Raw genomic sequence first — 72,089 nt, 5'->3', positions numbered from 1 at the left:
TCTGAATCCTGTTGGCAAATGTGCAGAAGGGCCTCAGAGTGTGAGACTGACTAATCTGGTGACTGTGACCTGCATTATCTGCAGCTGGTGGCTGATTGCAAAATGGAGCAATTAAGGACTAAGACATAAATCACAGGAAATTAATATGAAGCATCACTGAGTATAAAACCCATAAAATTGCTAGCATTCCTCTGTTTTGGTCATAACACGTGCATCCTGCTTTGCTCTGCTGTTGTACCCAATGTGACGAGACCCCACCCAGAACAAACAAAAGACTGTCTGTCTCTGCCACCAGAGAATGATAAGGTCACAGGCAGGCAAGAGACTGGAAGTAAATTCAATGAAAAAAGATTCTGGTGCTGAGGATAAAGAAAAATGACATTATATTAATTTAATTTTATAAATATCCATACTCAGTCTTGTAATTGTGCAGAGTAGAAATCTGAATTTCTGTTGCCTCCAATGAGTGGCTTCTTTATGCCAAAATAATTTCTCTCTGAATGTTTTCTATGAGTTAGAGCTTTATATGACTATTTCACATGGATTCATTATTGATACGGATGATATGGCTTCTTAGAATAAAAAACTGAAACATACCATAAGATGAATATGAATTTGAAATGTAGGCTGAGGAGGTGGAAATAACCTGAAATTTCATATTGCCGATTAATAATTCATTTAACTTCTTAGAAATTCATATTTGGATTTCTTCTCATATAAACTCATTTTTAAAATTTAAGTTGATTAGCACCAAGTAAAATGAACTGATATAAAGTCTAGAAAATCTGATTGGATTGATTTGATAAAAATTAGTTTGAAAGCTTTCTTCCTATTATATCCCTTCTATGAGGTCACACAGTCACTGTTCACTTCACAGACTTCCCCAAATGGTACTTATTCCCTGATGTTTTCTTTGACTAATCAGAACAAGATGACAGTTTCTTTTTTATTTATCCTTCTAATCTCTGTTATTTATCTCCATCTACTCTTCGTAATGATTGCACTGATACACGTAATTTAGGATGGAATTCATTTAAATAAAATTTATTTAAATATAAATTACTACCCAGGAGGATGGCATGTAATAAGTTTGACTGCAGCTCTTATTTGATTTAACCATAATATGGTTCTTAACTTGTAAATAGATATAGTTTCATTTTTAAAAGGCGTATGCTATACATTTCAAGTGGTGATTGATCTTGATAATTTCTCAAATTATTTTTGCTGTCTAATCAGGAAAATGAGGCATGTGAAACCAATAGGTGTGAATTCGTTGAGAGGGTTACACACCTCTGGGTCAATAGGTTGGTTATGATTTTGTTTGGCATATTTTATGATCTGTTAATATATCAACCAAAACACAAAAAACAATGTACACATACATAAATGTTTTATTTCATTAAAACAAACATGCTGAAATTTTTCTAAAGACAAACAAAAATGTTGCAATTAACCTAACTTGGAGAACAAATCTTTCATCCTCCTCACCCCCTGACTCCTTAGGAACGGACTACAGCACAGGGAATTATGCAAACTCATGTTTGCAATCATTCCTTTGCAGAAATGAACATAGGGGATGAGGGATGTCTTGCTGCAGAATCTAATCTTGCTTAAGAGGGAAGAAGAAAAAAAGGCTGCAACTTCAGAGTTTTGGCCTGGTAAAATATACAGGATAACGAGTCAGGTAAGTTTAGAAGCTTGGAACTAGCTCAACAAACAGATGCCAGTATGGCTCAACAGTAATGTGCCATGCCATCTCCACTGCAGATCTGGGTCTTGGTACTGATCATCTTATATAGAGGTGGCTATTTTGTTCTCTTAAGATATCTTACTATAAGTATACTACCTTTGAGAATTACTGTTTTCCCTTAGAAGGTATCCTCTATGTGTGTGTGTTTCATTTAATACTCACCTCCAGGATGTTCTAGCAGAATGAAGGGATACTTCTTCAGGGTACACTGAGAGAAAGGCTGGAGAGGCCCAGATCTTGGAATATTGAAGCTCGTGCTGGGCTATCCTAGACAATCTCAGACATATAATTGCCACACACTGGTTGGGCTTGAGACATACTTTAAGTTTCCTCAGCAAGACATTAGTAAATTATCTCTCAGGGCGGGTTAATTTTGCAGAACTAATGTTACCTATAGCAACAGCAAACATTAAATGCTTGATAGGTGTGAACTCACAACAGGTCCTCAAAATGACCCTGTGAGACTTATTATTTTCGTTTTTCGGAGAAAGAAGCTGAGGCACAGAAATGTTAAGTAAAACAAACAAAAAAAAAGAAAGAAAGAAATGCTAAGTAACTTTCCTTAGCCCCCCAGTGGTAAGTGGTAAAGCTGGCATTAGGCCCTTCTCTGTCTGGTTCAAGGGCCTGCACTCTGTTTGTGTGTGTGTGTGTGTGTGTGTGTGTGTGTGTGTGTGAAATACTTTGGAAAAACGAAAAGCTCATCAGAGTTGGGGCAAGTTCTGCTCAGAGTGGCAACTGGTCTTATCCTTGAGGATGAATGGTTTTTTGGTTCTTTTAAAAAGTAGGCAAACTGTCTTAGGAAGGACAGTGGGCCTGTGCCTGGGCCTACTGATGGAGATATTCAGCCAGCGTATGTTTTGGGTGCCACATCTCAGGAAAGCCAGAACCTCCCAGAGAAGAACAATGAAACTGGTAAGAATGTGGAACAGCTTCTCTGTGGAACAAGAACAGGAAACTTGAGACACTTCTCTCATGTCCCCAACTCCCAACCCCATCAGAGTCAGCAAAAGACAGGAGAAGACTTACTGTTCTAGAAGTTGGGAGTTAGGGTTTTCTTGGCTGTTCCTCTGACTAGCTGTGTGCATGTGGGCAGGCCTGTGAACATTGTTGGCCTTGGTCCCCTCATCTATGAGATGGATTTAGGGTTTCCAGGGAACGGTTTCCGCACCAAGGCAGCACAGGGTAGCAGTGAGGAACATTGACTCTGGAACCGGGCCACCTGAGTTTGTTACTCAGTTCTTATTTAACTCCTCAGTGCCTAGATTCTTCATCTATAACACCGGGATAATAGTTCCCATTTCACAGGGTTGTTGGGGAAACGATGGGCTAATATACACAGCTCTTTAGAACAGTTTTGGCACTTAGTAAGCTCTCAATAAATGTTAGCTATTAACACTGTGGCTATCTAGTACAGTTTCAGGGTCCAACTTTACACAACTGAGAATTTTTAAAGATGTCAACATCTTGGATCTTTTATCTTGATCTTTCCTAGCTTAAGAGACTCAAGCAATCAGAATTCTCTTTGTAACTGTATTCTGTCTCCACTCCTGCCCAAGCAGGTAACACACACACACTCTAAGCTATTGTCTAGGCAGGGATTCAAGCAGGTGGAGGCAAGAGTTGAAGCAAGAGATGAGGAGGAAGAGGGACGTTAAGGCCAGACGAGTGGGTTAGTACAGGTTGTGTATAAATCAGGAACCACTTACATACTAATACATGTGAACCTGGTTTCTCTTACGCAAAGACAACACTGTTAATGAGCTTGGGGAGCTGGAAGTGTTGCTCTGCCATGGGGGTCCCACCCTCTGCTCTGCCACCACATGTCTTACTCCTACCTTCCTGCCTTTGCTACTCTCCATTTCCCATCAACACTGGCCAACACCACTACCTACATGTCACAATGTCAAGGGAGCTGTCCAGATGCCACTGCAGGAAGTGCCTGTCTCTGCTCAGCCTCAAGAGAGGAGCTTCATGAGTCCAAGGCATTGCCAGAGCTGGATGCATCCTCTTGAAAAGGGTGAATGAAATGAGATCATTTTTAAGTTGAGATTTTATCAAAATCCAGTGTTTTGAAGCCCACTATGAAACAAACAAAAATCCTATGGGGTTTTCCTTAAGGTATACTCAAGTACAAACATGTCATTATAGACTAAAACTTATAATTTAAACTATGAACATACTCCTTAATTTAAAATATATACTCCCTAATTTAGAATATATTTTTCTTAAAGCTTGAATTTTAGAAATGAAAGGGACTTTTGAGACCATTCAGTTCCATGTCAGCATTTTTGGGATGAGGGACTGAGAGGTGGTGAGGTAAGACACTTATCCTTGTTCACAGGGCTAACTCGTAGAGCTGGGACAAGAACAGAATTCTCAGTCAAAAATCATTTTCCTTCTAGCACAGAGGACTCCTCCTCCCCAGTAATTATTGTTATTACATCGTAAAGGGTTCTAGAACGTGAGGACAAGAGAGACCAGTAGCATCAAGAGCTCATGCAGAATGGGGACTATGGGCACTGGGCCTGGAGCCAGACTTGGGGCCAGGATTGAAATCCTGTCTTCCCCACTTACTAGCAGTGTGATCTTGGGCAAGTTATTCCACCTTTCTGTGAAAATTAACCTGACTGCAAATGTTTCAATCTGTTTGTAGAGTGCTCTGCTCTGTATTAGAGACAGAATCAGTATTAGATGTATGTAAATCAGGAATCGTTTATATATTTAGATGCTCAATAATTAACTATTTTTTCTGAAAGGCACACCATGAGTATCTAGCACAGTTATAGGCTCTAGCTTTGCTAAAATGAGAATATTTAGGGATGTCTACATCCTGGATCCTTTTTAGGTGTTTCCCAGTTTAAGAATCTTGAGAAATCAGAGTTCTCTTCCTAAGTCCATCCTGTCCCCACCTCAGCCCAAGCAGACACTCCTCCAACTCTACAATCCTGAGGATAGAGACCTGAGCAGAGCTTGATTTTAGCCATATCCCAGTGTTGAGCCTAGTGCCTGAAAAAAAAAAGAAAAGTTTGTGAAAGACTAATACAGTGGTATCTCTAGAATTTTAAAATAGATATGGTTTAGGGATGATCATCTGGTTAAGATTGGCGATTAGGGAGCTTGAACTGAAATTGAATTTGCTATAGGAAATGATGGTGATTTAGCCACATTAAAGGTGGCTAATGTCCCCTTACACCAGCCCTTGAAATCACCAATGAATGAATATATGAATGAAAGAATGAAGGAATAAATGAATGAATGAAGACAGTAGTAGAGCTAGAGCTGTTTCAATAGATACCACAACCGGGATACAACCTGCAAACTATATGGGCGGGGGGGGGGGGAGCTCAAAATGGGACCTGAGGTGGACTAATCTGATATAAACTGGTTATTAATACATTATCTTTACCTGTCAACATCTCTGATATAAACTGGTTATTAATATATTATCTTTACCTGTCGACACTCCTAGGCTGGAGAAGTCTGCATTACAACGATTGTAAAAACAATGCATTCCATGCCCTTGCAGGAAGACAAACAACTTGAACGTGGCCTTTGACCTATAACCTTTGGCCCACAGATTAGAAAACAATATTCTAGAGTGTGTATACTTACTGATGAGTGTATACTTACATCACTTTTTCAATTTTCCTCACAGTAGTGTGAGATCAATGAGATAACCATTTTACAGCTTTTGATGTGAAAGAAACTCATATGTGTAAACTATTATTGTTGTGTTTATAATCCAGAATGATCTAATTAAGTAGTCTATTTAGATACCTAAACGATAATGGAGAGTTTCTGTTGAGTTTTTAATTTATTTGATTCATTTGTGAGTTTTAAATTAATTTGAGTTTTTAATTGGACTATGAGTTTTTAATTCACATAGGATCAAGAATTATAGGTCTTCTCTTTGTTGACAAACTCTGTCTTCTCCATGTAATCCCTGTCTCTACTTTTATGCTTTTGTTTTTATTTCTATCTGAAAACTTGTCTGACTAGTCTTTCCTTCTGAAGACATCAGGTTATATGAAAGTCTTGGCATTCCTTGCTTGATGACTGCACATGACTTACTAAGTGCGCGGCAATTCTTGTTAGGTAACTTCGTCACATAGTTCCAGAGAATCACTAGGACACGTTGGTCATTAAAGCATTTTTTTTTCTTTTGAAATGACCACAATATTTATTAGAATAGTAAATTGCTTTTTTCTCTTTCCTTTCTAGAGATTTTAGTTTTTCTTCTTTAGTCTTCATGGCTAGATTTCTTTTAGAAGCTTGAAAGTAGTTTTTCCCCATATTGAGACTTTTTTTGGCAAACATTGCCTTTTTAATGGAGCTGAAATATGGCTTGATTTATTTTTATAACATGGCTTGATTTATTTTTATTGTTTGTGAGTTTGTTTACCAACGTAATTAATATTATCAAAACTGTTCTTGGAACAGAGCTTAATTCCTCAGCTTTCGTTTCTGGTGCTGGGATGATTAACTCTGGAGAAATAAATTTTAAAAAATTGTATGCCAGGCACAATAGCAGTAGTAGCGTTCCTTACCCCTCCTGCTTCTGCCCACGTTTGTTTACATACACATCCATTGTAATGTCTCAGAATTAATCACTGTTCATCCCACCTAGAGAAAATTGAGAGGTCTCTTTTCTGAGTCTTTATCAATGAACTTCTTACAAATGGACCATAAGAACCACTCACTGACACAAATTCCCTTTTCTAAGAAAAGGAAGTCACTGTTTTTAACGTGGCACTCTTTAGCCTCTGTTAGCCTGAATATTTTATTGAAATATCCCCATTTAAAAATCTTGGGTTCTTTAATAAAAATGAATTTCAGCAATGCCAGTTTCATTCCATATGTCTCTCCTCCTTTCTTTTTAATCCCGTGATTAACTCTTTGTGATCCAGTGGGATTTTCAAGTCCTTGAGTAAAAATATTCCCATGGTCTGGTATGCTGGGATCCCAGAATAACAGGACCTCGAATGTCGAATGTTTTGTCAGAATTTAGCTTCCATTGATGACAGATTGTGCAATAAATAGTGCCGTAGTGAGTTACTGGCTTTTCTGCCAAAAGGGAGCAAATCTTTTCTCTTCAAGAGCACCTAATTTTGGGTGAGGAACCACAATTCAGTCCATAAAGTTTATTCTATTAATTTGGCTCTTTCCCCAATATTCCTACATTTCATTTATTTAATTGTTCTTTCCTGCCACAAAAGTTACTGCTTCATCTCTGCCTAAGATCCTCTTCTTCACACTCCCTGCTCTGGTTAATAAAGAAAACCTGGAGAAGAACGAGACAGAAGTCCATGGCAGAGTTTGCAAGAAAGAAACAGAGAGGAGAGAGGCTGAGGGCCAAGAGCTGGTGAGCGAGTGGGGTGGACCTGTCTTCAACATTTCTGGGCTCCTTCTTCCTCATCTGGGTCCTTGTTCCTGAGGCCAGGACTTGGCCACTGCAGCTTCCTTTGGCTTCCACTCATGACTTCAAGACTATCTTGGGGCAGACTGCCTTAGAAGGCAATTTGTTACCTTCCTTGTTGGCCCACAGGGCGATTCTGCCACTGTACCGTCTGGCCTGGCATGATGGAAATCTGACAAGCCTGCCTTGCAGAGACATAACAGATTGGCTTCTTTCTCTTCTTTCTTGTACGACAGTCAGAGAGAGGCCCAGAGGAGGAAGCAGCTGTGGGTGTCGAAGTCGCCCTCTACAAGGGAGCTCTTGTGAAATTCGCTCTGCAAGGGAAACAATACTGTGGGGGTGTCATTTTCAGTTGTGCTGTTGCTGGCATGACAATTTAAACAGTACTGTTTCCCTGATCTGTTTGGGCTTGATTTCCACTCTTGCATAATGCACATGCTGGGTTCTTTGTACTGTGGATCGCAGACAGCCCGCATGTACCTGGGCTTGGCGAGCTGCGAGGACTCAAGCAGAATCCAAGATACATATTTTTAAAATCTTGGATTTTTATTGCCAAAACAATATATCAACATTAAAGATCAGTTTTAATCATTATTAGATATCTTAGCTATACAAAAAATACATAGTTCTCAACTCTCGTTGAGTGGGTGATGAGAACTGGGTGCTCATTAGAATCACCGGGGGAGCTTTTCAAATGACTAAACCAACTGAATCGGAATCTACAGTGGTGGGGCCCAGGAATCTGTGTTTGTAATAAGCTCCTCAGATGGGTTGAGAACCACTGGTAGAAGATAATATTTTTAAATAACAGGTATACTCTCCAGCCAGCTTAAGCAGTAATCTCTCCCTGGTCACATTTCCCTCCCTGGCCCCAGAGGTAATCGCTAGGCTAAATTTAGTGTTTATCATTCCCATCCAAGTGTTTAAATGCATGTATGTCTGTAACCCCAAGCATATACAGTATAGCGTTTGTAAGTTTTAAAAACTTTGCATAAATGGAATTATGTCATATGTATCTTTCTGAAACATTTTTTACATAAGATTTATTTATATTATACATGTAGTTTTAGTTCATTTTCACTAATATATAGTATTCTATTGTATAAATATTTTTTAAAACATTTTTGAAGTGAGCTAGTGATTATATCATTTTAACAGAATTATTTCCATTTTTGGGGTGTTTTCTCCCAGTTTTGTCTTCAAGCATACATATTTTAATACTGATAATTCCATTATGACTCAATTTTGTTTTTTTTCCATTTTATATTATATCATGAACTTATTATTTCCGTGTTTTCATGTGTCATGATGATTAATTGATTATGTAATTTTCCTTCATGTTTGTTTATCATAATTTACCTAACTATACCTCTAATATATTTTGAGGGATAGAGCTGGTGATGCTGTAAGGAAGATTTGGGAGTATGTAGCTTACTGGTTTTGTTGAATTATTTCCCTAGGATAACTTTCCAGGAGCAGGATTATTAAATCAAAAGCTTTGAACAATTTTATGATTCTTGATATGCTTTATGTTGTTTTCCCCGCACACTTTTACCATCTCTGGATTAACATTGGATGATTTTGTTTTGTGGGACAATATAATATTAGCAGTGCTTCTTTTGGAGAAGCCATACTCTTGGTTCCAAGTTCTTAGAACAAATCAAACACTGAAAAGAGTTCTCAGAATTGAATCTGTTTAAAAATAGACTAATACAGAAAACTAAATAGAATAGCAAATACACAAGCAATAGCAAATATATTGGATAATAAATTGATTGCAGATGTGATTTTACAATGATAATTGAAAATCCCATACTTATGTCGCCCAACCTCTTTACTAAATCTCAATCTCCTCATCTGTAAAATGAGATTATCATAGAAATAACAATAACAACGAGTAGCATAACAACATTTTTACAGTCCTTATGATGTGCTAGGCACTGTTATAAACATTTTTCCTATACTAGCATTCAATTTTCATAACAACCCTATCATGTAAGCATTATTATTCTTATTTTATAGTTGAGGAACCGAAGCACAAAGAGGTTAAATGACTTTTCTAATGTCAGATAGCTAGTAAATGACAGAGCTAGAATTCTAACTCGGACAGTCTGGCTCCAGAGTTTATGCTCATAATCATTAAATAAATAAGGCAGTTCATATAAAATACCTTGTCTAATGCCTGGCACATAGTGAGTACTCAATAAATGCTTGCTATCATTATTATTATTATGTATTTTTAAAAAAACAACTGAACTAGTAGAGGAAGTGGCAGAATTGATTTAAAAACTCTAGAAAACAGGGTCAATGAGTGGAAGTTTCAGCAAGGTAAATTTTGACTCCATAGCAATAGTGCACTCTTGGGCACTGGACGTGAACAAGGAGAGGCTGAACGGCCACTTGTCAAGAACGTCATAGACGAAATTTCTGTGTCGAATGAGTGGCTAAACTAGATGACCTCTAAGGCACTTTCCAAGTATAGGATTCTATGATTCTAGGTGGAATCTTATGTTCTTTTTCCATACAGTAAAGCTTCATTTGTTTTCTTTAATATTAGTTTCAGTTTATGAACTTGGTTGATGATGTTTTCCTTGTAATTGTCTGAATCATTCACCAAGGAGAGCGTGGCTTTGTAGCTTCTGTAAGCCTTTGGAAGTCTCTCGTGTTGTAATGTTTGATGTGTTACAACACCTGAACATTATAATGATGAGTGCTGGGGAAACCGACATATAAGCATTTAAGTCACTGTGCTGAGGTGGGCAGCCCTCCTGGGCAGGCATCTACAGGGTTACTGTCACTTGGCTAAATATCATTTGGAGTCTGACATCTTTATCCAGAGAACGTGCAGGCCCATGAAATCATCATTTGGGGCTTTAAATGTTTATACTGAAAAATTATGAGACTATGATTGTGGATGTGAGTTGATGTCACATCTATTAACAAAACAGTTTACAAGTGACTCAGGGGGATTCCAATGAGTTTCCTGCTGGGAAGGGGAATTGCTCCCTGGATGGACATAATAGTTTTGCTCAAGTCATGGGGAAGCCAACTTGACCTCATGATTTGTCTTCCCTTTGCATTTAAGCCTAGGCAGTTTTTCTGTCTTTACGATAACATCTTAAGCAATCCTTCAGGATAATGCAAAATTTTGTATATCAACTTCATGTCATTTCTCCAACAAGGGTGATTTAAAAAGCACAGTTAATTCTGTTACAAAGACGCTGATGATGGAGTCCATAGCTAATATACTGAGAGAGTCAGTACTTAGAAAACAATTTCTTCTTGGTTGTATGTTTTTGTCTTTGATCTAATGTTTTATATCATGCTGAATGTGTAGTTACTATGGAGATAGATGAAAATAGGCATAGAATTTTGGGGATCAAATTGTCAACAAATGTACTATATAAAAATAGGATGTGGAATCAGAAGAAAGGCAGACAAAGACTTTCAAAACAATATTAGGAGATTTAATTCAAAACAATATTAGGAGATTTAATTGATAATGTAAGGGGGAATGAGAAAGCCAAGAGAGCAGATAGGACTTTACACATTAGATTCTCCAAAATCTTAAGATAAATAATTTGAAATGATTATTTTTGAATCATCATCACTGAAACACACAATTTGCCTTATAAGGAAAATAATCTCTTTTTATTTAGTGGGATTCAACTATTTTCAACATTAGTAATAATTCTCCTAAAACAAAAGTTGTTACAGGTTGGCTTCTATTATAAGGGTACTTTCATGCAAACAACTCATGTATTTGTGCTTATGAATTTCATACTCTGTGTTTAACTTAGAAACACTGTAACTCAAATTTTAAAAAATTTAAAAATGCCATTTTATTTTGAGTAAGCTAAGGTTTGCTTTGTATTCTGACCAGCTAATAAACAATTGTGAGCATGCATTGGGGCATCTTGCTTTTGGGAGCTTCAAAGAGGGTGGCAAGCTGTCTGGCAGTAATTACAAGTGTCATTATCCTTGTGTTATTGATAATGAATCCAATAGGATGAGGGCGGTGTCTCCAGTTACTCAGGAACTTGAATTAGAACGCTTAAGACTCGGATGACAGCACTCGGCAATCAGAGTCACTGCTTTTTTGGAATGTAAGTAGCATTTCTAAAAGGAACATGTGTTATTTACATACATAAAGCAAATATTGAAAGATTGGCTTAGGCTAAAAATACTCAAGGTGAAGTTGCAGGACTGGATAGTAAAAGAATGAGCTCATATTGTGGACTTTTCAAAACAGAAAAATTCTTTTATCACATCTGTTTAGGATGAAAGTAAATTTTTGATTCAAATAAAACAGAAGGGAGTTGACAAAAAAAGTTTGTCCAAGAAATAACAATTGTATCTTATAGCCAAGTACAAATCTCAATTTACAACATTACTCTTAAGCAAATTATACTTTGATGACATCTTGCTACATTTTAGAGGCTTTATAGTTAATAAGTATGAAACTTGAAATTATTTTGACATATTCTATTTTGTGTAACATTTTGAAAAAAGTATCATGAACAAGGCAGTATATTTATCTATAAAACAAGGCAAAGAAATTGAATTTAGAATCTTCTTCTGGTAGATTAGTTGAACAAGCAAAACTTTCTTCTAGACCATTGGTCTCCCTGCCCAGGGTAAAGCCCTGAGTAGGGACAAGGCACCCAATTTGGAAGGGAAAAAAGGAATGTCTCTCCTCTCTGCTGGGGAAGGAAGCACAAAGTGATTGAGGCAGCTTGAATTTATGCCTCCTATTTGGAAAAGTCCTTCTTGTACAGGTCTTTCTAGGCCTCTAATGCCTTCTGTTGTGGGATAACCCTGCCAGAGGGTTACTTGAGAGAATACATTTTTTTTTTTCTTTTTTTTGTGAGGAGATCAGCCCTGAGCTAACATCCGCCAATCCTCTTTTTTTTTTTTTTTTGCTGAGGAAGATGGCCCTGGGCTAACATCGGTGCCCATCTTCCTCTACTTTATATGGGACGCCGCCACAGCATGGCTTACCAAGCAGTGCGTCGGTGCGCGCCTGGGATCCGAACCAGCGAACCCCGGGCCGCCGCAGCGGAGCGCGCGCACTTAACCGCTTGCGCCACCAGGCCAGCCCCTACATTTTTTTTTTTTTGAGGAAGATTGGCCCTGCACTAACATCTGTTGCCAATCGTCCTCTTTTTTCTCCCAAAGCCCCAGTACATAGTTGTATATCATAGTTGTAGAGTTGTAGCTCTTCTATGTGGGATGCCACCTCAGCATGGCTTGATGAGTGGTGAGTAGGTCCATGCCCAGGACCCAAACTGGCGAACCCCTGGGCCACCCAAGCAGAGCCCGCGAACTTAACCACTACACCACCTGTCTGGCCCCAAGAATACATTTTTTTTTAAATGCAGGGAGGGCTGCACTATAAACATGACAAATATGGATGGCATGGAAGTCTTGATATTCTTCTGTTGAGTCCTGGGAGTTACAGTTGCAGAAGATGAGGCCTGTGAGGTCGGTGGCCTGCCTGCTGAGATGGGAGGAGTGGTGAAGGGAAGTATCGCCAGTGCCATGTGGGGGCAAAACTGCCTCTTCACCACCATGGTGGCCTTGCCTCTGACTCCTTTCTCCCACCCTACCCCCTCCTGTCAGCCCCCACTTGGAGGCTGCTTATGCCCCTGAGAGGAAAGGACAGGTTTCTCCTCTGCTCACCGTGCTAGGGTATAAATTCTTCCTATGAACAGACCCTTCCAGAGAGCAAGAAACCTCTGCACCAAAGGCTCCTGCAACTCCACAGACCACGTCAGTGACTTAATCATCCTCCAATCCACCGGCTGCGATTCAGGCACAAATGAAAGGATTTAGAACTGCAAGAGACTTTGAAGACTCCAAGACTCCAAACTTCCCGTTTTACATGTGAAGAACTGGGACCCTGTGAGAGCCACAGAGCTAATTAGTGCCAGAGAAATGGGTCAAGAACCCGAGGGTCTGGAGTAGGATTCTTGTAGATGAAAGAGCGCATCACTTTCTCAAAAGATCTGCGGGCGCTGCCTCCAGCCAGCGCTTGTTCCTATGTGTGGTTACTAAGCGATGTTGGTAGGAAACATAATTTTAGGTGGAGTGATTTGGAGCTTTGTATTTAAAGAAATGAATTGTTGAGAGTCTGTCATGTGCAAATGACTGCCAAACAATTCTCTTCACACTGATTTGTAAAACTATCATAAGCCCTACAGCTTTTCCTTATTGGGATGTGTCCTTAACTGAACTCCCGGAGATTAAACACTCCATCTTCTATCCCTTTGAGTGTCTCAGTCACACAGTGAGGAATCTACACTTGAAATCCTGAATTCTCTGGCTCATATTTAGAGATGATTCCCTTTCTAGTAGATATTCTTTATCTGAGCCTTAAGACCAGACAGCTGGGTATTCATTTAACGGGAAGACCTAAATTTTGTCCCTTGCAGGCATCCTGCCCAACTTGCAAAGTGGAAATCCTTGTAACTCTTTCTTTCATTTGGCCTGATATGTCTGGTGTAGTCACAGTAAACTTATACAAAGCAAAGAATGTTCAGGAAGCAGAAACAGACAGACAAAAACACTTCATTATTAGCATGCTGGAAGCAAATCGCATTGCTTTGGCTCTGCTCTCCATAAATACATAGAGGAACAGATTGCAGGTACTGGCTCTATGAAAGTTTTAAGCAGGTTAATTTTTACAAAATTGTGTATCTACTATGTGCCAGAGATATTTTTCACATGTTCTTTCATTCAAGGAAATGCTTTATTGTCCTTCTGGGTGATAGCTATCCTAAAAACTTATTCTGGGAGAGGATTTGATGTTAGTTATTTATATTTTAGTTTATGCATTTATTTATCCAGTAAATATTTTTTGAGCAACCACTATGTACGAGACACTATGGTAGGTGCTTGGATACAATAGCGAGAAAAAATTAGACAAATCCATGTCTTTATGCATTAGATTAGTGAGGGGCACAATATAATAACACAAGTAAATATGAGATAAGAACTTGACAAGCACTGTGAAGGAGATGTACAAAGTGATAGGAGACAGGAGGATTTGACCTGGTCATAAGAGCCAAGGGAAGCTTCCTGTGAAATGATGCTTGAGGAGAAATGTGAAGGAGTTGGAGTTATCAAGGAGGGTAGAGTGATTCAAGTGAAGAAAACAGTATATGCAAAGGCTCTGTAATAGCGGAGGGTCAAGGGGTATAATATGTATTAAAATTTTTGCTTTTGCTGTAATATGGTGAATAGGTTTGTCTGGGGTTAAAAGGGATACAGGCAGACTAATTAGGAGGTTATTAAAATAGAAAAAGCTTGGCTAAAGAGGGTGGAGGACATGGAGAGAAACACAATTTTGACAAGATTGGGGGATGGTTTGGGCACGGAGGTGAGGGAAAGGGAGGTGTCATGGATGACTTCAGGGTTTTAGGCTTGTTCAACTGGATGACTAGTTCACTGAGATAGGGATCCGTGGAAGGAAACCAGGTTAGAAGAATTGGTGGGTGTGGGGAGTGGTGAGAGCATGAATTCATTAAGCTTGGGCACCTTTGAAAATCCCAAGAGGACAAGGTAAGTTGCCAGTTGTATAGTCAAGTTTGAAGCCTGAAGAGACAGTGGTTTGGGCTGGAGATATAAATTTACGAGTCATTTCTGTATGATAGTAATGAAGAAATTGAGTAGAGATGAGAGCATCTGGGAAAAGAATATTTTAGAGTAGATTTAAATAAATGCTTTGCTTTCCTCTGGGGATGTGCCTTTTAAGCCTTGTCTAAGTACGGAATAAATTGCTTTGATTCCTGATCAAGGTGTTTCAGGTTTTAGAGCAGCTGGACCAACTTATGAATTGGGCAGAAATGTCCTTAAAATGATGCCACATGGGTGGACCCTCCTGAGCTTGTTAGAAAGTTAACCAAAAAGATGAAAGATATTTTTAAATCTTCAGGAAAAATCCACTTTTAGCTCTCTGCTTGGGAGGCAGATAGTGGCTGTGGAGAGAAGGACAGGTGAAAAGCAGAGGCCTACAGAGCAGATTAAATGCAGTACCATGTCAGCAAACAAACTGATTAAAATGATCAAAGATGTCCTTTCAGTCTAAAGTAGTTGAAGATTTGTTTTTTGTGAAGACTGAATTAATCTAAAACATCTCTTCTGGCTTTTCATGAGTTGAAAGTGTTTGTTTCATTGTGTGTCTAGGTGTTCACATTCCTTCACCATGTAACCTTTCACAGCCATCCCACCGAGGCTCCCCAACATGGTTCCCTGTATCCTAGGGTTCTTGCTGGTGCCTTATCTGTCAGCAAGTGGTTGAACAGTCCTTCCCTGATTTGTTAATTTTTTTTTGCTGAAGAAGATTCACCCTAAGCTAACATCTGTGGCCCATCTTCCTCTATTCTGTATGTGGGGTGCCACCACAGCATGGCTGATAAGCGGTATAGGTCCACACCCAGGATCCGAACCCGTGAACCCAGGCCACCGAAGCGGAGTACGCTGAATGTAACCACTACGCCACTGGGCCGGCCCCTGATTTGTTAACTTTGATTTGAGAAATTATCCTTTCAGATACAACAAACATTTATTATCTACGATGTGCTAGGCATTGCGCTGGATGTTTTCACCTTTATCATCTCATTTAAGAACAAACAGGTGTTTATTAGGTGTCTCGTACATGTTCACTACAGTACTAGGCACCGTGAAGAATGACAATAGGTAGGATTAAGGTTTTATGCTCAGGGTGCTTATGGTTTGGTTGGAATGAAGAGACACGAAACCAGGAAACAATTAGGATACATGGAAGTACTATATAGGCAAGGGTAACCCCACACGCTGCATGGAGGAGGCAGGAGTTGAGTGGGCTTTGAAGGAGGGAGGGGGTTTAGAGAAGAACAATGGGGGTGGGGAGGGGACACTCCGAGTGGAAGAACAGTCTGAGGGGGTGTCAAACTTAGGAAAGAGAGGAGCCCGAATGCCCGCTGGAGCCACCCCAACAGAGCACCTTTCTTAATGATCTCGGTGCTAAAGCTGATATTAATGCCTGGAAGTTTTTTAGTCAACTTCATAGAGAAAACTCATTAAAATTTTTCCTTCAATATAAAAGTAATATGATATTTTTGTAGAATATTTGGGAAAATACAACAGAGTATAAGAAATAAAATTTAAATTACCTCTAATCCCACTATTATTATTAACATTTTGGTCCATAAGATTCTGGAAAATCCTGTATGCAAACAGATGGACAGACTGACATGCAGAAAATCAGCCAACAGCGCCCTGAAAGTATTGTTTTCTATGGTACTATTCTATTCTATTGTTACAGCCATTCAAAATGTTGATTGAATTACAAAGTACAAAGTACTTCCACACAATGAAATACTACAAAACTGTTTTAAAATGATGGAAGGTAGAAGGAGATAATTTTTATGTATACTTTCATAGAAGGAATCCTATCATATATTATTAGGTGAAAAATCATGTTACAAAACATTGTTGAAGTATAATCCATTCATTGGTAGTATTTTAATTTTTAAACGACATAGAAAAATCAATAATGATATTTCCATTTAAAAATTATGAGTTAGACATTTTTCCATTGTTAAACATTCTTCAAAACCATAGTTTTTATTGGCTACATAATGTGTCATCATGTGAGTATACAACAATTTACTTAATCATTCCTTTGTTGTTCCAGTTTTTCATTATTATATAATACACAGACACACACACACACACACACACACACACACACACACACACATTTAAAGTATAGAGTCCTAGAATAGACCTGTTGAGTCAAGGGAAATAAACATGTTCGAGGTTCTTGTCAAATTGCTTTCCAGAGAGGCTGCCAAGATTTTTCATTTCTATCAACAGTGTACAAAAGTACAGGCCTCATTGTACTCAAAACACTGTAAAATACCTTTTCAAAGTTAATAGGAAAAATAGCATTTCATTGTCATTTTTTGTATCATTTGTATTACTAATAACATTCAAGATTTTTTATGTTTATCAGCCACTTATATTTTTATTTGAATAATTTAATTCTTAACTTTTACCTATTTTTCTATTTTTGTGGTACTCAAAAAATTAATAGATAATTTTTTTAGTGCAGTTTTACGTTTACAGAAAAACTGAGCGAAAAGTACAGAGATTTCCCACATACCACTTCTGTCCACTCTCCCCTCAGTTTCCCCTACTGTTAACATCTTGCAGTGGTGTGGTGCATTTATTACAATTGATGAGCCAATATTGATACATCATTATTAACTAAAGTCTATAGTGGTTTCACTCTTTGTGTTGTACATTCTATGGGTTTGGTTTTCACAAATGTGTAGTGACACGTATCCACCATTACAGTATCATACAGAATAGTGTCACTGCTCTAAAAAATCCTCTGTGTTCACCTATTCATCTTCCCTCTCCCATAACCCCTGGCAACCACTGATCTTTTTATTGTCTTCATAATTTTGTCTTTTCTGTGATGTCACATAGTTGGAATCATGCAGCATGTGCTCTTTTCAGACTGGCTTCTTTGACTTAGCAATATGCATTTAAGATTCCTCTGTGTCTTTTCATGGCTTGGTAGCTCATTTCTTTTTATGGCTGAATAATATTCAATTGTCTGGATGTACCATGATTTGTTGATTTATTCTCCTATTGAAGAATATCTTGATTGTTTCCAAGTTTTGGCAATTATGAATAAATCTGCTGTAAACATTCATGTGCAGGTTTTTGTGTGGACATAATTTTCAGCTAATGTGGGTAAATACCAAGGAGTGGGATTGCTGGATCATATCATAAGAGTATGCTTAGTTTTGTAAAAAACTGCCAAACTGTTTTCCTAAGTGGCTGGAAGACATTTTGCATTCTCACCAGCAATGAATGAAAATTGTTGTTTGTAGCACTTTTAAAAATATATTAACAGCAACAACAATCAAAAAAAAAATCTACGCTATTTGTCCATGAAGAAGAATGTCTTGTTTGTCATACATGGAGCAGAGGTTTTTTTAAAAATCCCAGCTTATTGATTGTGTTCTAGTATCTTTTTCAGTGGATAGAGGTTTACTTCACTGTGAAGGGTCTGCCTGTAGTTGAATTCCTCCAAAATTCTATTTTTGATGTTGGATGCTTTGAATTCTTGATTGTAATAGTAATCAAGAATTATTTTCTAAATTTTAATAAATTCGTATGCTGCACTCAACAACACCACGTAGAAACATGCCAACATTTTGCCGTATTTGTTACACAACAGTAAGGTCTTTCACCAGTCAATTTTGCATGTAGGCATAATTAACTTCATTATGTAAAACAACCACGGAGACTTGGAGTGTGCTCAGCTGAGTTATTTTTAGGTTCATGCAAAATATTTTGTTAATATAATTTTCAGATTACTTATCTAAACATTCAAAAGACAATGAGACCTTTAATGTTGTCAGTGCAGGCTCGCCTGACCCCTCCTTGCACCTGTTAACTAGGAACTCCCAGGACTGTACCGCAGAGATGAATTCATTTCATCACAGACTCGTGAGCTAGAGGGACTATCATGGTGCTTTTTAGTTCAACCATAGGCCTGACCTGATTTTGGTCACCTCCAACAAAGGATGCTTGCCCTAATCTCCCAGAATTCCAGATATTCTATTCTACTGAAACAGAGAGGTTCACAAGTTTTTTCTTTGTCAATACATTCTTCCTTAGGCCAAATCAAACTTCTTTACCTGCAGTTAGAAAATCATTTCTTTGTGTTCTTTTGTTTCAAAAACATCCATGAGCATTTCTCTTGAAAGTTGCTAAGAGGGTAGATCCTAAATATTCTCACCATAATAACAACAACAAAAATGGTAATTATGTGACGTGAAGGGTGTGTTAACTAACCTTATTGTGGTAAACATTTCACAATATGTATGTGAATCAAATCATCGCGTTGTACACCTTAAACTTACACAATGTTATATGTCAATTATATCTCAATAAAGCTGGAAAAAATAGAAATCTTTTACTTACATCAAGACGGGTTCCCTTGTCCCACTGTCTTTTATGTCATTGTTCTTAACTATGCCTTTCTTTTTATTTCTGGCTTTTTCTCTTGTTCTTGAACCTACATCTTTGTATCTTTCTAGACAACTCAATTGACATTTACAGAGTACCTACCGCGTGCCAGGTCTTGGGCTAAGTTCTGGGAATCTCTTTAAGGAAACACCAAGGACAGAAGTTGGCAAACTTTTTCTGTAAAGGACCAGATGGTAAATATCATAGGTTTGGGAGGCTATACCATCTCTGTCATACTACTCCACGTTGTAGTGTGAAAGCAGCCATAGACACCAAGTAAACAAATGGGCGTGGCTGTGTACCAATAAACCCTTTCTACAGAACAGGTGGTGGAGCCCTGATCAAGGAGATCACTGATACTTCTGAAACGAATTAGAATATAATGGAAAGAGTACTCTACAGCAGCAGTATAAATATGGTAAGCGAACTCCATCAGCAGTATGAACAACTTGCTACCGGAATACAGCATGGGGAATAATTCGTTTTACCTGAGACAGCTGAACAAGTTTTCATTTAGAAGGTGACTTTTAAGATTTAAAGGATTCCAGGAGGAAGAAAAGAGAATTCCAGGACTCCGAAAAGAGAATTCCAACTAGTGTGAGCAAAGGTTGTGAGCATGAAAGAACATGTCATGTTTGGGAAGTCTTGAGTTCTCCTTTTGTGGCTGAAACACAGGAGGATGTGGGGGGAAGGTATGCTAGAGCCAGACGGTGCAAGGCCCTGTGGCTACCCTCTGGGAATCAGATTTTAGCTGTGGGCAGAGATGGAGACACAATCAACTCTGTTTGAAAATGGATTGCGGAAGTCTACTCCACGTGGAGGGCTTTTTGGGGGGAGAGAGTGGAGACAGAGAAACAAGTTATACACCCATTTCTCTTGTCCTGTGAGAGGAAAAGGGCTTGAACTGAGGCAGTGGCTTTGGGATAGAGCAGAGAGACGTTAGGAGGATGAATTGACAGGTCATAATGACTGAACGGTTGTGTCCAGAATTCTGGGATGGTCAACTGGGTGGTTATGTCCAGTTATTTGGTGCTCGGATTTGTTTCCAGACCCCTTCCCTGCCCTTTCCTTGCTCTGCATCGCAGGGGCTGACCCCTGCAAACTACAGTTCCCAGCTCCCTTGCCTACTGGCTTCTGGTTGGCACAGCCAAATGGGAGGTGGGAGAGGGAAAGAAGCCAGGATGTTTCTCCCCTCTCTCCCTGTTTCTGTGGCATCGGCAGCAGTGGCTGAGTCTCCTTTGTCCATCGAGCTCCTGCTGTGGTCCAGGGTTCCAAATCCCACCTGGGGGCCTTGGCTCTTGGGCACCATAACACTACCTCCTCATGCTGTTTCAGCCTCAGGGGTGAGAGCAGCTTCCTGCCATTGCTAATCTCTGGGTGGCCTCACCTTCCTGTGTTTTCTCTTCCAGCTGTTCTGACATCTTTGTGACCAGTTCCCCATGGTCAGTTCCTTCAGTTGAACTACCTAGTACAGGTTCTAGTTTTCTGACAGATCCTGACTGATAGAGATGTAATGATTAAGACTTGGACGGTACAGAAGATTAAGGTAGGAAAAGAAGATAATTCAGTTTTCAATCTGTTTCATAGTTTGATACAAGGTGCCTACTGTGCCTATAATGGACTTCACTCCTGTTCCCTCTAGTCCATTCTTCACAAAGCTGGTCAGAGTAATTTTTTTAAAACCTAAGTAGATCATATCCTTCCCTGCTTAAAACCTTACAGTGGCTTTCTATGTACCTAGAATAAAAGCTAAACTCCTTACCTAGCTATATAAACCTCTACCTGCACCTGCTTATCTTTCCCTCCTCATTTACCCTACCGGCCTCATTGGCCCTCATGCTGTTCCTCAGACTCACCAAGTTAATTTCTGCCTCAGGGCCTTTGCACTTGCAACTCCTACTGCTGGGAATGCTCTTTCCTCAGCTCTCCTCATGTTGTCTTCCTGCAGGTCTCTGTTTTCGTGCCACCTCTTCAGAGATACCACCACCACTCACCTCCTTATTCTGGTTTGTGTTCTTCATCAGATGTATGAAATTATATCCTTTATGTCTTTCCACTTCTCTCAGGTTTGAGGACAGAAAATTTTGTCTTGTCCACTTTTCTATTTTCAGCACCTTGTATAGGGTCTGGCATATATTAAGAACTGCGTAAATATTTGCTGATGAATAAGGGAATAATTATTTTACCTTTACAAAATGTTAGCAGAAGTGCTTTGTATATTTTATTTTTATTATTTTACTTATTTTTATTTTACTTCCATGCTGTCTCATCCTGAAATGCCCTCTCCCATTCCATCTTCACTGTTCATCTTTCAATACAGTTGGAATCCTTTCCTCTATGAAACTGTCCCTCCCTACTCCACATGGGGCGTTGACTCCTCCCTCCTCTGGGTTCCATTGTACCCCAGCAAGACTGACATTTTATTGCACTGATTTAATATTTGTCTCCTTTTCCTAGATAGTAACCTCTAAAGGGAAGCCAAGATCATGAATTTCACCTCTATAGCTTCAGTATCTAGAATACTGCTTGACACGTAGTTGCATGAATGAATGGAGTGGCAGATACAGGAGATTTTCCACCTCCACATTTCTATTTGTTTACATACACTGTGGCTCACTGGGAAAGAAAAATGGTTCCATATCTGTAGAATGGGGATGATAGTACCAACCTCACTCTGTTTGTGGAGAAGATTGAGGTAATGGAATGAATGCTCTTAGGAAATTACAAGTATAATACAAATAAAACCCATCATTCCTATATTATGGGGACAGGGATTCTTCTATTGACAAAGACGCATTCTTTTAGTTTGTTTGTTTGTTTGTTTTGTTTTGTTTTTTTGGTGAGGAAGATTAGCCTCGAGCTAACATCTGTCGCCAATTGTCCTCTTTTTGCTGAGGAAGATTGGCCCTGGGCTAACATCTGTGCCCATCTTCCTCCACTTTATATATGGGACATCACCAAAGCATGGCTTGATAAGTGGTGCATAGGTCCACTCCTGGGATCCGAAACAGCAAACCCCGGGCCACCGAAGCAGAGCGCACGAACTTAACCACTATGCCACCAGGCCGGCCCCCAAAGATGCGTTCTGATGTGAATATCAGTTTTACCTGAAACTTGTCTACAAGAAACCTTAAAATTTCTAGAATTTTCAGGATGATTTGGGAAGAAGATGTCCTGATGCAAGTAGGGTTAAGATAGACTACATAGAAGAGGAGGAAAACATCCTTAGGTGCATATGCCTTGCTTTTTAGAGGTTTGGTTAGTCCTGGGAGGAAAGCCTTATACTACATTCACTAGGGATGAATCTACAAAGCACGTAGGTAAGAGAAGTACACGCTCAGGGAGGCCCTGACCCCACAGCCAGACTTAGGTGCTGGTCCAAGATGGGCAGAGCCATGTACAGCACCCACCTGCACCTTCCCTTCCCCACGTGAATCCAAGTCCCCCAACCCAGTACCCTGAAGGACCAATTGTCATCTGAGCACTGGAGCGTTGGGTCTGGACAGGTGCCCTCTTGCTCTGGTGCCTTTAACTCCTCAGCTCCTGCATCAGTAACTTCGAGAAGCAGAGGGTGGAGTGAACATATGTGACCCACTCTTTCTGCCAACCTTCTTTATCCTTTGCTATTCTGCCATGCTGTTTGGAAGCAGAGAGGCTGTTTTGTCTCCAGCCCTATTTTGCACTGAGTATCACTAAGCATCTAATTTACTATGATTAAGCAAAGACTAGAGGGAGACACAGATTCTAAAACGTTCAAGAGTATTTAAGTGCCAAAGTGCTTTTTCTAAGGATAAAACTAATAACAGAACGTTGGTTTTCATCCAAGAGTTCCTTGAAGACAAAAGTGATCCATTAGAACACAGCTTGATTGAACCTGGGGGCACCGTGGGTGGGGACGTTGGGTTGAACTGGGGGCCTCTGTGTAAAATGGATTGTGGCCTCAGAATTTAAAATGAAGTCCTAATGTGCTGAAGTACTTCCCGCTTTGTGTTACCCACACTGCCCTTCCATGACGGGCATCTGACCATCATTTCAGACAGATTTTTACTTTAGACATTTTTTTAAAATCCCAGTTCTCTCAAAACAGTTTTGGATATTTTTGCTAATGCACAGAGCCAAGTTTTAAAAGAAATCCTAGTAGGCCTTAAAAAAATTAAAAATAATTAATTACCTCATTCCGACTCCTTGCCTTTTAAAAATTGAGTATTCTAAGAAAATACACATGAGTGGCTGGCATATAGGCATTAGTTGCTATTTTCTGCGCTCCCATACTTCTGTGTTCCTTCCTCTTTTTTTTTTTCTTAATAGCATATTGCATTTAATTGCTTGTTTCCACATCCACCTCCCTCATTAGACTTGAGCTCATCTGGGACAGGAGTGAGTCTCACCCACTTGGATTCATCAGTGCCTATGATATGAGTGTGCCTAGTGCAGAGCTGTTTTTCAAAAACTATTTGTTGAATGAATAAACATTTTTAGCTGTAGGCCTTTGTTTGGCTCTCAGTCTGATTAGATACTTTTTAATTTGTAACAAGCCCTAGCTCTTAATCAGATCAAAAGATGCTTAAGCGCACTTTTAATAAAAGAAGTACAAATTAAAACTCTACTACTGAGCTACTATTTCATCTGTCACATCCTTGTATATATTGCATACACAGTATCAACACTTTGTTAGTTGTATACACTAATATTACTTCTAGGGAAGGCATTTTGGCAACATGTATCACAATTCCAAATGAACATACTCTTTGACCCAGGAATTCCACATCTAGGAATTTATCTGGCAGGTGTTCTCCCACAGGTGGCAATGATACACGTAAGAACATTCACTGTGGTGGTGTTTGCAGTAGCAAAAAAGCCTGGCAATGACCTAAATGTCAGCCAATAAGGAACTAGTTAAATAAATAATGACACATGCACACAGGAGACAGTCTAGTCCAGGGGAAAAAAGAATGAGGCAGCTCTGTATATACTGATATGGGATGATTGCTAAGATATAAAAACAAGGTTCAAGACAGTGTGTACAGTATGCTACCCTGTGTTATTTAAGTGATAAGATAAATGACATGTTTGCATGTATATGCATAGCTATCTCTGAATGGACTTATAAAACCCTAGTAATATTGACTGCCTCTGGTTCAGGGAACTGGGTGGATAGGTGATGGGGAGCTATGGTTTCCGTCACTTGCAACACAGAAAGTCCTATTCGACCCACTTGTTTAACCCTTTGGCATTTTCCCATCACTCTTAGGATTAAGTCCAAAATCCTCCTTGTGGCTGGCAAGGTGCTTGTGACAGGACCTCTCCCTCCATCCTCTGCCTTGTTTCCAGCCCCTCTCCCTCCCTCTCTGCTTGGTCTTCTTTCAGGTCCTCAAACAAACACCATTTCTTTTCCATTTTGTGGCCTTTTCAGATGCTTTTCCTCTGCCCAGAACACTCCTCCCTCCACCCTCCTAAGGGTTAGTGGTCCTTGAGGCATCAGCTTGGAGGCCACTTCATCCACGTGACCTTTGCTCCCTCCCCACACTAGTGTAGTATAGTCCCCTGACAGATGTTCCCATGGAATCCCAAACTTCTCTTTCAGTTGCAAACCCTACAATTGCAATTAATAAATTATTTGCTTGATGTCTGTTTTCCTCACTAAGCCACAAGCTGATGTCTGTCTTTGTTACCTCTACACGCGTGCCTAGCTCAAAGCAGGTGCTCATAAACACTTGTGGAAGGAAGGAGAGAAGGGTGGAAGGAATGAGGGTGGAAAGGAGGCAGGAAGGAGGGGAGGTAGTAGGTAAGGGAGAGAAGAGAGAAGGAAGACAGGAAGTAACAACCAGACATTAAAGCTCATTTAAAGAGCTATCCCTACAGGTGTTCTTCATTAGTGATTAGTTTGTGGGCTCAGTATTCTCAGATTTATTTGAAAATGATATTGTTAAATCCGTGGCCTTAGAATTTATACTCTAAAAAATTTTTGGTTTATTGTTTAGTGAAAAATAATTTATCACCGCCAATGGATTTTTGTTTTACTTTAGCCTAGAAATCATATTATTCTGAATATTTCTTCTTTTACCACTGAGGGGCAGTAGCTTTTCTCAAAGAAGGTAATGATTTTTGTCTTTTGTGTGGGAAGATGTTTCAATATATCCATGTTAGGACTTGAGGCTGTTTTAAATATTCCACATATTTACCATCGATGCTGCTATGTTTAAATATGGAGCAGATGGTCGTTGGATTGTACTTAGAATGAGATCAAGCTTCTTCCCCAGCCCCCACGGTCCTGAAGGAGCCAGCTGCTGCCCACCTTTCTGCTCTAGCCACAATGGCCTTCTCAAGCCAAGATCATCTTCCTTCAAAGCCTTGTCACTTGTCACCTCTTCCAGGAATGCTATCTTCATTCAGGTCTCTGCTCCAGTGTCAGCAACTCAGGAAGGGCTTTCCGGATCCTTCCATCTGAAGTAGCTCCACCCAGGGACCAGTCAGAGTTTGTGAGGCCTGAAGCTTATGTAATTTGAGGAAAAGAATACAAAATTATGACTATAAAAATACATACAAAAGTAAACACTTACTTAAAATAAGAAAATAAATCACAACAAAGGGTAAAATTAAAAAACTGACACACACCCCAACCATCAAAAAAAGAACATAGATTTTTATCAATTAACTGCCCGACAATACTTTTTTACCCTACGATTTTGGCTGCATACTCTTTGATCACCTCTTCATATGACAATGATGGTATGATATTTTCTAGGCAGTGAATAAAAAAATAATCCAGTCTCTAGGATAGTATCATTGATTGAAATGTGTTTTTAATGATTCATAGTTTAGAAAAGTTTCTTTGGTTTCACTACTCACTACCGGTAATGTCATGTAGATTTTTAGGATTGTTGTCAAAATTTGAGAAATCTCTATTAGGTTTTTTTCATATATGGGCTCTAAGACTTTAGGGCATTTCAAGTGTTTTGTTTTTATTATAGGGTGAGTGGTGTGTGTGTGTGTGTGCGCACCTGTGTGCACATGTATGCATGTGTGCCTCCACACTAGCGTGCTAGCATCCCTCAGGAGTCTTGGAAGGGGCCTGTGCGGATGAAGAGCTCTGAAGCTTAAGCCTCATTAGCTTCAGGGTCAATGCCCCTCTGTCTCCACTCCCCAGTTACTTGCTATAGCTTCACTTGACATTCATTTTCCTCAGCATTGAACACAATCTCAAATCGTCTTAGATAAGCCCTTGCCTGTGCACAGCCTGCCTTCCCCCACTGCAGTGTAAGCGGCAGGAACCAGGTCCCTGACTGTTTTGTTCAGGCTGTGCCCCCAGAGCTCCCACAGGCTTGGCCTAGGAGTCGGCCTCAATAATTTGATGAAGGAATGTTAAATGGTGTTTAATGTCAATCTCTAGAATTGGTTCTTGGAATTTATGAATGTTGATTTTTCAAAAGAGCCATTTTAATTAAATTTTCATATACAGTGTTATGAGCACTAATTGTGCTAATAGGATAATTTTCTACAATGACAGTTTTGAGGCCGGCCTGGCGGCGTAGCGGTTAAGTGGGTGCACTCCGCTTCCGCAGCCTGAGGGTTCGCAGGTTCAGATCCCAGACGCGCACCCAGGCACCGCTTGTCAAGCCATGCTGTGATGGCGTCCCATATAAAGTAGAGGAAGATGGGCACGGATGTTAGCCCAGGGCCAATCTTCCTCAGCAAAAAAAGAGGAGGATTGGCATTGGATGTTAGCTCAGGGCTGATCTTTCTCACAAAAATAAATAAATAAATAAAATGACAGTTTTTAGCTGATATTACAATGTGTTCATTTCTTTGATTACGAGCTTTGAGATAGTAATGCCACAGATTCTTTAGAGTTGGTATGGACCTCAAATCTTTGACACAGCAGCTTTTAAACATTCTTTCTCCATTAGCCCCCAAAATAATTTAAAAACAAAACAAAATAATTGACAGCCTCATGCGTTTTCAAGTTATTAATTTTTTTAAATGGTAAATTTAAATATTTACAAAGGATGTAATTTCTAACTTGGTGTACGTTGACACTTTGAAAAGCCTACTGTACTAATTGGAAGCAAAATACCAAATCAATTTGGTTTCTGCCTTCATCCCTTTTAAAAATACATTGATCAGCTCTTCTTTAACAGTGGAAAATGTTATAGTGTTTATTTTTCTCCCTTAATTTGCATTCTCATTCCACTTCTTCTCTCCTCTTGACGTCATTTATTTTTATGCCTGAAAGCCTTCTATGGATAGACCCATCAAAATTTTCTACAACAAAAATATGTATATACATTTAAATTTAAATTTTTAAAGATTTTTTGTGATCACAGTCTCAAAGTATTAAAATTTTCTTCTGGATTGAGTTATTATAATTATTATTAATATACAGAGTATCAAAAACATAAATATATGACCGATTTTGATACGTTAACTATGAAAAGTAAAATTTTATTAGAAATACATTTCTTAATTAGATGAGTGGAACTATTTTTTCAATTAGTTTATGTACTCGTGTTTGTTATTTATTGTTAGAATGAGTCAGAGTTTAGCATCAATTCTATGCCCATTTATTGTTTTATAGATGTAAGTTCTGAGAAACCTTATTCACATAGATAAGCAGATGGGAAAGAAGAATGCTTTGTCACAGCAGTATCCCTCAATTTTCTGAACTCCTTCCAAGTTTTACATCAGAAATTCTATAGTGATATATCATCAGGAATTATTATTAATGTACTATCAGCTCACATGTCCTGCCTGAATTATATTGATAGCAAAGAATTAGGAACTTCCTGACTTGCAAGATTAATCAGCCATTAAAGTCAGTCACTTCCTCAACACCAGTGATTAGGAATCTCCCTGCGCTTGGGCCTCAGAGGTCCCTACATCTCAGGACAATCTCATGTTTCACAAAGGAGTGTAGACAGACTCGAGGTGAGTGAAAGCTGTGCTTTTCAAAAGAATTTTGATGGTAGGGCTTGATTATTAAAGGAAAGGTGGGAAGGAGAACCCACAAACACCTGGACCCTAGGTGTGTTTTCAGGAAGATTAATTGTAGGAAACAGTCCTTTGAAATGCAAGCTGAGGATCTGAAGTTGATTTCCTTTAAACAACCTCTGCCTGTGTACAAAGAGGAAAGCCTAGGAGTCACATCCCAGTTGGAAGACCATTCGTTCTGAACCTATTTCAGAATCAGGTTCACAGGGGTACTTTTTAATGGTCATACCACTAGCCCATAGCAGACCCGGGATGGGACCCAGGCGTTCCCCCACCACACACCTTCCCTTGTCCTTCTCTCTCACAGCAATTAGTGTTTTTCTTTAAAAATAAAGAAAGAAAGTGCTCAGTTTAGATTAGCTTGTAAAGCTCCAGCAACTTCAGTCAAGACCAAACTATGAATAATCTGTAGAGAGAAAGGAGTGTTAGGCTCTGAAATTATACCACATAAACTTTTTTAATGCATAGTCATCTTTATTACAATTCATCAATACACTAGAAACTGACATGGATCTCTAATAAAAGACATCTAAGTTGTCACGGGCTTCTGCTTTCCATTCAGTTATGTAGTTAGAAAATCCGCTGTTTACTTGAGAAAGGCGAAAAAGGCCAAGTAATGTCTTAGTGTCATTACGACAAGCGTTCACCCTGTGGGCACTCTGAATGGGTCTCTGGGCCTCCTAGGTCAGAGGACGATACTGTCATAATAGACCTGCCCATACTCAGTGTCTTCTGGAATTCCTTGTAAATGTCAATGTGCACCTGGCCAATGGAAAATGCTATAACTCTACCGGTTCTTAAGGTTTGGTTCTGGGGCTGCACATTAGAATTTGCATTTTTAACCTTCTGTTCCTCTTTGATTTACTCTAAAGGGCAATTTTTGAAAGGATTCAGATACACCCAAACTTAAAAAATTTTCATATTGTCCATGCTTATCTTCCAAAAATAGTATATTAATCACTTTACCAAACTCTCCCTGCCAAATAAAGGACCTAAAAGTATTAAGCGTCAACTGCCAAAAAAAGTTTGGTGAGGCTCTTCTCTCCTCAAATCAAGTTATATGGAATCCTGAGCAAACACAAACCATGCCAAAGAGAGCGACAGTCCTCCCGGAAAAGCATACCACATAAACTTCTGCAATCTGCAGTTTATTCTCGAGATCTCTTGATCTAGGAGCTTCACACTGGACAACTGTAGTAAGAGTATCAAGGGTGACCAACACAATGTTCACAAGCCATTGGTAAGATTATTTACAATCACATCCACCAAATAGAACAAGTAGGTAACACACTCTTTTATAAAAATAAACTGAAATTAAAGTACAAATTCACTGATTCAGTTTCAATTCATTTAGCAAATATTTATCAGGAGTCCACCCTGTGCCAAAAATATATTGGCTGCTAGAGATTTTGAAGTGAATTCTAAACTACTTAGCTCATTGCAGGAAGGCCGGCACATGGTGGTGAACTGCAGCAGATGCTGGGGCCACCTCTGGCTTAACTTCTGCTCCATCCATTTGGTCTGGGTGGCTCTAGGCAAGCCTGGTTTCCTCCTCTGGAAAATGGACATAATAATATGTAGCTCATAGTGTTGTTGTGGGGCTCAAGGAGATAGTCATGTAATAAACACTCAGGAAATGGTAGTTATTGTTATCATTATTTTTATTCCTTTTCTACTCCAGCACCTGGCATGATGACTGCATATAGGGGTAGGAACTCGATAGATGCTATTGAGTCAACAAATAAATGGACAAATAACAAATAACAAATATTTTAATACACTACTCCATCTGTAAACAAAGGAATTACATTGTGGGCAGAACAGGTTATTCTCAAAAGTGCAGTTTTATTTACAATACTTAGTCCATTCTAGTGCTAAATATCTTTTAAAATATTTCTTTCTCCTTTCTACTATTCAGTGAAGCTATAGATCTCACTTTCAGAAAACTTTCTGTGTATGCAAACATTTTCCCATCAAATTTTTTTTTAGCAGAGTCTGCAGGATGAGAATTATCGTAGGTTCTTTTTGAATTATACAGTATAGTTCCAGGAAATCCAAATTTCCTAGAAATATATGGATCTAGTGGGAAAAACATTTCACATCTTTGAGAATTTCCAGGTAGAAGTGGGAAACCAATGCCACGGTGTCTTGTTGAGATGGGAGTTTAAAGGAGCATCGAGGTTATATTATTGTGGGAGCATTCTTCTGGTGTCAGCTTGGTAATGGGGCAATTCTTCCCCATTCCGAGGTGAATAGTCCATGTTCTGGCCTCGAGGGTCTTTCCTAGCATCCTGTGTGCTCCCTTCTCCCTGCATCTACTTTCACTGCTCTGATTATTCCCTCCAGGGACGACACCTGCAGTGTGTTGGTGGGAATGTTGGACATAAGAGAAGAAATGATGTCTGGGAGTGTGTGCCTTATTGTAAAACAGCATTGCTAGGGTCCCACATCCTGTGTACATGTATTGCTCAAGCTTTGATGATTTTACTGTAGTCTTCACATTGACCTGGACCCTATTCTTGCTCTTAATCATTAAATAGGGTCTTGGGTTATTAAAAGTTGGAAACTTAAATAAAGCCGAGAAACTACAGAGCATGCTTGTTAATTAATCACTCTACCTGGTTCCATTAATCCAGTCCTGAATGTGCTTGAGGAAATATATTTTAAATTTTTCTCTAAAATAAATGTCATTATTTCTAATTATACTTCCTTTCACACACAAAAAAATTGTAAACTGTTCTTTAGGTGATGTTAGTTCTTTAGGCGATGTTGGTACTTCCCATCTCTTGCCCTGTTTGAAAAGGTAAGCCTGATTACTGAAATGTACAAGTCTGTGAAGAGAAGAATTAGGAATTTGTTTTATTCTCTTTCCTACCCTCTGTTTTTCAATCCCTGCCCGCCTACTCCTGCCACAAATCCAAGGCTACAGTCTTTCTCTCTAAAACGTATTTCTGCCTAGAATGTACCCACTGGTTAGTTGACACAGCTCTGATTCATCTTGACAGTCATCTGCTTCTGACAGGTGAACACCTCCAGGCAGTCTTTCTCTAATAATACATATGTTTCATGATGGTGGTATGTATCACCCTCATTTTCCAGGCATGAGGTGTGACAGATAGAACTCCAGTTTCTTGTCCTATACCTTTAAGATATTTGTACTTTTTTTTAATGTTTCTTTTTATGTGTGTCTTAGCAATCATTTTTAGTTTTTCTAACCTTCTTGATGTTCCTCTAGATATTTTTTTGTTCCTGTGGTTTTTTTTTTCTCTTCCAGTTTGTAATACAGTAACAGGTTGTTCTGGTAATATGTTAGTCAAAGATGATTTCCATGGGGCCATATAAATAAGGTAAATAAGAACCATGAAACCTGCACTGAAAGATGTGGAAGTTACAGGAAGAAAACTGGAACCAAGAAGGAATAAGCTTGCCAAAGGCTAGGTTTCGGGCTGGCTATATTTAGATGGGGGAATGTGTCTTTTGGCATCCTTGCCTCCCTACCTACAGCATCCCTCAACCTCTCAGAAGCTCAGTATTTTCATGTCTCCCAGTTTCCAGTCGGGAAGAAAAGCAGCCTGTGGAGGACAACCTTTGGGGTGTGTACCATGCTTGCTGTGTCTCTGCCTGTCTTTTAAACCTGACTCCCTCATTCACAGGGTGGCTACCCGCTGGCCATTGTTATATGAGATGACTCACCCCCAGCCATGTTGATCAGACCCAGAGAGAACATCTAATCCAAACTGCCAATCAGATTCTTCCTCCACAAATCCTGATTCATTTTGAAACTTCAAGTGCAGATTTGACCCAAAGCTCCCTGTCTCCTCTCAGCACACATGAGGCCCGTGGCCCCAGTGACTTGTGTGTGATTTTGTGTGTTTGTGCATGTGAGTGATGGGGGGGATGTATTGTTCTCTCACAAGAGCCCGCCTTCCTCCATGACGTGCCCCTCCAGCATGGGGAGAGGGAGGAGGGAAAAGGGAAAGATGTCTCCTGAGGTGAAGGCGTAGTCTGCACTCCTGGTGCACTCTCCTGCACTCTGGGAGACACGGGTGGAGCTCAAACAATACAAGGAGGAGGACTTTGAGGGATGCCATGACTCCAGGCCTGAAGCCTCCCACCATAGTCCCCTGCAGCTGGAGCCTCTGTGCCTCATGCCACGATGGTCCCTGACAAACCTGCAGCCTCCAATCTTGCACACCTTCCATGGTCCCAACTCTGGGGTCTAGGAAGAGGTGAGCAGGCTTGTGCTCTTTGAGGAACTGGGAGTTTAGGGGGATGTTCACTGGCCCCTCTCCTTCTGATGGCACCACCACACTTTTGGCCTCAACGCTCATTCCCCTACTGGTAGCTTGAGGTGGATCGGCAAGTCCGGTGCTCACGAGTCATGCAACCAAGGACTGAGATGTAGGCTTCTCTTTCTCCCAGACACCCGCCAGCTTGGAGTGGATCCGCTGAGTTCCTCTCCCTCAGCTTTGGAGAAGAGGCCAATCCGGAGACCAGAGTCTCGTATCAAACCTTGTCTTTGCCCCAAGAGGAGAAGTCCTCCTCTTAGACCTTTTCATGATAGAACCTGGCAAACCAGTCTGGTCTCCCCAGCCTCTGGAAGAACTGGAGTTTCTGGTTAGCAACTCGTCCCTCCTTATTTCAGGTCCGAGAATTGCACAATTGTTCTCCATACAGCACTAACCATGCTGTGATCCTGCATTATTCTGCTGACATAACGAAGGGCAGGACCGGCTCTCAGTCAGAAACCCACACCAGCCTGCTGCCATAGCTCAAAGGGGTTTCTGCTACTTGCAACCAGAGTCCCAGCTATTATGCCATTAAATTAATTATTACTCATATATTTATAACTTTTCCAGGTGACATGCATTTGGTAAGATTACTGCCTAAAGAAGTCAACGTGTCTCAAAGGAATGACTCTTCCTGGTGTTCTTCAAGTCCCACTGTGCTAGTGCGGGACTCACCCTCGGCAGAAAGCTGAAGTTTTCTGACTGTTCTCCAGTGGAGTTCAGCAGCTTCCGAGTAGGAACGGAGAAAGTGTGCAGTGGGGTTGCTCCACGGCTGGGCTTCTCGGGGAGCACGTCGTAGAGAAGAAGACAATGAGGAAGTGAGGTGCTGGTGGGAAAGGGGTTAAAGTGATGAACCGTGAGGCTCAGGTTGTAGAGAGTTGAGTGTTCTCCACCTTGCCTGCTCATTGGAGTCAGTTGGGGTGTCTTTCAAAACAATGATGGTTGAGTCCCTCCCCAACACATCTGGTGTCATTGATTAACGCAGCTTAGTCATCCTGAGCCGCAAAGGCTCCCCAGGTGATTCTAATATCTAGCTAAGGTTGTAAAACACCGTTGCACGTAAGGGAAAGAAATGAAGTTAGACAGGCGCCCACAGATTGAAACGGGAACGAAAGGTGTTGGCGATCCGGGGTGTAGCAGGACTGATGGAGACCTGTGTTCGGAAGAGGGGCTGCCCTTAGAGCGGGATGGCAGGAGTGAAGGTGATAATGAGTGTTGGCGGGGCTTCTGCTGAAGTGGACTGCGAGGGGGCAAAGTGGCTGGTAGGACAAGGCTGCAGGCCGGGTCACCTTTGCGAATGGTTGTAATTTTCTGGGATACTGACTGGAGGCTGAGGTTGCAGGGAGAGCCGGTAAGGAGGTCCCAAGCCCTTGCTGACTGTGGTGGAGGGGCTGGGGTAGAAGATTGAAAGAACAGGACAGGAAGAAGGAGGGCATCTAGATGACCAGGGACTCGATGGAGGAGAGGATTTTTGGGGGGTGGGAGACTGATGGTTGGAAGTTGCAGTGGGGAGGTTAGAAGAGCCAGAGCTACCCCCTTCCCCTGCAGGGAGTTTTGGAGAGGGAAGGTGTACAGGAAAACTCAGGTTTCCCCCTATGAGTCTTTCTTTCCTGTGTGTCTCCTTTATTACTCACACAGAACCCTTCACTTCTGGTCACCAGAAGTGGGAGGGCGGGCTTTCCCTATACCAAGCAATTCTCTGTGACACCAGCTGGGTGCCCTACAGTTTAACTCAATCCCAGCACTATTGATTCGGAGAGAATGTCAGATCCCACAGGTTAAGGGCTCAGTCCTGCAAGACTACCCAACCCCCTTCAGCTGCCAATTTCAAGTCCAGGTTGTCACTTGTGCTTTTGATCCATCAGCTATAAATCAGAGGTTCCCACAACCCCCTCCTCAGGTTTGATTAATTTGCTAGAGCAGCTCATAGAACTCAGGGAAACACTTCCTTATATTTACCAGTTTATTAAAGGATATGATAAAGGCTACAGAGGAACAGCCAGGTGAACAGGTACATAGGGCGAGGTCTGGGAGGGTCCTGAGTGCAGGAGCTTCTGTCCTCGTGGAGTTGGGGTGTGTTACCCTCCTAGTGTGGATGTGTTCACCAACCTGGAAGCTCCCCGAACCCACACTGTTGGGATTTTATGGAGGCTTCCCCACGTAGGCATGATTGATCATTAACTCCCTTTCTAGCCCTTCTCCTCTCTCTAGAGGATGGGGGCTGGGGCTGAAAATTCCAAGCTTCTAATCATGGCTTGGTCTTTCTGGTGACCGGCCCCCATCTAGGAGCCCACAGAGTCACCTCAACAGAACAAAAGATGCTCCTTGTGATCTTATCACTTAGGAATTTACAAAGGTTTAGGAGCTCTGTGCCAGGAACTGGGAGCAGAGACCAATATAAATTTTCTATTATCTCACAGTAGGGAGATGAGCAGTCGCCAGAAGACGAGCTGTAGCAGAAGTGAGGTCCTAGAAAGAGCCGGATTCTTCACTATTATGGAGGTTTTGTCTCCAGATCGTGGAGGATTTCTGTGTAAAATTTTTTAGAATTGAGTGAATAGATTAGATTGTTTAGGATCCATGACTTAATCTATGCAGCTCAGGGGTCACAAATTGGCTGAATTCAGGCTCATTTTGTTTAGATCACACCAGAGTTTGGGGGAAAAAGTTGAATTTGAATGTCTTTGTGCAGAGCCTGCTGTCCCCACTTTACCCCTGGTCCCACCTTTGGGCTTAAAATGAAGCTGCTTCATACATTTATATCACCTACTTGGCCCCAAGACTTCTGTTTCCTTAATTTTTTTTTATTACAAAAAATTCCAGGGGGCCGGCCCAGTGGTGTAGCAGTTAAGTTCATGCGTTCCACTTCAGTGGCCAGAGGTTCACCAGTTCAGATCCTGGGCACGGACCTACTCACTGCTCATCAAGCCATGCTGAGGCGGCGTCACACAGAGAAGAGCTACAACTCTACAACCATGATGCACAACTATGTACTGGGGCTTTGGGGAGAAAAAAGAAAAAGGGGAAGATTGGCAACAGATGTTAGTGCAGGGCCAATCTTCCTTTAAAAAAAAAAAACATTCCAGAATACAAAAGTAAAGAGAGTGGCATAATGAATCCCCATATTCCATCACCCAGACCTGACGACTTCTGATGTTGGGACCCCTGGGGAGATACCAAGAGCAGCACAATCCATTTCTCGGCATGAGGTTTTCTCTGGGTGTGGGGTGCTCTGCGCTCACCCGACTCTGACTTGCTAGTTGTTCTTTGTGTCTCTACAGAAGCATCATCTTTTTATATATTTTTCCACATCATCATTCAATACTTATTTGTTGAGCCCCTTCTGTGTGCCATCCCCTTGTAGGCACTGGAGTTAGAGCAGAGAACAAAACAAACAAGGTCCCTGTCCTCAGAGGACTTAGAGCCCAGGGTGAGGAGACATGGTATACAGTAAGAAAATAGGTCACATGAAGTGCTACGAAGGACTGAAGCAAGGCCATTTGACAGCGTGTCTAGTCCAGGTGCAGGGGATGGGAGGATTGGGGTGAGTGGAGCACTTTAGGTATTCACAAGGGCCTCCCTGAAAGGGTGACTTTCCATCTGAGACACAAATAACAAGAAGGTACCACCATGTGTAAATCTGGAGCGTACCACACTCCAGGCAGAGGGAACAGCCAGTGCAAAGGCCCTGAGGCAGGAATGAGTGTAGGGGTGGTTTGAAGTACAGAAAGGTGAACAGGAAGATGTTTCTCAGGGCTTCCTTAGGATACCTTAGACCTTTCTAATGCTGGGGTAAGCAGCTTTTCTCTGTGCCTCCACAGCACCATCTGTGACATCTCTTATAGCATGTAAGTCCTTTTGTGAGGACATGTCTGTGTCCCTCACTGGTCCAGGGGCTGACCAAAGGCAGGGCAGTGTCATTTTCATCTTTGTGTCTCCCAGCCCTCAGCCCAGTGTCCGGCTCAGAGAAGGTGCTCAATCAATATTTGAAGCATAAATGTGCACATGCGGGAGAAAAGAAGAGAGGAGTCTGGACACTACGTTCTAGACTCAGACCTGGAAGTAACAAGCAACTTGCAAAAATTTTCAACTCCTAAAATTTTCTTTATGTGTCTGCAAGAAGGCAAGGAAGCATTTTTGAAGCTATTCGGGTTTCCTTCTTTCTGATGGGGGTCTCTCAAACGTGCATTCGTTTTTCGTTCATCAACTGTTTATTGTGCTCTTACTACACCTGAGGCGTTGTTCTAGGCAGGTGGATGTGGAGTGGACAAGGCCAAGTCCCTGCCCTTGAGCAGCTTCTGTTCTAGTTTGTGGGGAGATGATGAGAAAATAAATATTTTATGACAAAACGTGTGGCAAGTGGTGGCAATTACTGTGGAGAAAATAAGCAAAGTAGCGAGGATAGAGAGTGCAGAGGATGCGCACTGCTGTTTTATAGAGGGTGGTGAGGGAAAAGAGTCATTTCGGGACCTCTGGGAGCCAGAGGCCGAGAAGGACATAGAAGCACCAGACTGGGGGGAGGTGGATGGAAGTGCTCGTGGAAGGTCAGGAGGAGAGGGAGCAGGCGGAGGCCGGCGGAGCCTTCAGACCGCAGTGCGGGTCCGACTCCTGAGAAAGGGCAGGAGGAGGAGACAGGATTGGGCAGAGGTTGAAGCTGACTTGCGATGAAGATCCAAAAATGCCGTGGCCAACCCAGTGGTGCGTTCTGCAGAGAATATTGCCAGTCAAAGTTGTCCTTTGTCAGGCCAAAATGCCAGGCTTTTATACTCGTGCTTTGCTCAGGCACCAGGCGCAGCTGGCCTAGGAAAGGTGTGACCTTGAACAAAGAGGTCCTCTGCAGCTTTGACCTTGAAGGAGCTGGACGCTGCGGTCGTATATCTCACAGCGGGGCAGGCTGTCCTTCTGTGAAGGGCCTCTGGGCGGCTGGACTCATTGTCTATGACAGGAAGCAATTGGAAGGTTTTGAATTGAGGAGTGACATGACCTACTTAGTTTTTAAAAGAATCACCCAGGGTACTCTGTGGAGAATAGATCTGAGGGAGATGGGAGGAAGCAGGGAGACCGGTCGAGAAATTTACTGTGTGATATCTAGGTGAGAGAGGATGGTGGCTTGGTTCAGGGAGATTAAGGTAGGGAGGAAGTGAAAAGTGGTCAGATTTTGGATATATTTGGAAGGTGGATCTGACAGGCTTTGTTGATGGATTGAAAGTGGGTGTGAGAGAAAGAGAGGAGTCAAGGATGACTCCAAGACTTTGGCTTGAGCAACTGGAAGATTGGAGCCACCATATTCTAAATGGAAGATGCTCTGGGAAGGGCAAATTTAGGTGGGGGAAGATCAGGACTTTGTCTTCAGAGTCAAGCTGGGCTGCCCCTAGGGTGTAGAGGGCTCTGGGAAATATTTTTATGGGACATATGTCTATATAAGCTATTTGATTTAAAAAATGTGCTTGGTTAAAAATGTATTGAAAAATTCACGGGCCCACGTGAGGTGTAGTGATCTACCATGTGATTTAGCGTAGAGGGTTGGAAAGAGGTACTTCTGTACTTGCTCCTTGTCTAATTAGTGCATGTGAAGATTACATCTCCCTGTTGAGGAACAGGAACCATCTCTTCTGTTTATTGTCAAATGTGCCACTTTCATATCTTCTAGTGGGAGAAAAAGATAGCAATGCTATTATTACTCTCAATGCCATAGTTCTTTGGAAACTGTATGTATTGAGACAATATAGATCTTGTTTCTGCAGCTCGCTAATACCATTTATTTAATGCTGGTTACCCCACTACTCCTGACGCTACATCGTCCGTGGTGTGGCCTGTGAATACTGGCTTCCACGACTCTCGGAGGAGACTACAGTTCTCTGAGGGTGTTGGCCATAAGTGGTCTTCTTAAGCAGTATATATGGCAACATGTGAATGATAATTCATTTTATGACGAATTTCTGATAAATTTACTGTTGGGGATTTTATAGTGTAAATGCAGAGGAATACCCATCTTCCAACCATGTCAATAGGCCATAAAGAGTGCCTTCCTCAAATGTGGTCTCTTTCAATGTTGACTGTGCTCCTGCTTTCCACATGCCTCCATCAGCAGGCAATGCTAGAAGAAAAGTTCCTCCATTCACTCAAGGAATGTCCATCCCTCATCTGGCATGACTTCATCCCAGCCTGGGAGACCAGGACAGCACCATATCCATTGGTGGACATTGATGGGAATAACCTGTTGACATTGTGGAGCAATGTCTGAAAAACCCGCAGAGGATGAGGCATGGCTACCCCAGAGGAGGCCTGACGTGTGGCAGAGCCTGTAGAGGGTGGGGCGACCACTGGGTGGCAGTGTTGGTGGGGTATAGGGAGTGGCAGTGTCTGGGGAAGGATGCACGGGGGGAAGAACACCTGTTGCCATCCCGCTGCCCTCCAGCTGTGGACTGCGGGCAGCACTGAGGTCGGAAGCCCCACAAGGGAGAGCCAATGCGGGACCCCCATAGACCACTTAAGGCAAGGGCTGGCAGTGGACCTTCCATGGCCCAGCGCCCAGAACTTGTCCTGTGTCTGACATGAGTCATACAAAATCAGAGTGACAGCACTCTCCTGGGCAGCCCAATCTCAAGCGATTCCGGGACAGAAACAGTGCACCTGCCAGTGGGAGCCATCCTCTCACCAGGTACCCCTCCTGGAACCAGGGAAACAAGAGTCCCAGGGCTCCTTGGAGCACTTGGTCGACTCCAGGAATGGGGTGGAAGTGGGGAAACATATAGGAAGGGGGTGTAGAGGGTCACTGAGCACCCAGATGGGAAGAAACCAGGACTGGGTCCCATGCCAACCTGTCCAGGCTCAGGGCACCCCTCCCGGATGGCACAGCTGGCCCTGACTAGTCCTAGCCACTAGAGAGGGACTTAGAAAATTTTGAGGAAGGCATCTCTGGTGACCAGAACCCATGCAGGACCAGGTCCAGACATGGGGCACTCTGCCTGGACAGCCAGGGGAAGGGGCGCAGGGCCTGGGGCCCAGGGCCCAGGGCAGGGACTGGTTTGGGTCTAAAGGTTAGACCCACGTCAAGTGCATGTTTTTGGGAGTGGTCCAGGCTGGAGATAAAAATCTGGGAGTCATCAAGCTTCTGAGAATGGCTTTATGGAAGGAAAACGTTCTGAGGCTTCTAGGTCCCAAACTCCATCACCCTATTATCAAGTGTGAGAAGACGGTTCTCTCCCTTCCTAGGTAGATGAAGAACTCGAAACAAAAATTACCCACTTGACGGTTTCTAGAATTTCCATAGCTTATGCAAACCTACAAAGAACTGAGTCCTGAAAATAGAAACAGCTCATCATAAGAAATACCCCAGACCTGAACCCCCCAAGGAAATAGTACCTGTGGGGAGGAAAGACAGTTTCATTTCCCAGTGCCAGGCTGAGTCTGGGCTAATAGCATTTTCCCTGCCCTCTGAACAGTGTTGTGTTAGTCTGCTATCTGTTTAGCCAAGGGAATAATTAAATAACAATTAGTCTGCTGGAAACACACCATCAAGTGGCATTTAGTACATTGTTGACAATGATGAGGCTATTGCTTATCTATACCATCAAGTTAGAAACATAAACGTATGGAGCTTTGTTAGCAAGGTATTTGAGATTTGTCATCTTACAGATGAGAAAATTGAAGGTCAGAGAAGCGAGGTGATTCACCCAACGTTGCTCAGTGAGGTAGGAGCCAAGCGAGGACTTGCACCCCAAATTCCTGATTCTAAATTTATTTATTGCTTTTTCTAGTACATTGCACTAGTATTTTTGGAAAATGGCTGAATTCCACTAAGCCTATTCATATGTTGAGACATTAACCTTTCCAAAGAACAGTAAAATATCATTAAGTCAAAATAATTGGAAGAATGGCCAGGTTGAATTGAGGGAAGAGTTTGAAATATTTTAAAGATATTCAGCTTTTTCCTTTCAAGGCCAGGTAGTAAATTGGAACAAATAACCACAAAATGGGGCCATGGAGAGGTCTCACTGAACCTGCTTGAGGGAACAAATAGGAATAATTTATAAATGGTACATTAACAGTTTGCATATAAGTGATGACTGCTAAAAATATTTTAGGCATTTGGGGAAATAAGTTTTAGTTCAAAGTAAGCTAAATGTTTCCCTTGAAAACTCACTTCATGTAAAAATTTACATAAGGAACTTCACAAATATGTCAGTCAAACCATGTACTAAAATTATCGTGGGTTTGATTGAGTGGCATGTAAATTAACCTGTTCTGTTTTGCTGTGCTCGAGCGGTCGGGCGTTATTTCTGTAGCTCACAGCAGCACAAGCAATGACATCTGTCTCTCTCTCCATTCTCTTCACTTTTCATCTACCCAAGGCCAACAGAATGCCTCCAGCTGCTTGAAAACTGGAAGCATTTTCTGGGGATTCCTTTCCCTTACCACACTCCCACTAATTTTTGCCAGATGACCTTGCCCTTCCTGTCACCATCTGTGAGGAGTGTTTGTATTTGGCTGCCTTTCAGTCGTTTTCTGTTCAAACACCAAACATTCTTTTGTTCCTGAAGATGTTTAGAAATATTGGACCTTGTTATCTGTAACTCGGTTCAACACACTGTCAGACAGACTCCTGAAGCCGTTCTAGGGCTCCTCTGTTTTTCTCTCTTCAAATAGACTTCTTCCTCCTTTATTTAATCAGGGCTGTCTACCTAGCAGGTAACACATGGAAGGTTCCAGACTGGCCAACCGGAAGTTACTAACAGGGAGGCTATTTGGAAAAACAGTCTGTGTAATGCTCTCAGACAACCAATGTGCTCTGCAGCTGGGAAAAAATGAAGACCTGTGGGAAGAATGGGGATCTAGTTGGAGACATCTAAGGCTTACTTTGCTGGGTGAGTTGTCCTAGATGTGATTCAAAGATCCATGTATCTTAGGAAAACACTTAGAAAAGAGGGCTGCAAATATTTCTGCCATTCAGTGTTAGTTTATTCTGATGAAATAGCTTAAGTTGCAAGCAAAAGAGCGTCTAGAGCATTCCTGGCTGGTGACCTGCTGCCCCCCTCTGGAAAAGTTGGGAACTGAAGCTTTTGCTCCCTCCCTGCCCAGTTCTGTCTCCATCGCGGGCCTGCGTTGGCATGACTCCCTTACCCAAAGATGCTTTGCTACAGTGTAGAGAAAGGTCAGGCCATAAACTGCAAATAGTTTATTCAGTGAGTTTACATTGACTCCGAGCAACGCAAGGATCTTTATTTCCTGGCCGGAGATGAATTCCTTGTTTTTGTGAAGTGTCTGTTCTGGCTCCACTCTCCTACCAAGAATCCAAGCTGAAGCCGTCTTTCCCGGCAGCCTCGGACTAGTGGGAGGTCCTCGCTGACCTGGCACCCTGCCTTAGTAATCTTAACCTTAAAAGGGAGAGTTTGGACTCTTGATCTCTAAGGACCTTCTGGCTCTAATTCCATAAAAATATCTTTACCAGTGAGAAATGTCTATGTAACATTAACAAAACTGTTAGGTATTAAATGAGACTCCCCTTTTAATGAACAAGATTTCTGGAAATAAAAATAAATGTGCTTGGTGGAGGGGCTGAAATTTCAAAAAAAATTTTCAAAATATGAAATATGCCACTAGGAGGCAGTGTTGACATATAGTTTCATTCAAGCATATCTTCAATACATTTTCTCTTGAGGGAAATATTTTTTAAATCAAAGGATACAAGAGTGATTAGAGGTTACAATGTTTTGTGTGGCAATAATGTTCCGAAAAGAATATTAAAGGGGCATGCATCTTACACAGTAATAGAACAGTAAGTGCGATAGAAGTTTCTATCATCTATGAATATTAAATATTGAACCAGATTTGAGAGTGAAATGGTACACAGCAACTTTGTAAAAAAAAAAAAAAAAAGAAAAAGTGGAGTTCACTCTATTTCACCGCCGCCATCGGCAGCCTCTGAAAAAGGTGCTGCTTTGTCTATTTCTGTGCATTGGAGGATGAGGGGTAGATTACTAATTCTCTTAGTAAAAAAAATTCTGGAAATTTCTTTTCCCTTTAAATACTACTACTTCCTCTTTTAAAACTCCAGCATATTTGTGAAGTAGGAAGGTAGTATTTTTTTCATAGATGGGTAAACTGAGGTATAGAGATTTCATATAGGACTTGGCTAATTATGGAACGAAATTAAGAATCAAAAACAACCAAGATAGTCTTATTGCTCTTCTTTTTTAATAGCCGAAAAAATTACAGTTTCAAATCAGCTAAATCAATCCAAGGATGTTTAGAAAGCAGCATGAACTCTTTTCTAGTACATTCAGAGTAGCTAGCCATGTTTATTCTAATGGTCTTGCATCTTCAGCCTTCAGCTCTCATAGGAGAGTAGACGTTAGGTAAAAATATCATAGTTCTCAATCTAAGAAACCTGGATAGAGTTTGGAGAATCTCTAATTTTTCTTTATTATACTATTTTTAAGCTTCTAAAGTAACACAAGCTCCCTCCTCCTCAGCCTTACCCACTGGAGGCATTTGGGTGGATCTAGTTTTGAGCAGGACGGAGAAGGCCTCGATACCCTTCTCTTCTTGCCGGTCCCCACTGGTCTGTGCGTTTCTTAGCGGTAGAAATGGGTCAGCAAGGAGAGAGAACAAGTCTGGAACTCTGGGAGCAGGACTCTGGGCTTTGGATACTTATCCATCAGGTCCCATATGGCTGATCGTCTAAGAATAAATTTAAAGAAATACCCAAGTCCCCATATCTGAAGTGTCCCATATCAGTGTTTTTCAAACTAGGGTCAAAACACATCAATGGGTCATAAAGTCAGTTCGAAGGGTCTCAACTGGCATGTTTTATTAATGAAATAATGGATAGAAAGGAATGGAATAGAAAATACCAGAATGGATCACACATTTGATTTCAATGGTTGTATGTTATATGTTTTACTGGGTCATTATATAAATTGTGTTTCTTGCTGAGGGTCATGTTCAAAAGAGCTTGGAAGTCACTTCCCTCTAGCGCTTTATCTGTCCCTGCCTGGTTGCTGAGCCACTTATGACAGCTGACATCTCATCCTCCTTACTAGCCTGCGAACTTCTTGAAGCGGGATTAACATCCAAATTACTTTTCCTTGGCCACAGTGATTCCCTTAATACCTTATACACGGTGCGTGCTTAGTAAACCTGTTTAAGGTTTACTTCCTACTTATTTTGCTTTTAAGTAAACTTCTAAAACATACTTTTAAAATTATCAAGTGCTATCTGTAATTCTATTTTGTTTAGCTAGTACCAGTTTTTGTAGGCTGGTGTTAGCACAAGCATTGCTTTTTCACTATCTTTTCCTTATTTCTAGGAACTGTGGCCCAAACACAGAGGAAGTCGCCAAAAATGGGTTCCACTGAAGCTACTGTGTAGACTTGAATTTCTGTTTCTCAAAGAGCTCTCGGAGCTGCTGCTCGGTGGTGGCTTCTTTCTGCTGCATGAGCTCAGCTGTCCCCTTGGTCACGCCCCAGGCATCTGGCTTTGACATGGAAGGGTTGTATGGCCTGCCTGAGGCTATGGGAAGATTCTCCCAGTATTCCTTCCTGGCCCTGGGGGAACAAAACACACAACATTAGACTCCTCCTCGAGTGTGGTCTCTGTCACTGAGCGAGAACACCTCCACAGAGCTGTCTTTGGATGCTTGAGAGTAAGTCTGTTAAAACACATTAATCTGGACTAAAACTTTTTTTTTTTTTTTTTAGAATCTATAGGTTCTAAAATTAGTTTGACTTTCTTCTTTTAATACATGCATAGAAATCAAAAGCTAAGAATTTACAACAGGGACATTTTCTATCCAATTTATCCTACCTCCCCCTCCTCACTTTTGGGCACTCGCCCTCATGAGCCAGCTGAGCTCACATTTGCTGCTGTTCCCGAAACCCAGTATTACTTCTGCCCCCTGACTCTGCGGATCCTGCATGCTTCTCCTTTCTATTTCCATTGTCTCCTTCTAGTTCAGGCCTTACCACGTCTGGTATCTGCTCCATAAAGGTTCCTCACAGGTTTCCCCATCTCAAGGCTGTTAAAACTAGCTAACTTACTTGAGGCCCTCCCCGCTCTGCACTGCCTTTGGGATGAGGTCAGATATAGCTCATGAGCTAAATCAAAGGCGGCCTCCTGTTCCTGGGGTGTGTCTTTTATCAAATTCTGTCTCCAGTATTCTCGAACATCTAGTTTCTCAATACCCCATTCTTTTCCCACCTCTCAGAGCTTGCCTGTAGGCTGTTCCATTGTCTGGCAAAGCAGTTCATCCTTCAAAATTCAGCTGGGGCATCAGCTCTCTTAGGAATGAATCCTTCATTTACCTCCTTCTGCCTTTTGCCCCTGGGCCATTAGCTCAGAACCCACAGCACCTGTGCAATCTTCAACCTTGAACTTACTATACCAACTGAGACTTACCTGTTTCTCTCTGCCGACTAGACTGTTCACTCCTTGGTGGCAGGGCTGTGCCGTGTCCAGCTTGCTACCTCAGCGTCCACAGCAGTGTCTGACATAGTTGTGCTCAGTTAATGTCATCTGAACAGAGCGGAAGTGCTCCCTCCACCCTCTGCTCTGTCTCGTGGGAGCCGACTGAGCCCCTCAAAATGAAGCCAAAAACCCCTTCTTCTAAAATACCTTTCTATCAAGCAGATACTCATTCTTTTCTCTTCGTTGTTACTTTTTTATCCGTGCCTCTAGTAAAGCCGTTACCACAGCATAACAAGGTGGCTTTCTTCGCCATTTTCCCCAGCAGACTGTGAGAGTCTCAGCCAGGACCACCGCTTTTCATTTCTATAATCCTGATGGCCTGCACCTTGCCGGACGTAGAATCTGTTTGTTTACTCTTCATCCCCCCCAGGATGTAAACTCTGAGGGCAAAGACCTTTTCTATCTTATTCACCACTGTATTCCCAGCTCCAAGAATCATGCTTGGCACACAGACACTTAATTAATATTTGTACACTTAAATCTTAATCAATTGATTCAATGTTAGTGTCCCCCACATGGATGGTGCTTTCCTAGAGCATGAAATCACGTTTCATTGCAGCTTACATTATTTATATATTCTGAAAGCCTTCTCCAAAAATCACTCCATAAGGTTATTTTATAAACATCTCTGTGGGATAATTTGAGAATAACTGATTCTTTATCATCACACAGCAAATTAGCTGCACTCTTTGTAATGACCTCACTTGGACATATTCACAATCTGAATGAGTTTGGTTTGGCAAATACAGTTTAAAGGTTCTTACCTGGCTCTAATCCAGGGTTTGGTGTGCATGTCCAAACCGCTTCCCCAGCTGCCATGTTTTTCTGAAGCTGGCGGCAAAAAGCCCCTTTCTGGGGCCAGCTCCTCTGCGATCGCCCTGATATGGTAGGGCTCAAATCCACAGCACCCGCCAATGTACCTGATCCCGAGGTTGTAGGCCTCTCTGGCATATTTTTGAATATCCCATCTGGTTGTGACTCTGGGCTCCAGTCCTGTAATAAATGGCATTATGCCCCAATTCTTTAAAAACAAATATTCAAAATAAACAGCTATGAAAAGTACATAACTGTCAATAAATAAATAAGTTGTCAATATCCAATTCTTAACTTTTTGAAACTATTAGCTGCTTTGTGTTTATATATCCAGTTTTTGTTTTTTTTTGTTTTTTGTGAGGAAGATTAGCCTTGAGCTAACATCTGTCGCCAATCATCCTCTTTTTACTGAGGAAGACTGGCCCTGAGCTAACATCCATGCCCATCTTCCTCTACTTTATATGTGACACCGCCACAGCGTGGCTTGACAAGCAGTGAGTCAGTGCGCGCCCAGGATCCAAACCCCAGGCTGCTGCAGCAGAGCACGTGCACTTAACCACACACCACCGGGCCAGCCCCTATATATCCAGTTTTAAATGCTGGCGTAGCCAGACTTCAAGATGGCTCCTAATGATCCTTGTCCTCTGATGTCCTCCCCTCACGTAGTCCTGTCCTGCATTATATCAGGTCGGTCTGCAGGACCAATAGAATGTGGCAGAAGGGATGGTCTCTGACTTCGGAGGCTAGTTTATAGATGACATTATGGTTTCTGCCTTGATCTCTCTCAGAACACTCACCCTGGGGGAGGCCAGTGGCCGTGTTGTGAGAACACTCAAACATCACAGTGGAGAGGCCCATGAGCTCAGGAACTGAGGCCTCCAGTCAACAGACAGCAAGAAGCTGACACTGACTCCCACAGCCAACTAAAGGAGCCTGAAGGTAGGTCTCCAGCTCCCATCCGGCCTTCAGATGACTGCAGCCCTGGCCAATGTCTGGACTGCAACCTCTTAAGAGATTCTGAGCAAAAACTACTGGCCAAGTTGCTCCTGAATTCATGACCCACAGCAACTATGAGATATAATAAATGTTTGTTGTTTAAAGACACAAAGTTTTGCAATAATTTGTTCTACAGTAATAAATCACACAAATGCCTTCCCACTCTTCTTCCATGGTTCTTCTAGACTGATTATTTGATAATGTTTTACTTCTCTGAAGGTCCCTATAGAACACAGGATATGGTATAAGGACCTTAGAATGGAATAGGAGGCTGCCCATGCTCTGGCTTGATTTTCAGGGTAGACTCACCCCCACGTCCCAAACATGCTTTATCCCTCCTTGTAGACTGTAAATTTTCCCTCCCTTCATCTTTATTCAGATTTGTTATATAGTAATCCAGTATCTTCCCCTGTCCCTGAAACTCTAGAGTAGCTGAGCAACATTCATAACAGGAGAAAAGTATCTTGGAGATAACCTGGTCTAAACGCCATATTTTTCTAATGAGGAAAATAAGATCTAGAAGAACTAAAGAATTCTGCTAAGGTTACACAATTCAGCAACAGAGCTGGAACCAGAACCCAAATCTTCACTGATCCCACCCAGAAGGGCATCCTTTTTACCAACCTACAAGTATGATGAATTGGTTGTCTCTCTAGGTGTTGAGTCACCTTTGATTTTACACGTAAGTTCAGAGGTCTTTTTTGCTTGCTGGTCCCATCTCTTCCTACTACCACTGTCTAGTATCAAGGGGTTTGGGGCTGCAGGGAGAGAAGCTGGGGGTGACAGATGAGGAGATAGGCAGCCATTTCTTTACTATGACAAAGCTCTGTGGCTACAGATTTATTTGGAATTTGTCAAACATAAGACATTGAGACAGTTTATAAAATGTCCATCTTACCAAAGGGGAATTCTGGCAGATCGATAAACCCCTGTTTGCTGCAGTCAGGGGTGTGGTAGGCCAAGGGCTGGCTCATCAGGTGGGCTTTCAACCGGGCAGCCGCCAAGCCTTCTTTCATGAGCTTCACGGTTTGTAAACTAATTGTGGGGTCAAAATGGCAGTTCACGCCAACGATGGATGCCCCTGCAAGTGGGAAGAACATTTTAGCTTTAGGGAGTCACCAGATACCAGAAGGCCCAACTCTCCTCTCTCAATCAGGGAGCTTTTATTGGAACGGTGAGTTGGAAGTACAGCATTTGGTCCTTGCTCCCTGCAAACGTATCTTATGGTTTGGCAAGAATGATTACTAACAGGCAGCAAGCGCTTTCTGTGAAAACTGCTTTGCAGAGTCTGGTATATTGAAGTGTCATTTATGCACACTTGTCCATCTTTTTTCAAAAAAATCAGAGTTTTTTTTAACTTCAAAGTTTAGTAGTCAATTTTTCAATCTTTGACATTATATTGCAAGCACAATAATTTTTCAACACTCCCAGCTGCTAGATTGCACCTGTGGTTACCATACCACTCGTTTGAGGAATAAATCAATGTTCCCTTTCATTGGGCCAATTTAATAACATCACTAATCCAGATTCCAGGAGCAGCAGAGCTGATGCCACAAGCCGTGGCATCCAGTCTCAGTGGCAGGCGTCTCAGTGGTCCCCAGTGGGCTGGGTCTGCAGTTTGCTCTTCATTCTTATTCTAATCAGGCCTCACTTCCTGTCATTTCTCTGAATCAGCTTTTGTCAAGGGTACTGATGACCTCAATCTTGCCAAATTCACTAGTTGCTCCTCTGTTCTCACCTTACTCAACATCTCAGCAGCCTTCAGCCCAGTGGACCATTCACTCCTTCACCAATACTCCCCTTCTCTTGACTTCTGAGAATTTCCGGCACTCTGCATACTGCTCCTACCTCCCTGGCTGCTTTTTCTGGCTGTTACGTGCTGACCCCTCCTCCAGGCTGAACCTTCAATCCTGCAGTGTCCAGGATCCCACCAAGCCCTCTTCTCTTCTTCATCTACACTTCCTTTTCAGTCCAGGGCTTTCAATACCATCTATGTCCAGAACTCTCCCAAATTTCTCTCTAACCCTGACCTTTCCACTAGGTTCCAGACTTGTATATTCAATAGCTTACTTAACATCTTCATTGGGATCTTGATTATCCTTTTTTTTTTTTTTGATGTTTTGCTGCCAGAGTTTCTCTTTCCTTGTCTGACTTCATTACACTAATGAATTAATCATATGTTAGCTATTTATTGGGTGTCTTCTAGGTATAAAGGTCCTTTTAAGGGGTTATAGAGAAATATAAACATAGGACAGAGTTTGACACCAAGGATTTGTGACATCATAAGGATTTGTAACTTAGCACAGGGCTTCCCAAGGTTTGCTCTATGAAATAAGGTTCTAGGATCCATTAAGTTAGGCAGTAGCTATTTACTATATCTCCTTCTTGGAGACTGCCAATATACACAAACATAGCAAAGGCTCTGAGAAATTCTGTAGTAAAGAGACCTGCTTGCCTAGGTTTAACACAGCATTTTCTAAATTTATTTGAATAGAGACCCTATTAACATTCTCACCGACTGGAAAACCTTGACTGAGGATATTCCAAATGAGTGGTATAACAGAAAGCATTTTGCCAAGAGGACAGGTGATCACTTGGGGTAGGGATGGTTATGTAAGCGTGCGTGGAGGCAGAATTTGAACTAACTTTGGGAGAGGGATGAGATTTATTAGATGGATATTTAATAAGGACCTGTGATGTGCCAGGTACTGTGCACAGGGTATTCAGTGCTGAGCTGAGCAGACATAGTCTCTGCCCTCTTGGATCTTACAATCCAGAGAGAGTGAGATACTAAAGAGATGACCAAATGGGATACGTGGGAAGTGCTACAAAGGATGTAACTGTTTACAGTGATAAACACTGTGGCACCTGCTCTGAGCAGAATGGCGAGGGAAGGATGAGATGCAGGCCAAGAACCCTTGCCAATTAGCCACGGGGATGACGAGGCCTCCTCTGACCTTTTTGAAACAAGTTAACTGGCTTCTCCCCCCATTTTTATATTTCCAATAAAAAAATTAGGATTATAAAATGTCATTCCTAAATCTAAATAATTGTCATTGTTAATGACAAGTATGAAGTGACTTTCAGGAAATATCAGGAGTTGGATAAAAATCATAAATTAAACAAACAGCCAATCAAAATCTCTCTGTTCCACAGAGTGAGTCGGACTCGTCCACCGACACTGAGCTGTTCCTAGGGTTTAAAATGAGGCAGCTTTGAAAACAGTCTGTGAGTTTTCCCTGATTGAAATGAAACCCATTATTAGGAATGGAAATTACATAAAAAGATAAATTAGGTGGTCAGTATTTCATATCAAACTTTTTTTTCATTTATTATACCAATTACAGAAAGCAAAGCATAGCAGTAATTTATGAGAATGGAAAATCTTTGGCAAAGAGGGTAACTGACTTATAAGTTATTAATGTTTAAAGATCTCAACTTGAGATAAGTTTAAAATAAAACAATTTTTCCTAATGCTTTTTGATTTACCAAAATTCTTCTTATTTCTAGGTGCTAAATCTCCAGCATAGATCAAGTTGCCCCTCTCAAAAGGCTGGTATGTGTGTCTATTTTCTTTTTCTTTTTAACATTTTTCTCTTTGGGAATCAATAATGCTATTATCAATATTCCTAAGAAAGTAAATTAATGGTTTTGGCCCTGAGCTAACATCTGCCAATCCTCCTCTTTTTTTGCTGAGGAAGACTGGCCCTGGGGTAACACCCATGCCCATCTTCCTCCACTTTATATGGGACGCCGCCACAGCATGGCTTGCCAAGCAGTGCGTCGGTGCGTGCCTGGGATCCGAACTGGTGAACCCCGGGCTGCGGCAGCAGAGGGCGCATACCCAACTGCTTGTACCACTGGGCCGGCCCCTATATGATATTTTAAAAGACTCGCTAATTGCAAACCAATCAAAATCCGTCCTCACCTGCTTTAACCAGGCGCACCGCACACTCGCCGGGGCTCACGTCGTGCAAATCCCCCTCTGGGCCGATGCACATGGTCGCTGCCACTGGTTTCCCAGATGCTTTCAAGGCTTCAACTGCCCACACAGCCTCTTCAACGTGTTCAAAATACTTAAATAGGATCAGATTAAGGTACTCTTAATCTTGTTTCTCCCCAAACAATTTGAAAACTTGTTCTGTTGCTTAATAATTATCACTAGATGAGTGATTGTCAAACTGAGTTCTGACCCATTAGCGTTTTTTAAAACAGAATAGAATAGTGATTTCTTACTGTGAATTGCAGTCAAAAGGTTTGAAGAACACTATATTAGATGAACTGAATTAAATTTAGTAGAAGCCCTAAAATGGAAAAAGATTTCAAACCTAAATATCACTATTACTGGTCATAACTGGCACCTAACCCCACATGGTCCTGATGAAAGCGAAAGGCACTAAGTGTACTTGTCTCGTCTTTGACCACATCTCCGTTTACCTCTGCGATCAAGAAGTCCACATTCTTCTTCATAAAGACCTCCAGCTGCTGCTGGAACACCTTCTTAACTTCAGTCTCACTCTTGCAGCTAAGGTACGAGGGCGTCTGACTCACACCTCCTGCCACCAACGCGTCTCCCTCATCAGCCACTTGCCGGGCAATGTCACAGGCGGCTTCATTGACTTTCTGCCCCTAAAATGGGCGAATAAATGATACATCTACATTTTCATGTGAAATTGAAACAAAATTATTATTCAAATGCCCACATCTCAGTTGTATGTTTACAACAGTGATTTTATTTCAGAAAATGACAGTGATGGAACAGTTCTGTGCTTCACCAAGTTGAGCAATTTGCAGTAACACCACCACCGATAATAGTGACGATAAAACTAAATCTGATGGCGGTATCCAGGATACTACATTATACAAAGATCTGTGAGAGACTAAAATTCTTTACATGAAAGGATCTCGTATCTTCTAATGCCTAAGCTGCACTTAGAAGAATAGCTAGCAAATAGTGGTGATGATGATGCTTTTATGATTATTAATAATAAAATTCAATTATGATGACTATAGAATTCATGACTTTATCATTAAGTATTTTCTCAATTAACAGATAAATGTATAAGTAAGGTCTTTTCTAATTAGACATTAAAAATGACACTTGTCCTCAAAAAAACCCAGTACTGTAGGTCACACAGACTTGTGGAATTTTAGAACTCCCTTTTCATTTTAGAGATGAAGACATTGCCGCCTTGAGGGGGTAGGGAAGTGATTTGTCCAACATTCACGGTTGATTGTAGCTGAGTCAGGAAGATTCCAGGGGGGCTGACTCCTTGAGCCTCTGGCCTTTCCCCTACGCTGCTCCACATTAAAAAACTGTAAGGATGTAAGAACTTGTAAGGATACTCACTCAGCAACTTAGTCAAGAGACTGGGAGAATCATTAATCGTTAAATACCTCCTCTTTGATCTGCCTCATTAAATGCCTTTCTGTTGCTTTTGGGGACTCCAGCTAAAACCCAAGAGTGTTATTCACACACATCTCATTTCTGTATTATTTAAACCAGAACTCTGAAGAGGCTCAACATCTTTCTCTCTGAGAACTTGGATGATGACAAGCACGCCCACTGTGCTCCTCTGGGTTCCATGTGCGGTTCTACTTACGGATATCATCTCGGCAACGTAGTTTCCCCTGTTCTCCAGCTTGTCCTCACTCGCGTAAAAGGTGAAGGTCTGCATGACGTTCGATCCAGCTCTGAGGAACTCCCGATGAAGCTGGCGAACTGGGAGATCAAACGAGGAAGGGCAGAAATTGCTCATTTATTAACCCACGATGTTTTCAAAAGGCTCTCGTATAAATTACAAAAATACCTGTGTAAATCCCTGGTTGCTCGGCATTCGTGCATCCTGGGGGCTAATGAGAGGTGGATCTGGGGTCTTGTGTCAGGAAGAAGAGACAGATGAGGGGCGAAGGGAAGAGGGAGGTCCCACAGAGGAAGAATCACGTCAGCATTTCTGGCAGGCAGAGAGGTGGGAAGGGCATTCCCTACAGAGGGAACGGCCTCAGCAAAGACCAGGAGGCAGGAACACGTGTGGCATTTGGGGGGAACAGCAAATAGTCCGAGCAGCTGCATTGAGGAAATGGTGAAGTGGTGGGAGATGCAGTAGGAAAGGTGGGCTGGCAGACAGAGTACCGATGGCCTCGCACGTCATACCAAGGAGTCGAGGCTCCAACCACAGGTATTGAGGAAACATCAAGTTTATAAGCAATGGAGTGATGTGATTAGCTCTGTGTTTTCGAAAGATAATTCTGGCAGCTGAGTGGAATAAGAATTGGAGCAAGGTTCCCAAGCATACGTCGCCGGATGAACGCCAAGTGGCAAAGTTTTTACCAGCTGGAGGAAATATGGTAGAATTTCTTTTCCATGTAGCCAGAAGTATTCAATTTAAAGAATTATCCTTTGCTCTAAAAAAGTGGTCCTAATCTCTGGTTGCCCATTAGATACCCTGCAAGCTTTTGAAAAATTATGGATGTTAAAGTCAAACCCACAGATATTCGAATTTAATTGGTTTGGAGTAAGGCACAGGCATTTTTTCTTAAAGGTTCCCCAACTGATTCTTATTTTCAGCCTTGTTGAGAACCACCATTCTAAGAGAGTGGAAAAATGTCAATTTTATAAAATGAGAGTGAGACCTACATGGTGTTTGTATTTGTCAGGAGAATTAACTGGGCAAAGTAGGAAATCAGCAATCCTATATCAGCCCCTAAAATTTACATTGAAATTTCAGAGGCCTATAAAATCCAAAGGTCTGGGCGCAACTCCATTAGAGGCTAGGAAATTATTAGGACACTGGGGTTCTTAGCCCTCCAGGGGCTGAGACTGGAGATGAGTCTGGCACCTGTGTATCCCAGGTGCCTAGGAGAGGGTGAGAACAACAGGAGCTCAGTTTTTGGGGCTTTTTTGTGAGGAAGATTGGCCCTGAGCTAACAGCTGTGCCCATCTTCCTCTACTTTGTATGTGATGCCGCCACAGCATGGCATGATGAGTGGTGCGTAGGTCCACACCCGGATGGGATCCGAACCTGCGAACCCTGGGCCATGGAAGGAGAGCACAAGAACTTAACGACTACGCCTCTGGGCTAGCTCCTCAGTTTTTGTTTTTAAATGGACAAATAAGTAGGGCAAAGAGCTTTTGAATTTCAGAAAATGGGTTTCTAAGCTTGAAGCCAAATCTTTGTTTTTAAAATCATGGAAACCTTAGTTCTCAGTGGGAACTTAAAAGCATGCCTAAATTAGGGGGCTTCAAACTTGTTTTAATGAGCAACAGAACCAATTAAAATCACCTTATATGGAGTCTCCATATACCAATCAGATAAACACAGAGCTGCTGTGGCTGGAGCAGGGGTGAAGGGCCCATAGACCAGATTCCTGTACACCAGGATGAAATGGTTTACAAGCAGGAAGTCCACCCAGATGGTCCTTGGGTGGATTTCCAGAAACTCTGTAAAAAAACCCTGAAATGGCTGCAAATTGTTTGTGCATACGTATGTACATTTTATAGTGCAGAGGGTCTATACCCTTTTATCAGATTTTTCCAGAGGGCAGTGACTCAACTCCTTGCTCTTAATTGATTCGATTATTCCACCGTGCTTCTTAAAACTGCAGTGCTTTTCAAAGTGTGACCCAACTTAGACTCACTGGGGGGCAATTATTATAAATTCAGATTCCCCAAACTCCTCTTGACCCAGCAAACCTGAATTCCTTGCCTAATTCAATGCTGATTCCACTGGGTGCAAGAACCACAACTTTTGGCACAAACTTTAGCAGGAGAATGAGTCTGGTAATTTCATTTTCAATTTCTATTTTGTTTCAACTTCCATTTTGTTTTCTCTCATCATAAGACTCCTAGAGTCTTCATCCTCTAACCATTAATAGGGTGTGACTGGTCCCTACGACAATGACACAACCTATACTAATTACTTTCATTTTATGGCCTTAAACTTTTCATTATACTAGTTTTATTTTAGCATCACAGAGGCTAAAGGTTATAAGTTATGTAATACATGTATAGTTATAAATGTACAGAGCATAGTTAGATATTACCCTTGTAAATTCAGTTGAGAAATGCAAGTCTTTGGAATTCCACAGTGAACTCTAAAAGGCCAAATAAAATTTTGCAGTATTTCTTCAGTGGGATAATAAATTTGCAGCCAAATCATTTGGGGGCAAAAGGTGACCTGAACTAATGTGAGGATATTTATAATTGTATACCCTTCAGTGTGGGTAGTCATATATTTTGATGCAAAAAATGTATGAATGTGTTTGATTGGCGGCTGCTTTAGAACCTAACGAGAGTGTTACATAATACATAGCATATGTACTGCGTTAACTTTCTCAATTCCCCAGAAGTCTGGATGCCACATTTGGCCCCAAAATGGCTTGGATAAGGGATTGTGGACCTTAGCATAACCTTCACTTTCTCAGTTTCCAGTGCTAAAAAGTCAAGCCCAGGCCCTAGTCCTACAAAAGTGTTCTAGGTGCAGTCCAGCTTGCAGAGAAAGTTCTCAGGGCCTACATCAATTCTCGCTATCACCCAGTCTAATTAGCAAAGCACCTGCAGATACATAAGCTCATTTGCACAAAATAGCATGAAAACTGACCACTTCTCTCAGAGCATGACTGTTTTAAATACTTTTCATCCCCCACCCCTAGGCCCCCAAAAGCTGACTACATCAGCTGTGTTATGAGGCTGCGTTACAGGAGATGGGTCTTTTCTGACGCATCCCCTGTAGTCCACTGCAGTTGGCAGAATTTGAACTAGGCACCGGCAGAGTCAGATATATGGGATTTCAGTCTGTAGCAGAAAGGATTGAATCTAATGACTCAGTATCATGGAGTTTTCATTAATTCTTGAAAAGCGTGAACACCCCGGGAAAAAGTAGAGCCAATACTCAATACCCCTAAACGAACTAAAAATACTTGAAACACAGATGGCCAAGAGGTAAAACGTGCTGTTTCTGCATTAATAAAATCAAAGAAAATCACTTTCAGAGCAGTTTCTCTTGAGCTCCTCTAATGCGTAACTTTTTTAAAAAAAAGTGACAAAATTGAAGCTTGTGGTTTAAATAACAGTTATTTTGTTAACGTGGCAGAGTTTCGGCAAGGCAGTTTGTCGTTAATATCAGTTTGGCCCAAGAAATATTTCATTTTGAGTTTAATCCAGCAAGCAGGTCTTAAGAAAGAGACCATAGATACATTTGAAATCCTCACTCTTGGGTCTTAATTATTCCTTTGTGTTTCTTAAAGCCCTTCAGTGCAATGCTGCTCAAAGCATGGTTCACCTGGCCATCACCTGGGGACAATTATTAGAAACTTGCAGGTTCCTGGACCCCCTCACAGACCTAATGAACCCAAATCTCTGTAAGTGGAGCCTGGAAACTTGTAATTTTTAACAAACTCTACTGGAGAAACTAAAATTTGAGAACTACTGTTGTTTTAGCTTCCCAAGCCTACTAATTTCTTTTCTTTTTTTTTTTGCTGAGGAAGATTGGCCCTGGGCTAACATCCGTGCCCATCTTCCTCCACTTTATATGTGGGACACCTGCCACAGCATGGCTTGATAAGTAGTACATCAGTCTGCGCCCAGGATCCAAACCCGTGAACCTGGGCCACCAAAGTGGAGTGCACAAACTTAACCACTACGCCACTGGGCCAGCCCCCAGTTTTATTTTTTTTTAGGATAGGACACAGTATTATTTCTACTTTTATTTGGCAATATAAAAGTCGTCTACGTTTGCTGGGCTTCGCAGTGTGACTATAGTTCTTTTGAGATAGCGTAATTTGAACAAACACTCCTGTACTTCTCTAGCAGAAATAGATTAATACAACCAAGAATATTACCAAGAGAAGAAACAAGTCAGCCAAGTTAATAATAGCAGTAGTTAATACTTGTAGTGTTTAACATGTGCCAGGCACTATTTTAAATACTTTACATATAACTTATTTAATCCTCATAACAACCTTATAAGGTAGATATCAAAATTATCTGTTTTGTAGAAGAGGAAACTGAGTCCCAGAGAAGCTAAGCAATTTCCCCAAGGCCACACAGGCTAGGCTGTGTCAGGATTTGATCCAGTTAGTCTGGATCCAGAGTCAGTATGCTTAACCTCAAAGCTGTACTCAATTTATGTGCTTTGTTGTTTTCCATCCTTTATCACTGAGTTCATTGAAATATGCTTTTCTTTAATAACAGTAAAAACAAGTGTTCAACCTGTATAATATTCACAAGAACGTCCTCAAGTTTCCTCTGAAAGACTCAACTTCTTTCTAAGTGTTGGCTGCTGATGGCTTCCAGCTGAGAGCCTCTCTAGGCAGTGCCCTAGGCCACAGGGAGCTTCAGGCCCAGGGCTGAGCATCTCCTGGGGGAGGGGAGGCTGATGGCTTGCATGCAAAGCATGGTCTGTTGGTGGGGGGAGAACACAGAGACCCAGCCCCCTGCCGCAGTTTGGGGCAACTCTGAAGGGCCTGTCCAACTCCAGAGCTTGCCGAGGGACTAGCCAAACCTCGGTTACACCGCATCACAGATTAATTCCTCCCTCTGCCCAATCCTGCTTCCCTCACTCCCTTCGAAGTATGGTTTCTTGAAAGCACTCCCTATTAAAACTCCTGAACAGAAATCTCCACTTCAGAACTTGTTTTCCGAGTAGCCCAACCTGCCGGAGCTGGAGCCAGGACTAGTCCTAGGAAACAACTCGAAAGCATCGTGTTTGGAGCTGGATCTTCTTTTGGCCAGCTGGTAATGAGCACCCACCCCATCACTGGTGCCAGAGCTCCTAGCATGCGCTATGGACACACCTGTTAAAACTCTCACCTGTGGTGAACTGGGATGCAATGCCCTTGGAAGGGAATGCACCAGCAGGTGCAGCATCTCAGATGTTTGAGAGGTTCAGGGGAAGTAGTGACTATAAGGAGCTTGGAATCAGATGGCTATTGTTGGGTGCCACCAATGTACTGGAGAAAGACAATGAAAGGTTAAGAGTGATTCATCACCAATTAAGGCAAAGTATGAAAGTCCGAGGATCTCCTGGGTAGCACATAGAAGGCAGAACAAGTTGAGGATCTGGCCAAGGACTTAATTACATAAGGAGCAGAGCTCCCGAGAGGTTGAATTCTCAACCGGGAAGTCTTCTATTGCCCAAGTTAGGGCCAGATTAGGAAGAAATGGGACCGAGATTTGGGACGAAGACAGTTGGGTGGATTCACTCATGAACCTTGAGAACCCCGATCCCCCTGACCCCTCTGGGCCTGCAGAAGTGGCCCATTCTGCCCTTTTAAAGATGAATGTTTCCCTCTTGCCTGAGGATGAAGCAGAGGCCTTGCAAGACAGCATTATCTCCCTCAGGTTCCATCTCACCTTCCCTCCTGGCCGTGAAAGATTTGGGGTCAAAAAAGTAAAGTGAGAATAAGGTGTGTGGGTGCAGGTGCAGGATAGGTGGACAGTTGAATTTAAATAGGGTGGGGCTAGTACAGTACCATGAATTTAACTAGTTGGCAAATACACAATGGAGGGGGCTTATCTGCAGGACAGTGATGATGCTGTACCATGAACTCAAAGTGGGTATGGAGGGAGGAGGATACATGGAGGAGAATGGAAAATAAACACTAAAATGGAAGGGACTAAGGACGGAGAGTCTTCACGGGGTTGAGGAGTGGGAGTATCAGAGAGAGTGAGCAGAAAAGGTAGGAGGTGGTGGTCAGCGAGTGGGGTAAGTGTAAGTGAGATTTCTGAGGTGGACAGCTGTGAGGATGGCAAGGTCCAGGAGAGGGTTGCTGAGGTAGAGGTGGAGGAGAAGTTCCACTGGAGAAGGGAGGAGATCAAGGCACTAATAGGAAGAGTGCCGGATGCATCACCTGTATGGACGCTGAAGTCAGCTAGAGAGGTGAGGGAGGAAGGGGCAGAGAGAAAGGCAGTGAGCCAGGTTCTAGACTCATCTAGAGTGAGGGGCAGGGACCAAGAGGTAAATATAGATGACAACAACAAGGAGGGCCACTGTGCTTATCCAACATGCAAATCTGTACTTACATACCTCGTACAGTGCCCAGCAGGCAATAATCAATATTTGGAAAACATGGCATGCATGCATCTGTTTGATGGTATGCTCCTAGACCTGGGTCAACATATGCTCTTTTATGAGCACTCAGAACAGAGCTAGGCACCAACCTGCTTCCGGGTGCTCCACGGCAGCTTCTGGGGTCCAGGGGCCCGCCTTCACATAGCCCCTCTTTTCCAGGGCAAAGACAAACCCTCCATCACCAATCACAACCTCTCCGGAGTTTAAACGTTCTAGGATGCCCTGAAATTACAGAGAAGGGGGGAGAAAAGGAGTTACCTGAGTTTGTAAGACAATTTTCTATTTTTAGTACTTTTGCTATCACATTCTTGAGAAATATGATTTCTTCAGAAGTCTCAGAAAGTACATGTAATATTTTATAAATTCATGACTATCTATAAGGCAAACAACCAGAATGCTCATATAATGAAAATTTGTGTAAACATGTACTTGGGGTGGGGTCTTTCAGAACACATTCAAGAGTTTTGAAGAGTATGGTGGGAGATGTTATGTCTGAAGAAATATCTGCAGAGGGATTAAATGAAATGGTTTATTTGAAAGCCTCAAATGAATACTTAAGCACATATTCTTTTTTTTTTTTTACCAGAGAATGTATTATTTTATTGTTGTTATTGTCAATTACATGATTTTTCATAGTTAAACTTTATTTTTTTGGCCGCTATTCAGAACCATTAATGTCATTTTTTAAAACTTTATTGAGGAATAATTAGGAACTAATATCATGTTTTTGGAACAAAACACTCTATTATAAAGTTAACACAGACAGAAAATTTGATTACTCATTTCTCCTTAATAAGAAAACTTTAATTTTTAATTGCAAAAGCAATATATTAAGCACACATTCTTAAATGGGGGAAGGCTGGTCTTTCTTCTTCTTCTATTAATAATCTAAAGAGATGATTAAAATTGATAAGGAAGTTGAAGTGGCGCATAACGCCATTGAGGCATTTGAAGACTGAAAAGTCAGAAGACACTTGGTAAAGACAGAAGGAAGAAGACACTACCACAAAGGTGGCCAAGTCACTTAAAGGCTTCTATCTTTGGTGTTAAAATTCAGTTTCCACAACAGCAGCTACGTCATGCTACAGGGAGTTATGGGTAGCCATGTTTGCGCTCTGTAAGTGCGAGACGACAAGAACCGGGGAGAGACAGGTGAATAGAGTATTTGTAAACCATTTCCAGCCCAATCTCCACACCTATTCCATTTACAGTACTATGCAGTAATTACCCTGGTGTTAATGTTCAATAGATAAATTTTGAATTTGATATTTTTAAAGGGCTTTGTGAATTATAAAGTGATTTTCTAGTGTAACTAATTTTTTTAATTTAAAAGAATCATAGAATTAAAAAATAAAAGGTACCCTACATTCAATTCAGGTCACTCTGATTTTACAAAAGAAGAATTAAGGCCCAGAATCTCTCAGTAATTTACACCAAGTCCCCCAGGTGGGGAGTATACGGTCTCCTGGCCCTTTCCCCCTTAAATGGATTCAAAGAATCCATTATAATGGATTTTTTTTTTAATCTGGATTTATAATCCAGATTATAAATGGGGGTTTGGAAGGTGGGACAGCCCCGAAAAGATCGTGTGAAGGAATAACTTGGAACAGACCGACTGGGTTCCATTTATCACCAGTAACGGTTGATATAACAAATGCTGATATAATAACACAGGTTACATGAATCAATGAGAGGTGGTCATAGGACTGTGCATCCTACATCCCTGCCACCTGCTTAGAGCCTCCCCTGCGTTAATCCTCGGCCCCTCCACTGCCCTTCCTATGCCATTTGGTCAGCTAGTGCTCAGAGAAGAAACAATGGACATTTTCATTTTAAAGCAGTAAAATAAGGAGATTCTTCTATATGTTCCTGAAGATTTCTTCCAGAGAGAAAAATTTTCAAGCATGGAAGTCCATGAGATTACAACTACAAAAATACAGAATTGATCACGTGTAATTTTGAAATTCAAATATCTGTCATGATTTCAATGTCTCTAAATGCCACATCTGAAAACTACAACTTTGATCACTATGACGCAATTAACCAGAGAAATATATATACTGCTAGCCCGTCCAGTTATACCAAAAATATGAATAAGAGTCAAATAAATGAGATATGACTTGCTTCTAGCTTTCATTTGGGTAAAATAACTCATGACATTTTGTTTAGTCAGTTAGCAACTCTGATTAAATGTACGCGTGTGTGTTCAAACTCTAGTACCACAAACATTTAAATGCAGAGCGTAGCTAACAATCTGAAATTCAGCGGCGGAGTGGCTAGTGGTGACTCCCTTACCATGCTGTTCATAAATTTGTTGAGCAACTACATCTGGAAAACGTCTCTTAGATTCTAGAGCATTTTTTTAATTACCTGGACTATAGACTTTTCTGTTCTTAAGATACATAGCTATTTTTTTTTTTAGTGGAATGTGCTATAAAAAATGTTCAAGATAATTGTTTTGTGAAAAAGTGTTACAAAACAGGAGCTGTTCAGAGTGCTTTTCATACTTCTGTACAATGAACATGTGTTAGCTTTGTAACATACGTTTTAATTTTAAACCCCAAAGCATAGACATATTATTGTCCATGTTTTAACACTGGCATACACATGGAAACAAGGTTATGAAAGAAACATTTTTTTCTCCATCTATGTCCCTCTGTTGCTTATATAATCCTTTAAAGATAATCCTTTAAAATGTTTCATTTTCTAAATTTGAGTTTGGGGAGTGGGTTAGAATCCATGGCTATGCGAACGGGGCCAAACCAAAAAAGTTTAAATTTCTATAGGAATCATCCTTTTCAGTCTATGCCAACTATTCATTTAGTAGATTTATGGATTGGCAAAAATTCTCAACCTAATTGAACTGGTAACAGCCTATAATCGTTTGCCATCTCCACATCTTCCTCACACCATGGACAGGCATCTATTAATGCTGCATGGTATTTAAAAAATTTAACTGAATTAGCTTTTTTCTTTGTGTGGAGGTCTTTTTGATTTGGGGGTCATCCCTTTAGAAACTGGCCACAGCCCATTGCAAAGGGGATGGCTGGCACTGAAGATGGGAGGTGGACCTGCCCTCAGGGTCCTTACAGCCCAGGAGGTTCGGTGGGGCTGGCCCCACCTGCCTCCCTACCATTCCTGGCTGCTGTCAGCCAGGCCTGGGGCCGGGCGCTTTCACACCCAAGGGTCAAGTACTGTGTACAGTTGGCCCTCCGTATCCGGGCTTCCTCATCCGCAGATTCACCCAACCGAGGATCGGGGATCGTGAAACACTACGCCACCCGCGGTTGGTTGAGTTCGCGGCTGAGGAACCCGGGACGCGGAGGGCTGACTGAGGGACTTGAGCACCCGCGGATCTGGGTATCTGCTGGAGGTCCTGGAACCCATCCCACCGCCCAACCACAGTCCCGCGGTTAGTCCACCCCCCAGACTACACACGAAGGCCAACAGTCTGGACCGGAACACTCTTCCCAACAAGGGAAGTAATGTGCTGCTTGTTAATCAGGTGCTGAGGCTGCTGCGTTTCTTATCAGCAGCCCTTGCTCAATATCTTATTTTTTTCCCGAGGCCCGCGTGGTGCATTTTGTTGTGATCGCTGAAACCAAACTGCGTGGTGAAAACTTACCATCGCCCAACCAACGCCTGGCCTCGGGGCCGCGGCGGGGCGGGTCGAGGCGCGGGCGGGGAACGGCCGGAGCGCGCGCGGGCGCCCCCTGTCCGGCGGGCGAGGGCGCAGAGGGGCGGCGGCGCGGACACAGACGCGGGGCGACCCCCAGTCTCACCGCCGTGGGGCGGGGGAGGCGGGGGCGCGCCAGTGGGTCTAGGAGCCGCACTTCGCGGGGAGCGCTCTGGGGTTGGGGTGCGGGACTCAGAAGACGTTGGGCGTCTCGGAGCCCTGGGGGCGCCCTCGAGTCGGCGGTCACAGCGATCAAGGGCGCTCTCTGGGCAGGAGCCAGGAGTCGGGGGCTCAGAGGCGCCCTGGGGTCCTGCAGGAGAAGTTCTGGGAGCACCTTCTGGTCACAGCCGGGCCCCGCGGGCCCCCTGCACTCCCCGGGGCTGGGTGCGGGGCCGGTGGGTCGAGACGCAGAGCCCCGCCGGGATGGAGAGCGCCCTCGGGTCCCCCGAAGGCTCACCTTCTTGGCCTTTTGGCTCCCAACCGGCGCCATCCTCGTGGTGTCCGGACGGGTACCGGGCGCGGATGCGGACCGACGAGGCGAGCGTCTGCGCCTGCGAGGCCCGGAGCTGGCCCGCGCCGCCGGGCGCTTTATACGCGCGCCTCGGCGCGGGGTGGGTTTCCCGGCCTCGGCGCGGCCCAACGCGGGCCCCGGGCGGCGAACACGCCCACCGGCCTTTCATTGAGGCCTGCCGCTTGTTGGGAACCTGCCCTGCGGAGGAGGTGATCCAGATTGTTTTCCCAAGTGAGTGAAAACACCGCGAAGTGGGGTGGGGGTGGGGGTGGGGGGAGAGGTTGCCACTCGCTCAGGTTTCAAACCTACCTGCGCACGGTCCGTCTTTGCCCCTCGCGGGTCCCCGACCTTAGTTTACCTCTCCCTTGCCTGGGATCATGCACCATTACCTACTTAAATCGCCAGACCAGGCCCCTAAGAATTCCGTTCAATGCCCAAGTATTTGTCAAAGGCCGGGGACACAAGATTATTGAGCGAGGAGGCGATGCCCGGGAAGAACTTCAGCCTAAAGTGCGATCTCCTGTGGAATATGCATCCAGAGGTTGTGTAAGGGAACACAAATACGGCATTTCCAGAGGGTCCGATACCAACCCTGAGTTAGTGGGTATGTTCAAAGTGACCTTCGCCCCTTATATCCAAACATCCGTGGCACTTACTAATAATACAGCAGTTTCTAATACGAATATCTTTGTAATATTTAACAAGGACAAAATTTTAACATTTATATATGACAGTGGAAATGCTGTACTTTAAAGACTTTGAAATTCAGCATGAAAACTATGTATAAAAACGTAAAGGCATCAGAAGAAGTGGAAGGAAATCGTTAGAAATGTTAACAGCAGCTATCTGTTGATGGTGGAGTTAGGGCTTGCTTTTATTTTATTCATTATGTTTTACTGTATTTTCTGCAATATCGTTATAATAAGAACACATTGATTTTAAAATAATAAAAACATTACTTTAAAAAAGGTACAAGGTGACGGTAAATACCCTAGAGAACAACTAAAATGTCTGAATCAGAGTTCAGAACCTTTTACCCAAATAAAAGCACAGGAGGAAATTTTGTATGTGGAACAATAGCCTCCATTTCAAATGTGCAAAGAAGGAAATTACTGCAGCAAATGATGAATTAATACAAATTTAGTTGCTGAAATGATGTGCGCTTGACATACAACTGGGAAAGTAGCAAAGTCCTTTTGCTTCTGATAACTGACAAGTTTAAAATGGAAAAAAATGGAAGGAGGATTGATGCATATATTGTAATTCAAATAATCTATTATTTCACCTGCCCAGCAAGAATGAGGTGTGAGGTAATGTCACCCTTCACAGTACCTAGATTTGCGACCATTAAAGCATTGGGGTATCTGAGTAGGCAACAGTTCAGTTAGTTAATGCGTTCACTACTTACGGTGTTAACCTGGTGCGCATTGAACAGGTCCAGAGCGAGCCCCGCTGTGGCTGCAGGGAGCGGCTGCAGTGGTGGGTACCAGGCAGTAGGGGGCGCTATCAGGGCTCTGACAGTAAAAGCTGAAAGCAGACTTTCTCAATTTCAGTTTGTCCAAATACAGCAAACTTAGGAGAGATTTTAGTTACGCTAGCAGCGTTTAACTTAAAAATGAATTGTGAATTTCTAATAGATAATATAGACACAGCAAAATTATAAAAAGTCTCCAGCTGCTGTTCCCAGTTCAAGTCCTCCCTGGAGGTAACCACTGTTACCTATTATTATTAACTATTGTTAACTGTTCTTCCAGAGGAACTCTGCATATCTAAGGGTATACAGGGACAGATGAGGATTTGTATTCAAATGTAGGTAATTTTAGTAATTTAAACACTTATCCACCTCCGCCTTTTCCAAAATGATTTATGGGTAGCTGATGAAATAGTTTTGTTTTTCCTCAGCCTCTCAGTGTGTTGTCCTATGCCCCCTCACCCCAATTAGGTCCATGTAAAAAAATTCATTCTCCAACTATTTCCATAGTAGATAATAACATCCACAGTCCGATGAATGCTTACTGTGTGCCAGGCCGTGAGCTAGAAGAGTGATCAGCGTGAGCACTGAAGTGCCTTTGCCCCCTTCCCAAAGGACTAAGTCCGCTTGGAGGCCGCCTGTGGAGGGAGTTCTGTAATGACTGTCCTTGGGACGCTGCCTGTATTCTCTGTCCTCTGCTGGAACAAAGAGGTGAGGAAGGTCACAGCACCGAAGCCTTTGGCCTCCTGCAAAGATGTTTGGAGTTAAAAGTAAATCCTGAAGGGGAAGAGGAGGCTTAGAGCTGGAGAGCCAGGCTCTCGGTTTTATAACCTCAAGGGAGGTTGTCTCCAATTAGTGCTTTGCCCCACTCATAATCCCCTTTATTCAATCAACAAACATTTATTAATTACCATTCATACAATGTTTCAAACACCATGCTTGTTGCTGGAGGTAAAGGACATCTCCTCCTCTTCCAAGGGAGAGAGAGAGAGACACTATCTCATATAAGAATTAAAATATCCTCTTTATCAATATGTAGATAGGAAAATATCAGGACTTTTCACTTTTCATTCACTTGAGATCATCTTTAAAATGAAACTGGCTTTTGATAGATCTTTTTAGACTATAAGTTTCATTTAGCCTTTAAACTATTGAAAATGTTTTATGTTTTAACACCATGTAGAACAGTGTTTGCAAACTGGTGACACGGAAATGGGGCCAACCTCTGTGTTACCTTTGGCACTGCCAATGTTTTTTAAATACTGACTGTGAATTCCTTTATGTGGAGCCTTCCCGTTGGCCAGTCTGCACCACACCTAGTTGTTCTACTTTTTTCTGGTTCACATATTTACCTCACCCTGAAGGCATTTGAGTGTTCCACTTCTGCTGTAAACAGGAGGTATATTTGGGCTTATCAGATACCCGTGAGATGTCCTTGCTCTGAGTTCTCCCAAATAGCCCCCACATCGAAGGTTTCACTTTCCCTATATTTTCCCATTGCCACTAATCCCAGTTATTTTTTGTTGCCACTGCCAGGGATCAGAATAAAGGGATGGCGGTGGTGGACTTTTCATCTAAACCCTTGTCCCTGGGTGCACAACCTGTCCTCCCTTTATCTTTTCTGGTAGTACTTCGTTCCCTCTGTCCATTGCAATGGCCACACCCAACATTTATCCCAACACCCCGGGCACATCAAGCCACATCACACAACTACTCCCCTTTTAAGAGTCTTGGTTTCTTCAGATGTAAAATTCAAGTTGAAGCTAGGTGACTTTTCAGATTTTGTTTTGCAGTTGGCGGGGCGGAAACTCAGAGCATAAAGCAGCCTTTTCCCAGGCTGCTCTCTTCGTCTTCTCCTCGTGGTCAGCAAGCACTTCCTCAGGCTGGCTTGGACGGTGCCTCTGCCTCCTGTCTGTGCCTCCAGCTTCTGCTTGTTCCTAGTTTCTGGAGAAAGAGCAGAGTTTTGTTTTGGCTGGACTGTTCAGGGCTTCCTTCTACCACAGGTAACTGCTGTGTCAGAGCTCCCGGATCTGCCAGCTTGTGCAGTCTCCAGGACCCCACAGAAGAGCCCTCTAGCCGACGCACCTGCGAACTCTGCACCCCTCTGGTTTCCCAGCATGGTAGCTGCATCTCAAGTTCTCCTTTTAGCCCCGAAATCTTCTCTTCTCCTTCAGCCTTTCCTTAAATACTTTCTAACAGGATAATTAGCCTGTCTGCTGCAGTCATGGGTCCTTTTACTTATTTTCTTTAAAAAAACCAGAGAAGTCTCACTTTGTGAGCACTTACCATGTGGAGTTTGCTAAGTGCTTCATAGGCACTATGTAATCTTCACAATTACCCTAGGAGGTTGGGACTTTGCCATCCCCATTTTACTGATGACAACACTGAGGCACACAGATTAAATGAGAACTTTCCCAAGATCACATCAATAGGAAGCATAGAACTGAGAGCAGGAATCCAGCCCAGGTCAAATGAAGCCAGAGATCACATTCTTGAGAGCTACTCCATACTTCCTTTTCAGTCAACGGTTTTTCTAAAAAATCTTCCCAAATTCCTTGTAACCTCGTCCAACTCACAGCCCCTCCCACTCACCTATCCCAACACAGAGGTCCCTCCTCTTGGTCAGGACGAGTTCAGATTCACTGGACATACACTTAAGTTACTGACGGGAAGCAGTCCGCCCCATCCAGGTCATCGTCCACCGAGCACACCATGACTTTTGCATTGTGTGTAACCCCTGGGTTGTCCAGTCATTCTGAAGCTCTGTTATTGTTTTAAATGGGTATTGGAAAAAAAAAGCCATCATTTCCTGGGATAGCCAATCAAACCTCGGTTTCCCTCATCTTTGTGAGCTGCTGAAAGATGAACTAAGACATCCATTGCTTCTTTGAATGGGAAAAGCTGGAGTAGAGACTAAAGATCCCATTTTTCCCATGGGGCTGGCATGCGATGTCCATGGGGTCCATCAGCTCCGGCGTGTAGCTCCTGATGTGGGGAGTTAAACCCCAGGGACAACCCCACGTCCTGGTCTAGAACCTTCAGGGGAAATACACACCAGGTTGGTGGGTGTGTGGTATGAGGGGAGAGAAGGTGACATAAAGAAAAGATCAACAGCAGCTGAGGGGAAATCTGGTGATGTTGGGGCGAGATGTGGTGTCCAGCCCAGGGAACGTTCGACCCCGCTTACATTTGATGGGAAACTTGCTACCAGGTTGGAGCCAAAGATTCCCTCTCCCCCACCCTTGTTTTTTCCCCTGACAGAGAACTTGCTGTTTTCTCATTTCTGTTTCCTACTGGTCTGCACATAACTGTTGTACCAGTCAGCTGCATCTGAAGAGGATTGACTGAGAGCTTTGAGCCTGGTGATGATAGCAGAAATCTTTGTCCGCGTGAAGCATTTCTTTGGGGTGGGCTGACTTTACTCTACTTTAAGATGATTACCAGTACACAGCCCTCAGTGACTTAGGAAAATAATAACACATTTCTAAGGAGTAAAATTGTCATCACCCACCAGCTTCTGAACTTCAAGAATATGGGAACATATGTATTTTTCATGTTAATATGTGCATATGTATAATAAGAACCCCAAAGAGTAAAAACGAGGATACATAAAAAATAAGGTTCTCTCTAACTTTCACTTCCCCAGTTTCAACTTTTTTGGCATTTATAACCTAGCCAGCTTAAAGAATTTCGGAAGAAGTTATACTTTCAGAAATCAGCTTCAGTGATACCACTACACATCTACCAGAGTAGCTAAAATGAAAAATATGAAACGCTGGCGAGGAGGGGGAGCAACTGGAACCCTCATTGCTGCTGGTAGGAGTCTAAATTAGTACAAATGTTTGGAAAAAACTGTTTGGCAGTATCTTCTAGAGCTGCACATATCTGTCTGAAGCAATTCTATTCGTGGGTGGAAATGTGTATAAATGTTCCTCAAAAGACACGTACAAGAATGTTCATAGCAGCCCATTCATAAACGGCCCAAACTGGAAACTACTCAAACACCCATCAACAGTAGAATGGATAAGTGAATTGTAACATATTTACACAATGAAATGCTATACACAATGCAAATGATTGACTTATAACTACACGCAACAGTATGGATGAATCTCGCAGTGAAAGGAGCCAGATACAAAAGGGCAATACTATAAGATTCCATTTATATAATGTACAAAAAGAGGCAGAACTAAGCTATGCTCTTAGAAGTCACAATATTGATTACGCTAAGGGGTGGGGAGAGTGACAGGAAAGAAATGGGGTGCTTCTGGGGTGCTGGGAATGTTCTATTTCTTGATCTTAGCGCTGTGTACATGAGTGTGTTCAATTTACAAATATTCATCAAGCTTTACATTTACAACGTATTTTTTTGTATGTATCATACTTCAATAAAAAAATTAAAAACAAAAATAAAAATGACATAAAATAGCTTCTTGGCCTTTTGTGGATCCCTAAAAAGACCCAGTGCACTAAATAAAGTAAAAAAACTAAAATAAGGCAGTCTAGATTTTGGATACAGTCATTTCACTGGTGGTAGGGAATGATTTAGGCAGACAGTGTTAACTCTAATAGTTTCTTTATTATAAAAGTAATCCATTTTTAAAACTAAATTCAGTTCTTAATATATACACAGGGTACCCACAGGTCATGAATTGTTAATGAGATTAACTATACAATCATGATCTAGAATAAACAATAAAAAGGAAAAATTAAAATACTATTTCAGGGTATCAGTTTCATTTTATTTTTATTTTTTTGTGTGTGGGGAAGATCAGCCCTGAGCTAACATCGATACCAATCCTCCTCGTTTTTGCTGAGGAAGATGGGCCCTGGGCTAACATCTGTGCTTATCTTCCTGTCTTTTATGTGGGACGCTGCCACAGCACGGCTTGACAAGTGGTGCCTTGGTGCGCGCCCGGGATCCGAACCCTCGGGCTGCTGAAGCGGAGCGCGTGCGCGCTTAACCGCTGTGCCACCGGGCAGGCCCTGATTTTACTTTTAAACGACTGTTAGATCAGCATTGCATAATGTGTAGAAGATCCAGTTTTTAAAAGTTAATTAATTTCATTTTAATTAATTAAAATAGGCAAGGCATTCACTTGGTTCAAAATTCAAAAGTTAAAAAAGGGTATCCTTCCCTCAGGCACCTAATTCCCCCAGTCAACCAAGGTTCCAGTTCTTTTGTGTCCATTCAGAAACAGTTTATGCATGTACAACAAATGTGTCTAAACATTCTTTGCCCCCCATTTAACCAAGCAGTAGTGCACCACAGACACTGTCTCCATCTTGCTTTTTTCACTTAACAATCTATCTTCGCAATCATTTCATATTAATAGACAAGTAGCTTCCTCTTTTTTTAATGGCTTAATAATATTTTATTGTATAATATACCAGGATTTATTTAGCCTGTCCCTACTAATGGACAGTCATACTATTTCCATGTTTTGCCACTTCAAATCAAGCTGAAATGCATAGCTTTCCACACACATTATTTCATCCATCTGAATGATATCTCTCTGGTAAATCCGAAGACTAGTTAACTTTGTGTTATCAGACATTCATTTGCTTTCTCCGCTTGGTCATTTTGGTTTTGAACTTAGGACAATCAAAGTGAGTTTAGAGTTACAAGCCATAAGGATATTAAGGTAGAAGAGACTGAGTGATCCGTGCGTTCATTTGTTCCTTCAACAAATATTTGCTGAGCCCCAGCTCGTTCTCCCCAGTGAACAAAAGAGACAAAATTCTCTGCTCTCCTGTGTCTAGGTTCTGGTGTGTGTGGGGGTGGGGTGAGGAGACAGACAATGCCCAGAATGAATAAACAAATTATATATGTGTTAGGAAAGACTAAATGCTCTGGAGAAAAACAAAGCAGGGACGGGGACAGGTCATTCCAGGAAAGGTGCTGCAACTTTAAGTAGGGCAGTAGGCCGCTGTAAGGACCTGGCATTTATCCTGCATGAGCTGGGGCTATTGGAGAGTTTTCCCTCCATTATGTTTTCTTTTTCTTTCTTTTTAAATAACGTTTTTATTTTGAAATAGTTTCAGGTTTATAGAAAGTTGCAAAGCTACCACAGATCGTTCAGCTTCTCACCCAATATAGGTCCTAGTGTGAACACACAGCTCTTGATAACTTGACAACGAGGATTTCTAGAAGCAGGTTGCCTCACCCCGTCTATTTCCTTGATGTCATCATCTAACATTACTGTGGTACAGTTCTGAAAACTAGGAAACCAACATTGGTATACTTCTATTAACTAAACTCCAGACTTCAAAAATTTTCACCATTTTTTCCATTAATGTCCTTTTTCTGTTCCAGAATCCAATCCAGTCTACCATATGGCATGTAGTTGTCATGTCTCCTTAGTCTCCTCTCATCCGTGGCAGTTTCTCAGTACTTCCTTGTTTTTCATGACCTTGACAGTCTTGAGGAGTACTAATCAGGCATTTCGTAGAATGTTCCTCAGTCTAGATTTGTCTGATGTCTTCCTTATGATTAGAATGGAGTGATGGATTTTTGGAAAGAATATTATGGAAGTGAAGTGCCCTTCTCATTATGTGATATCATGGCGATATGCCGTCCACCTGACTAGGTGATGTTAACCCGATCACTTGGTTCAGGTGGGTCTGCCAGGTTTCTCCACTATAAAGTTATTATTTTTCCCTTTCCATTCTCTATTCTTTGGAAGGCAGTCACTAAGTCCAGCCCACATTCAACTGACTTACCTTTTAGAAGCTCTCCTTTGCCTGTTGGGTTGAGACGACATTGTAGGAGGACAAGAGCAAAAGCAATAAGCCAGGTGAGTTCATGGAGGCTGGAACCAGTGTAGACAAAGAAGAGGCCATGAGAAATGCTGGCTTCCGTTTCCAAACTTCCGAGCTGGGGAGTCTGAGCCAATTCTGTGTGGATGTGGGGATAAACATGGATGTAGCCATAGACAACCTGAAATCAATTCATTCTTGCCCCTCAGGGCTGGGCTTGGGGTTTTAGTTCCTTCTCTTTGCCTGTTACCTGAGGACGGTTTTGGCTGAAGATGAAAGAAGGGGAAGTTTGGTTTACTCACCAAATTAGATAATTTATATAAAGTGAAGAGAGATAGAAGTTCTAAATACATGTTACTTTTGTACTTGTTACTATTTTTCATTTGTTCAACAATTATTAAGAGTCTATTATCTATTTCTAGATGTAAGTAAATAATAATTATTAGATGAAAACAGAGCACAGTGCCTGGATCTCCATAATTACATGTTGAATTGGCCAGAAGAAGTTAGGAGCAAATGATTGACAAAGGAATGTCCATTCCCCCACAGTGACCCCAGCTGGGCCACAAGAGCTCCTCTTCTGGCCCTCTCATAGCTGCCACTTGGAATTTCCCCCCTTCCTTCTCTTTCTCCTTCAAATAGCCGCCCTCTAGGACCATCCCTTTACCCCACCTTCACCCCATGCGGGTCAGCTTGTTCAGCCACAGAAAGCAAAAAGCCCTAGAGAAGTTAATCTCCAAACAGCTTCCCCCATCCAGTCTTATTTTCTCGTGAAAGCGGTGAGAAGCTGAAATTTTTATTCTGTTCTGTAGTCTTTCCACCTGCAACATTCTTCTTGTCCTTGTCTT

General features: G+C 42.0%; 1 protein-coding gene and 1 long non-coding RNA gene across 2 annotated transcripts; one reads left to right on the top strand and one right to left on the bottom strand.

Annotated features, from left to right (window-relative positions):
- Positions 1-42,651: 42,651 nt before the first annotated feature.
- On the bottom strand, positions 42,652-63,060 carry BHMT (betaine--homocysteine S-methyltransferase). The gene is made up of 8 exons (XM_058568264.1): positions 62,958-63,060; positions 58,914-59,046; positions 52,357-52,475; positions 51,191-51,382; positions 50,682-50,829; positions 47,652-47,834; positions 45,709-45,937; positions 42,652-44,025 (listed from the first exon to the last, which is right to left on the bottom strand). Exons 1-8 carry the CDS (start codon positions 62,988-62,990, stop codon positions 43,839-43,841), a joined length of 1,224 nt encoding a protein of 407 aa, XP_058424247.1. The 5' UTR covers positions 62,991-63,060; the 3' UTR covers positions 42,652-43,838.
- Positions 43,779-50,296, top strand: LOC131421699 (uncharacterized). The gene is made up of 3 exons (XR_009223938.1): positions 43,779-44,123; positions 46,546-46,696; positions 50,264-50,296. It is a non-coding gene; the product is annotated as an uncharacterized LOC131421699 (long non-coding RNA).
- Positions 63,061-72,089: the final 9,029 nt, after the last annotated feature.

The sequence above is a fragment of the Diceros bicornis genome, chromosome 1 (assembly GCF_020826845.1).
Source record: "Diceros bicornis minor isolate mBicDic1 chromosome 1, mDicBic1.mat.cur, whole genome shotgun sequence".
In the NCBI taxonomy this organism is placed as follows: Eukaryota; Metazoa; Chordata; class Mammalia; order Perissodactyla; family Rhinocerotidae; genus Diceros; species Diceros bicornis.
The sequence above is the reverse complement of the archived record's forward strand: the minus strand, read 5'-3'. Positions and strand labels throughout refer to the sequence as shown.

What these genes read in the sequence shown, in the direction of transcription:
- BHMT (XM_058568264.1), bottom strand. Translation starts at nt 62,990, where the DNA reads ATGGCGCCGGTTGGGAGCCAAAAGGCCAAGAAG. An exon ending in GGAGCCAAAAGGCCAAGAAG is followed by an intron (nt 59,047 to 62,957) that starts GTGAGCCTTCGG and finishes CTGTAATTTCAG; the next exon opens with GGCATCCTAGAACGTTTAAA. An exon ending in TGGACTTCTTGATCGCAGAG is followed by an intron (nt 50,830 to 51,190) that starts GTAAACGGAGAT and finishes ATCCTATTTAAG; the next exon opens with TATTTTGAACACGTTGAAGA.